Source organism: Leuresthes tenuis, unplaced genomic scaffold, assembly GCF_036924035.1.
Source record: "Leuresthes tenuis unplaced genomic scaffold, fLeuTen1.0.hap1 SCAF_12, whole genome shotgun sequence".
NCBI lineage: Eukaryota > Metazoa > Chordata > Actinopteri > Atheriniformes > Atherinopsidae > Leuresthes > Leuresthes tenuis.
This window is the reverse complement of record NW_027325366.1, coordinates 20975422-21036579: the sequence shown is the minus strand read 5'-3', so window position 1 is coordinate 21036579 and position 61158 is coordinate 20975422. Positions and strand designations below refer to the sequence as shown.

The 61158-nt window shown below is 39.8% G+C and overlaps 2 protein-coding genes across 5 annotated transcripts; both read right to left on the bottom strand.

Moving 5' to 3' along the window:
* Positions 1-12555: 12555 nt before the first annotated feature.
* Positions 12556-29322, bottom strand: atf2 (activating transcription factor 2). Of its 3 annotated transcripts, none has more exons than XM_072397025.1 (12): positions 28768-29322; positions 28507-28579; positions 27448-27544; positions 27245-27363; positions 27021-27146; positions 26604-26782; positions 24607-24721; positions 23326-23418; positions 20438-20686; positions 19807-20013; positions 17063-17168; positions 12556-14351 (listed from the first exon to the last, which is right to left on the bottom strand). In XM_072397025.1, the coding sequence occupies exons 2-12, from the start codon at positions 28552-28554 to the stop codon at positions 14131-14133; spliced, it is 1560 nt and encodes a 519-aa protein (XP_072253126.1). In that variant the 5' UTR covers positions 28555-28579; positions 28768-29322; the 3' UTR covers positions 12556-14130. The 3 variants fall into 3 exon arrangements, with proteins under 3 accessions (XP_072253126.1, XP_072253127.1, XP_072253128.1); XM_072397026.1 differs by having other exon boundaries at positions 28993-29322; XM_072397027.1 differs by having other exon boundaries at positions 29223-29322.
* A 645-nt stretch (positions 29323-29967) lies between these two features.
* atp5mc3a (ATP synthase membrane subunit c locus 3a) lies at positions 29968-32227 on the bottom strand. Of its 2 annotated transcripts, none has more exons than XM_072397028.1 (5): positions 32158-32227; positions 31862-31957; positions 31041-31115; positions 30616-30806; positions 29968-30523 (listed from the first exon to the last, which is right to left on the bottom strand). In XM_072397028.1, exons 2-5 carry the CDS (start codon positions 31898-31900, stop codon positions 30409-30411), a joined length of 420 nt encoding a protein of 139 aa, XP_072253129.1. In that variant the 5' UTR covers positions 31901-31957; positions 32158-32227; the 3' UTR covers positions 29968-30408. The 2 variants fall into 2 exon arrangements, with proteins under 2 accessions (XP_072253129.1, XP_072253130.1); XM_072397029.1 differs by lacking the exon at positions 32158-32227 and adding an exon at positions 32070-32149.
* Positions 32228-61158: the final 28931 nt, after the last annotated feature.

Below are 61158 nucleotides of genomic sequence, written 5' to 3'. Positions count from 1 at the left end.
AAAGAAACTGTACTGAAAAAATTTAGTTTGTGAACATGGAGACAAGTATTAACTGTATAGGAATCGATGAGGTGTTATAATGCTGATCAAATGTTACCCAATTTAAGATTAATGGACTGTTTGCTGAGAAAAGGGAGTATGCAGTATGTTAGGACCACTCAGTTCAAAAGCCAGCAGCACTGACGATATGGGAGTGCATTAAAGCGCACGGCTTGAGTAACTTGAAAATCTGTGAGCACCTGCTAAATGATATCTACAGGTTTTGGAACATCACATGGTGCCATTACTGCAAGTTCTTTTTCAGAGAAGGTCTTGCTTATTTCAGCAAGACAATGCCAAACTGGAAGAGCATGTATTATAACGGTATAGCCCAGCAGTTAAAGAGTCCAAACTAGTGTGTATGCAGTCCACCAGCAGAAAAAGTCCAGCACCTTTTGATAGATTTCTGCTGAAACCCTGAATTAGGCAGAGATGGAAGATAAAATCTACATCTTTTTATGTACTGTCAGTCTCCTTTTAGAAAATGTATATGATAAACTTTTTCATTTTTCAAATCTTAGCTTTTAGCTGTTTTCGACCAAAAAGGGAATTCTTTTTGATTTGCAAATCATGAAGTAATGCTTACATTTTACACAGCACAGACTTTTTATGGAAACATGCATGATTGAAAAAGATTGGGGTGTTGGGTGTAAAGTTGAAGTATTTTAATCCTGTATTTGAATGAGAAAAGTACTCATCCGACACATCCAAGGCTGATGCTGAGAGAATGTACTATATTTTGAAACCAATCCAAATATAAAAGCCTTACATTTTTAGTTCAGTGCATCAAATGAAGTGACATGCAAATAATTGCCCTCGGTGTTTGCAAAGGAACTTGGAGGAGGTGACGTGGAAAAGCATTTTTCATTGTGATTATTAGATGCTTCTCTTTCTGCTCGGTCTGGCTTCTCGTGTCAGGCACGGAAAAAAAAACTGACACTGACCCCGATCGTGTTATTTTCCAACCCAACTGTTTATTGAACTGCTTATAACTGGATCAAATGAAAAACGAAAGAGACTAAAATTTAACACAGTTGTTTTATAGAAAGAAAAAGAAAACTGCTGTAGTAAGAACTCCACCATGTGACTGCACAGTCAGCTGAACCACACACTGCTGGCACTTGGACGGCCTGGCTTATGAGGTGGATAAAATGATTGTAGTCTAAATCACCATAATTCCCCTTTATTACTTCTCTGACAAGGGGATTGTGGTGAAGTGCAATTTCAGATTTGACCCACTATGGGAAGGCATTGAGGTTGTTTGCAGCGAGGCTTAAATGTAATAAAAGTGTGGAAAAAAAAAAGATCAGCTCATGTCTGGACTGATCAATATCTGTCAAGCTTACACCGACCTGCCGTACATGTTTACACAGAGACTGTGTCAAGATAACAGGGACAGCTGTTGACAGGAGCCTGGAATACTATTAAAGATCACGTGTTCATGTTAAACAAATCATAGCACTATCAGAATGATTTGACTATAAGAGCAATAATCTGATTCTTGAATAATGGCACAAAACATTTAATTGGTTAATGATTTATTTAAAGGCTGATTTGACTCCCAAATAGGGAGGGCTGTAGCTCAGGAGGTTTAGATTTTTCAGTGAAAAACTGGTTGGTGTGATCTTCAAGTTTCCCCAGTTCACATGTCAAACTTTCTTTGAGCAACTTCTAGGTGTGAAGCACAATGGGGGCAGCAACCCAGCATTGCCCCCATTGTGCTTCACACCTAGAAGTTGCTTCAGATAGAAGCCATTGCAGTCTTACAGAGCGTTTGATCGCTACGGCAGTTAATAACATTGCAGCTTCATAGCAAAGGCTCAGATATGGTGAAATTACTGCACTTTCTGAGGTCAACAGTCTGCCTTGTAACATTGTAACATGCCTGCGTTTTGCATGACAAGAAACTGTCACAAATGTGATACTGCAAAACAAATAGACATTGAAAATTGCTTACAGGGAGGAGGGTGACGTTACGCCACTGACCATCACGCAAGAGAATCAAGTTCAAAGTTCTGAGCAAATATTGTCAAAATGTTTAATTTCACGATCAGTTGTGGTCGATCGAGTTTAAGCATAAAAAATATACAGTTAGAGTCAAAATATGAAACAAAACATATAGTTAGGCTGATATTTTAATGGATACATCATCACAGGTTCACATCATGTTACCCGAATGCTTCCCTATAAACAAAAAGCAATGTACACCGTTGCTATCTCACAATTTCCGCTCCTTCATTATGACACTGCTACATTTTGAAAATGTGACCAAAGTAATGGAAAAAAATATATGCTTTTCTTGACCCTTTTATATTCTATATTGTATTTTTGCTAATCACAGGTGTGCAAAATGAAACTCGAATTAACACGAAAGTAACGCATCTTTCACGGTCATTTATAAGTTCACAGAGAATCAGCAGAATTCACTGTGAACAGCATGCACAGCGATTATTTTTTCACAAAGCACATAATACGGGACCACTTTGCCACTGAGGAAACAGTCTTGGGGATTATGCAGAACAAGTGGGTTATTGTGTCTGTACAGAGATAGACTGCATATTTTATTTCTAAATATAATTTTGAGTCCCAGTGTTACACCCAAAATGCAGTTCTCTACCACTGTGCTAGCGGCAGAAATGTCAGACAAAGATGCTAGACATGGGCATTTTTAGAGCCGAGCTATTTACAAGTTTCCGGCCTGATATCAAGCTAGGCAACACATTTTTTCATTTTAATTTTGGTGAGCTATTTGTCTGATATGACAAAGGCCAATATCAGTGCAGCCATGATTTTCAGTTCAAAGATTAAATAAAATCTGTGAATTTTTATATTTTCACGAGAATAGAAATTATATGTTAACACCAGTATCAGGTCACAATAGTAGATCTTCCAGAAATTAAAGAGGAATTCTGACTTCAAAGCTCTTTTTAAATCCCCAAAAGCCTGCTTGAAAGCACAAATATCAATTAGCCATTCTTTCATTTAATGGAAAACGTTAAAACAGTGATTAGCTTGTCTTTGTCGTCTTGATTAATTCAGTCGCTGGCGTGAAAGCAAACAGCTGCAAGTCTGCTATAATCAGGAGCAGCAATCAGCAAAACACTGCAACCGTCAAGACCGTCTGCAGTGGAGGAAAGATATGATGGAGCACAAACTGATCGATCATTATTTAAGGACACGGATACGTATAAAACCATTAGAGTTCTGTGAATTTTTCGGTCCTTAAAAAACACTTCAAATTCATAATTCCATATGTCATTATCATCACTTTCCTGCTTTCAGTTCATAATTGTGAGCCTTGTGCCAAGAATTTGATTCTGATTCTTATAAATTTCATGTTCTACATAGATGGATTATAAGAGTCCAACATTTAAAAATCATGCCAATGTGATTCTAAACTGCACATGAATGAAAAGAATAAAAATGAAAGATGTGACAGGAGGAAAAAAATGGACAAAAAAGGCCCATGCCACATTTTATGAAGTTTGCAAGTCAAATCTCTGAATATATAAACACCATTAAGACAAGTTCATATTTCATATCATTTACGACAAAGGATCTGCTCCTATAGCAAGTTGGAAAACAGACAGAGGTTTTATTAACTACTGGGATACTTCTCCTGCAGCTTTGAAAGCAGGTAAAAATACCCCAAATAAAATGTGTCTACTTGTGGGCTTATTAGCATATAAACCAAAGTAAGTGGTGCATGATAATCAGTGTTTTTGGGTTGTTCCCGCCCCCCCCTTTTGGATACAAGGTCCTTTTTCTGTTTATACTTGCTGATTTACTTAACTAAACTCAGACAACAAACATGTTTGTTCTGGTCAGCATGGCGATATTAAAGCAGCACATCGATAAAGACAATTTCCATATCCCTCATGTCCAAATTTAAAATTCATAAAGATTCAACATACACATTTCCAATTCAGCATAATCATTATTTTACTGAAATGTATGCACTAACATTACTCTCTGTTATTCTACGTTCGAAGTCAGTGTTACAGTAGATCTTAAAAATCACGTTTACACAGCAGCTCTTTTTCTGCTTTTCATCCCAGAGAGCAGACCACCATTTTAAATTACCACTCTATGTGATAATGGGGATTATCATTAATCCAGCAACCCGCATCTTCCCATTGGATTTTAAAAATGATCATTAGAGCGGTATTTTAAAATGCATATATAATGCACACATGGCTGCTCGTGGCACAGCCAGTTGTTGGGATTCACAGCTTTGTCGACAGCTGTCATAATAGAGGCAAATGGCTGTTGTTGTCACACAGACACAATACCAGTTTAACCCCAATAGTTCTGTTTATGAGCATGAGAAGGACTGCGCGTTTCTTAATATCGTCATAAACACTGTGATCTCACATTCCCTGGGGGTTCATCTGATAAACAAAAGTAATCACACTCCCCTTCACGTGTAATGAGAAGGGCTCTCATTAGCTCAGCGCTGCTCTTGAGCATTTGATAGTCAAGTCCTGGGTTAGTTGCCTCTTCTGTAATCCCATTAACTTCATCAAGCTCAGTCTGGACAAAAAAGAAAATGGGGTTGAGACGGTGAGGGAGCTCGCTGATAGTGAGCTAATACTGTCAAATTGTGTGTATCTGGAACATATTTTCAAAGTCCACTTAAGGATTTCTGAAATTTGTGTCAGGGCAAAGCTGTTTCTAAACCCATTTGGAAGATTTACGGAAATCCCATTAAAGGGTGACTGACTTGAGTTGGTACTTGAAGTTGAAAGATTCATCTGCTGTGATGAACATAAACCTGTCCAAATTTTTTAACAGATTCTGATGGCTATGAATATGCAGGAACACCGTCACACACAGCAAAGGGGACAATGTACAGATCGACGCCTGCTTATCTGAATCATTACAGTCAGCGATGGGAAGAAAACGATTTATTAACTTCATAAAATACATTTTATGAAGTGTAAAATAAAACAAGAGTGGGTCTCGATGAAAATAAACACAGAGAAACTGCAGAAACTGGGTGCTTTGTCTGCATTGAAAAAAAACTGCCAAATTCACAACAGCTAGATCCTACAAGGTCATTTTCAGTAGAGCTGCACTATTCATGCATGACAGAGTCAAACCTACACACCTGCTTTATAGATTTATAGAAAATCCATTATAAGGCCATCACACAGATGTGATTCTTAATGTTTGTTTTGGATATCTGCTGTAAATCTATGTGTTTATTGAAACATGCAAAGCAAAGATGACAGCTTTTTGTCGGTTTTGCACGAATGGGACACTTTGCACCGAGGTTTATTTGGTCAGGCTTATTTGGTAATAAATGGAAAGCAGCAACCGCAGGAGGCACAGGCTTATTTACAGATGCTTATAGATATCTTACTGTGTTAATCACATGCATTCAGAAGCAGAGAACTTCCTCCACTCCACATGAAGCCCAAATATTTAATTAAATCAATACTTAGTGGGATTTGTTGGCTACTCCCTGATGTGGTGAGATGGGGTTGTGCATTTCATCATTTGAGCTGTCACAAAGAACACAGCTTTCATTGAAATATTTTGAATTTAAGTCAAGATGAAAAGCGAGGGTGTCCTTCAGGTGATGCTCACACCAGCATGGCATTATCATTTTTTCACTTTACATTTGATCCTCTCACAAGCTGAGCTATTCACATCACCACTAATTTCATTCTATTTGCTTGTGGGGAAGACAATGACATTTTGAAAAGAGAACAATGTGCAGAAAGCTATGTGGTCAAAAATGATTTATCCCCCGTGAAAATATATACGGTCAAATGCATCCTCCAAAGTTTTATAGATAAATGTATTAGACGCTTGTTGTTAAAATAAAAAAAAAATCTGGCTTTTATCCACATGAACTTACACTCATATCCCAGGTAGTGCAAGGGGGTCTTGCCTAAGGACACCTACTGGAGGTAGTACCTTTCATGCTGGTCACCCACATGAAGACTCTACACTATCCAGTCACTAGAAGAAACAGTGGAGATGCCAGGGATTGAACCAGGGAGCTCATACATGAAAATCATGCACTCTACATCCCCTCACTATGATCGTTGTGACTGACGAAAAATCAGAGGATCACCATCATCTGGGGTCAAAAGTCAAACATTCCAGAGCAAAGGATAAAAAATACTCGACTAGTTAATTAAGTGTGACTGAAACAGAGGGATGTTTGTTACTCCTCATGTGGAACTACGCTGCTGGCATTTTTTAATAGGAGTATATTTATGTAAGGTTGGTATACCTGTGTTAACAAAATACTTCTTACATAATCAGCAGCTAACATATTCACACATAAATCGTAACACTTACTCCAGCTGTAACAATAGGTTGTATTAGGTTAGAGTCAAATAAAATGAAAGATTATCTACAGGTGCAGACAATCTGTGGACTTCTCAGCAAGAATGCTGGAGCAACAAACAGATCAACTTCTTAGTTACCAACAGATAATCGTCATGAGTAATGATATAAATATGTTTTAATGAATGAAATTCAATGATGATCAGTTTATACTATTTCTGGCCCAGAATATTCTTATCTTTTCTTTAAAAAACTTGATTTGACCAAGATAAAGAGACTTTGGAGATTAAGAATCTTCTTTTCAAGAGTGTTTCGACATAAAAACATAAAGCAGCCAGATCCAGCAACAGTTACAACAGGATGGACACACATGAGGAAAACACAATGAGGAAAATCAAAGTGTGCGTCACCATACAGATTTTTACGAGCTGAATAATGTGATCAACTTACCGTCTGGATCTGCTTTTGATCTGATTTGATTCAAAATTGCTTCTGGTGCTTGAGCTGTTTTTGCCCACTTTTAGTAAAAGAAAGATTTTTTTTTAAAAGTTAATAGAAGTGAAATGTAATAACGGAAAAACAAAATAATCTATCACAAAAACATTGGAGAGAAAGCTGAATAAAACTACAATATGGCCTGCCATGACATGATCGACGGGGTAATGAAGGAGCTAATGAGGGGGATCAAGATCGCTGCAGGGCCAATAAATCAACACAACTGTGCCTACAATGATACAGGAGCAATCAGTAATGCTGGTCAGTGCACATGAAGCAGAGGGAGGAGGGTGTGCTGGGACAAACGAGGGGGTTGACTCCGAAGTGAAAGTCAACGTCAAGAACTCACTGGTCATGCGTTTTGGTTTTTAAAAAAGAACAGAGTGTGGTGAAATGAGTTTTTTTTTCTGTCAAATGAAAATTTAGATAGTTAAAAGAAACCTTAAGTGTTCCAGTTGATGGAAACTGCTGTTGACACCACCCTGCAGGTTTAATCAATCCTCAAATCCAGTCTGACAATCGATGAAGCTTTTCACAGATCAGCACCTTGTGAGGAGGATTTTCCCACGTAAGCATGTTGGAGTTAAAGGTCAATCTGCTCTCCAGTTCAAACTCACCGTCTGGGTAACGGCCCGTTTTAAGATCATTTAAAGATAATCAGTCCTCAACAGAAAATAGTTCCACCCCTGCTGTATTTAGTGCAGCTTCTTGATTAATTAACAGGGAAAAAATAAGAGTGACCGTTGCAAGAAATAGACAGGAAATGTAGGGGCCTTTATCCGACAGTGGTGTCTTAGCAAAAGACCAGGAGCGCAAGTAAACAGTTCATTTTGGTTTGGTAGTTTTCTACAACCATAGTATCTGTCTCTCATCAAAATGCAACTATAATGACTGCTTAACTGTAACTGGAATGTACCGCCCTGCTCTGTCTTTTGCAAAAATTTGCAAGTAAATTTGGCTCAGCTGTGGAGTGTCCCAGCCTTAAGACAAGACCTGTGTGAAACTGGTAAAAGGTCCAAACTTATAGTATATGGTGCCTTTTAACCATGGAAATGTTCTGCAAGGTCTTTTAAAATATGTTTCTCGTTACCCCAGTCAAACATGCTTTAAAGCAGAGTGTGTTATACGTAAATTCTCATACAAACCGATGAGCGTATCTGGGGCAATGTGAGGTTCTGTCCCTACGCCAATACTAGACGGAGGGGCAGGGGAGTTGGCACTGATTGGTTTGTGAACATATCTACCATCTGAGCCTCAGCAGCTGGATCACATGATAAATCAGAGTGATTAAAAGAACATTCCAGAGAGTGGAAGCACCAGAAAACAAAAATGATGTGACAAAGGGTTCAATTACTTTTCACAATCTTATTTTTATTAATCTATTTATTAAAGGGAAACACTGTTTATATCTAATTCTTTAGGCACCTAAATTCATTTACTGAAACTACTTAAACTCTACACATACCTCTCAGACAATGATGACTTGCCTTAAAAGAGCAATTTTTCTCTTTATGTGCGACCAGATGATAACAATGAACAATATCAGACCTCTCATCCCAGTTTTACTGGTAAAATACAATGAAAATTTCCAACAAATCTTGGTTAAGAGGAATGTCAGGATGGCCACAGACATAGATCAGATATACAGCACATAAAGAAGCTAACATCTCTCATATATCAGCAGGGGTCAGATGTAATTCCCGGGAGGTTATCCATCATTTTTAAACTGAATTACCCAGAGGCCACTGTTTGGATGGTAGGAAGGGGACTTCTATTTCTACTACAAATGCGTGTAACCACCATTAAAAACATTTTTTTGAGTTGTAGTTTGCTGAAAAGTCTGATTGTCAATGCAGATCTTGTCTGTGTGATTGCATGAAAACACACTGTAACGCTAACTCTACACAGCACGCAGGTCAGGAAAATTCAAGTCTAGAAGTTCAAGCTAAACACAGCGGCAACAGTTTGATTTAGAGGCTGAAAACTAATGAGAAAAATCATAGTTTTGCTTAAGTCAGAGAAGAAAAATACTATTTGAGCATTGTTTAGTTTTGGCAACTTTTTAAGTTTCAGAGGACCTCTTCAGAGGACCTTCTGATGTTGAGTGATGCTCCATAGATAATGGAATTGCAGTTTTCTAAATAATGCTGCTTCGTACTTAATCTGAGCTGCAACCATTGCACTTTTTGCTCCATGACTACACAGTGATGTGAGTTACATAATAAACGTGTTCTTAAATAACAGGTTTGAATACAGACCTGCAGTAGTGTTTCTGTTTTACAGTGCTGATATTTTTTTACTTTGGCAAATGCTTTCAAGCATTCTTCCTACCAACACCGAATGCTGACTTAACAAGTACTGGCTCTTAGTTCCACCCGCACAGTCTTTTATCATCAGCATTGAGAGCACACTGGACCAACATTAAATATTGATAACAAAATAAGCTAATTCACATGGGAAGCAGGGCTGAGTGGGAGAGTCAGACCTGTACTTTAATAGCCCTACTCCTGTGGAGAGACCCTCAGTGCATAATAATGTCAGCAGAGACTGATGGGGGAGACATCCTGGTGCCTGCAGACACGCCACAGAGAGCTGGTGCCCGGGGAAAGGATTGGCAGAGTCGGAATCACTCAGTGCACGTGCACATGCCCGCTGTGGATTTGCCTCTGTTCGTGCATTTAGCGATAGCAGAGCTGATACACCCCTATAATGCTATTAAATAGATGCACATCCCCCGTGGTAGAACCAGATGCCCCGTTGTCCTCCATTCAAGAGCAGGAGCAAGCAGACTCTGATAGCATGATAGTATGTGCAGAAGATAAATGAGAAGTTATCAGCATTTGGAAAAATAACATATTTTATCTCATCAAGAGTTCAATTAAATATCCACACCATGACTGAGAGAAATATTTGATGCTCCTCATTTAAATGACAACAGAGGTCTTTCAAATGGATTCTGCAGACAGCGTGCATTGTGCCCTGTGTTTGGTTTGGGACATGACCAGTATATTTACATAATCTGAATTAAATGTAAATCAAGCTTTTTCATCTCCGTCTCCCTGGATTTGAGGGGTTAAAGCGTTTGCTGAAAAGTAGCACCCCTCAGCAGGGGGAGAGGCTCCTCATTGTTGAGAAATCTGGTGATAGAAGCCTGGAGCAGCTTCTTTTTAGCAACCTCTGCGTTTTTCCAAATTTACCCCAGATGCCCCCCTGAAGGAGAAAGGGCAGCCAGTTTGTATTTATGATACAATTCACGTAAATGAGGCTGTTTGGCCTTAATCCTTGCCTAATTAAGTGCCAGTCTGCAGAGGCAGAATGCATAGGGCTAAAGTGTAATACCTGTCAATGGGAACAGCTGGAGCAGTCTGCCTGCTGGCAGATCAGCCCCACATTATTATCCTGCTCATTTATACCCTAAATGGTAGGCTAAAACAATGACACTTCCAACTGCAGTCAAATGTCAGCCATCTTTATTTCCATTGCTATTCTTTTCAAATCAGGCTTTGTCTGCTCTGTGTATTGCTTCACGCGTGGGGCTCAGAATATTGTCAAACATGAAGAAAACAAATGTTTTTTAAAAAAAAATCTTTTTATTTTAAGTTTAAATCTAATGAACAGACTGTTTATTCAACACATAGGATGCTAGAGTCTGTCAGAAAGATTCGCAGCCTGCTGCAGCAGCCACCACCAAATGGTATGAATTAGTCGAAGAAAAATCTAATGAAATTTACATTAAAACCATCATGGCATGAATAATGAATAAAGCAGAGCTGTTTGCCAGGGAGAAATTAATTAATCAAACAATCGGAATTAATGTGTCTGCATGTGGGGAAATAGTTTGGAAAAACATCACTATGATGATCAGCCTTTTCACCGATGCTTTGATTTAACATCAAAGATGCAGACTGTACTGTGCCGGAGCATCACTCGTTTTCCTGCTTTGTAAATACGAAACATCAAGCCAAAAGTGTTGTTATTGGCCAACGCTGTGACCTACATAGTACCGCTTACAGTTCTCTGCTCTGTGATCAGCAGCTAATCATGGTTGCCCTAGTTAGGCAATGTTACTGAGGGCCAGAGTGCCACCAAATGGAGAGTTGGAGGCAAAATTCAAACAGTATTATACAAGAAAAACACATAAGGTATGCTTCTCCCCAACAGTCATTTACTATATGATGATATATACAGATGATGGCATGTACTTAAAAGTTCACTGAAATAACATTAGCTGGTTTGATCGTAATGAGTTCACTCTAAATCATCAATGCAATGGGAAAAACATGCTGAATTCCCATGATTCCACAAACATACATTAGTCACTTCTATTCGGTTTGGCTGTACCGCCACCTGCTGGACACGCCGTGCAAGCTCCACTACGTTAATTAGAGAAAGTTTCAGCTGTGAGTCATGAATCTCTTTTGCCAATCAAATCTCACAGAAATAAATAGACTATGTAACTTAAAGGCAGGAAAACTGTCGAAATGGCAGACTGATGGCGGATCTTCAAACAACAAAGATTTCAGCTGATCTCACTCTTTTAAGGTTTACTTACTGGGATAACTCCTTCTCTGACTTATGATATAATATGAAATGAAGCTGCTGGGCTGCAAAAATACCCAGAAACCTAATAAGAAAAAAAAAACAAAAAAATATTGACTTCTAAGACCATGACACAATAGTAAGTAGCATGACTTTCTATAAAAAGAACTTCCAGAAGTGAAGCCACTCTGTGAAAGAGTTTGAAGGCAATTTACAAGTTCAACAACATGAGAATATTGTTGAAAAGAACTGTGGATTTTATCATCTATTTAATCATCTATCATGACATCATTAAAGGTTCAGTAAGTCTGGGGAAATTAGCAAACTAATTGCAAACCAACACAGAATGGCCACAGCATTAAAAACCAACACCATTCTAGTGGAAATTGTCGCATGGGCTCGGACAGATTTTCAAAAATTGCTGTCAGTGAACATAGTTTATGTTTAAGATAAAACTCTACATTGCAAAGAAAAAATATGTAGAGACAAGAGCTACAAAGACTGTTATCAGATGGTATGGGGCCTGTCTGCAGTTCCCACTGAAAACATCTGGTGCACATGGGAGAAAAAATAAGCACGGAGGAGACCCCGAACTGTTGAGCAGCTGAAATCACATATTAAACAAGTGTCTCAACCTTTCTGGAAACAAGACCGTTCATGGAGGACTGATGAGAGGTAGTGGTTAAATATCTGTAGAAGTATTGTAATCAGAAAAGTGTGAAATATAAAATCCGTAGTTGCCCAAGATTAGATGCTTGGAAGAAATACAGACGTCTTCTGATCGTCCACAAGGTGGCAGACTATACCACCAAATTCCCCCATCTCAGCGTCCTACAAAAGATTCCTATTAGTCGTTTCCTGTAGGAACTGTCTGGGTCACTGTCTGGGTTTTTCACCTTTGAGGTGAAATTTCATAATATGAATTATATAAAGAAGTTCAATGTAACTTTTTTTTTTTAATGCTCAACATTCGTATTTTGGTGGTTTCATTCTATCAAGCGACGGAAGTCAGAGTGCAGGATTTTTTTTTCAAAGAGTTATTAAAAGGTTTATTACAACAACTTTTCAATTCAAGTTTTATACAGGACTTTCACGTTACAGGTACACTTTCAACACAGTATCACACCCCGTTTTTAGCGGTTAAGCCCGGGTAAAACAAATCACCAAAGCTCTCACAACTCAAGTTGCAATCACTTGTTTAATATCGTTTTCTTCGTTGAGACATTATTAAATAAACAGTTAAATTCTCGCAGAGAATTGTTATCTCATGCAGATAGCACATAACAGTAAACTTTTAAAAATCACATTTTAAGAAAACCATGTGTCAGCTGTTTGTAAAACTACACAGTAGTAAGCCAGTACAGACTAAGAGAAAAGGCAAACTGACTTCAAGGTGTGACTTATTTCTTACGATTACTTCAATGATGAAATGCTAACAGTTCTTAAAGAGCTGCAGCAGTAGTGTAACTCTAATGCACACGATGTGATTCCAGTTCACATCCCAATGCTTTCATTTTACATGACAATCTATTGAGTCACGAAGAGGTGCGTCCTAAAGAGAGATAAAGGTCAGTTTTCAACTGCTAACAGAGTTAATGTGATCCAAAAGGGCTCAGCTACTGAATCCAAACAATTCCAGAAAAACAAAGTACAGAATATCAGGAAGAATCACGTACAATGTATCAGTAATGATATTTACAGTGTTTTCGAAAAAATTCCGTTTAGAATTGCAACGAATGAAAATGTCCACGGGTGTTCTGCATTAGACGCTAAAGCCATAAAGAGTCACTTATAAAGCAAAGAGCATAGAAAGCAAGAAATATCCCTAACAGAGCGAGAATGTTCGCGGGACCCTTCAAATCTGAGATAACAGCGATCAACTCAGGCTAATCTGTTTTAAAAATGTACAGAAGTCATTTATACAAAAACATTAATGGCACTGAATGGAGTCAACATCACCATGACTGAGTAATGGAAAAGATACTGCAATCCTACAATCACTGCTTCAGAAACAATCAGACTACAGATGGAATGTCAATTAAATAACACGCATATCTAAACAGCTCACCTCCATGAGACTATTTTACATGCAGAGGTGAGCTTAAACATTCAGACTACAGCTGATCTCACTCACAAAGTCAAATACAAAAAAAGGATTCAGCCATGTCAGCCCGTGTCACGTGACTGTATTCAAACCTACTTCGAATAAAGCTGCCGGTGCTTTTGACGACCTCCTAAAAACTAAACCCATTATCTCTCAAACGTGTGCAAAATGGAAAAAGCAAATTACGGAAAAAGACAGAAATTAAAGTGTCCGTTCCTTAGGTCGTCATAGAGATAGTGCTTATAAAAGTCATGAAAACTGATGAGCAAATGACCGCAAATGAGCCACAACAGACTTTGGTAAAGTCGCAAACAAATCCCCGATCAACCGCCTCTGCTGATTGTTTCAAATAAAAAAAAATATACAAGATTAATAAATAAGTCGCACAAATACAAAAACAGTTAAGAACCACAAGTTTTACACCTAAAGTGCCTGTTCTTTTGTCTTCATCAACTTCAGAGAAAACATTGCATCTTTAAAAGCGTCGCCTATGAAGTACAAAAATGGATCAAACAACAGAAACAATCAATAAATTAAAGACTGTGCGGTCCGAACTGAGGCTGAGCGAGAGGAACCCCTTTCCTCTGTTTGCGGGAGATCGCAAAGACAGCAGCGCTCCAGCGTGGGCGCTCGGGCACAGTTTGGGACGATCAGCTCCCGGAGGGCTGAGAATGGGTGGCGCCCCTCTGCGGCTGACTCTCCTCTGTGCTGTGGTTGGATGGCGCCGCGGCGCTGGACGGGGCGGAGACAGCCGGGGTCGTGGAGGACGAGCTGACCCCGTTGGAGGTGCTGACGGAGCTGTGCTGGATGGCCTCGTTCTGGGGGCTGCTGGGGATGGACATCTCCTCGCAGCTCTCGTCTTTGTCGGAGACTGTAATGACATCAGAGAACATTCAGCCAATGATGCCCGGATTTCCTCACACCGTCTTTCCTTGACATTTCATTTAAGCAGATACAATCCAGAAGGCTGGGGTAAGCTGTGTCACACAGGCCTAATCAGATGTAAAACAGCTATCTGCATGTAGCGTAGGCAAACCATTTCATTAATCCCCATAATGCTACTTCTGCACCTCATCCTTTAATTAACGCTCCAATGTCAATTTAAACCCACATCATAAGGGTGCATTACATTCTGGGGCATGTGGCTGTGTTTCTCTTCCCTAACTGCATTCTCATTTGTTTTTTGTTACCTTGCCAACTACTGCAGCGACAGATGATTACAGCACCTGATTTTAATGATGCTCACACTGGAGAGTAGGGAAGACTTGGAGTCGAAATGCCACCAGCTGTTAGGCAGTTGCATTGAATTAATTGGATCCTGATGGAAAAAAAGACTCCACTCTCACGCTCTGTTTCATACAGGAATAAGGAGCACAATGATAATTAATATTGCTAATTATATGAAGTCACTTGTTATGGCACTCTGTAATTAATGACTGGATCTCTAAGAATGTAAAATGCAGATTCCACAGCAAGAGGGTGTGATGTATGAAAAGCAACAGAGATGTCTTCACAATAAGAAGCTTCACCTGCCTTCTTGACTGGACTTCAGTTCGAGAGAAAGCGCTATTTTTTTTTCTTCCTTTCTTTTATTATGCAGCTGCTCAACCTTGGAATGAATCCATTTGGTGGTTTTGTTTCGTGTTCAAGTGAGCATCATCGCTCCTAACAGCGCTAAGTGGTGGCTAGCTGATTTATCATAATGCTATGAAATTCTGGTTCCCTGAACAGGCAGAGCCTCTTTCCGCTCTCTTGGTTTCTGAAGCGAGGTTCGCTGTAAACAGATGGACAGCTCGCCGTGCCAAGTGAAACCATGTCCTGGCTTGTTTGTGGGGCAGTCTGGGTAATTTCCTTCCACCTGCCACGGCTACGCCTGGGCAGGACGATGAAGGGTATTACAGGGTCTGGAGGCCAGAGCAGCCTTGTGGGAAATGTAAGTCCAAGAAAACAGAGCACGGTGAGGTCTTTATGTAAGTGGAATGGTCAGAGTTAAATAAAGTGCTTTACTAATTAGCAAAATAGATTATGTCAGCGACTCTCAACCAGGGGTACTGGTGCCCTGGGGTGTAGTTCTGTAGTTGTTGAGGGAGTAAAATGAGAAATTGCAGAGTGCTTAAAATAAATAGAAATGGGGAAAAAAAAGATTACGGTACATCTGCATTAAGCGTTAAATGTGTGAAAACTAGTAAGCAACCAAAGGTAAAAGTTAGATGCTATTAGTTATAAATAAATGGCACTCAATACAACACTTTATAAAATGTTTGGACAGGAAAAATATGTAAATGCCTGGAGAAACCAGAGAAATGGTGAAAGAGCTAGGATTTAAGAGTTGTGGATTAATGACTGACAAGTCCGACTTTTACCTGTGATAAAAGTGCAAATACCAACTTGACTAAACCTGACTTACACGGTAAATTTCAATTTCAGGAAACAGATAAGCTTTTATACGATAAACAGTGTTTAAACATCCAGTTTAAAATTGGTTCCTCTGAGATTCCGCATGGGTCGGATATCAAGGATGTAGTGTTTCCTCCTGCCATTCAAAGGCTTTACTTAACTCCTACCATCAGCTAAATCTGTATCCAAGCTTGATGTAAATCTCACAAAGGCATGCGGATGTTGTACTTTCCCAAACAGGGTAAAAAGTGCTCTAAATGTCATCCTTCACAAAGATTCAGAAAACAACAGACGACACAGATTCGGAGCAAACAGATGAGGGACGGTGACCAAATTCATCTGTGGATCCTGTGAAAAACCATCTGCAACAAACCAAACGACAGCACACTCTCGCCTGGCAACCATCAGTCCCATAATGCACAGGAAGTGTGTCTGTGGGATGGTAGGCAATAAGATATGCATAACGAATGGCGTAGCTTGGTGGATACCCTGCAATGAGAATGTTCTGCTGTCTTGTCAAGCTTGCTGCTTTAATGGACTCATTTCAGTAGCAATCATTGTCAATACAAGTCAGCCAAGGTGTTTACAGTACAGTGCACGAGCGGTATGGTGCATTCTGGCTGCAGAGCAGCTCATCTGTGAGTTATGACCACAAAATCAGAATGACAGAGCCCCAGTCTGAGGAAAACGAAGAAAAATTGGCGTTATGTATCTAAATGAGAACATGTGATGAGTCTGTGCAGAGCATGCTGACAACACAAAATTTAAATAAAGAGGCTACAAATGGCAGAAAGTGTTAAAAAAAAAAAAAAATCATCACCTCATGCTGAACACACTGAAAAACAAATTCTTTTTTAATCACCATATGTAGGCGTAGCAAAAAGAGAGCAACACAAATATTTGGAGTACAACAACCATTTAGCTCTATCTAACAAATGGTGCTTTAGGTGTCTGATGTGGAGAAACAATGTGAATACCACATGTAGCCTCTGACAAAGATTTGTCTCAACTACCAACACCCATCAAAATCTGAAGTTCGGTAAAGTTTGTCAACAGGGAAAAAAGTGCCGAGCATGTCAATGGCTCTGCCTGCTTGGCCATAAGTAAGATGTGCTCTTAGCTGGAGCTCATTTTAGACACGTTTCACTAGCAGCCTCGGGCTGGGAATAATGGAGCATTACTCACTGTGATAGCCAGATTTCTTCTGCATGGCGGTTACAGGGCAATCTTTATGAGCCAGAAGAAGCTGCTTCAGCTGAGCCACTTCGTTTCTCAGCAGGGTGACTTCATTCTTGAGGAGAGAGGAAACACACAACAGCGCCCGATGAAACGGTCACTCTGGAGCGGCGTGTGCGTCACACCAAAGCACGACGACAGACGGGCGACAGGTGCGCACGACTAAAATCTCCAAAAAATGCCTTTCACAGACTATATCGAGGGTGAGATTTAAGCTGCTGTTTATTCAGTGACGCGGCTTTACAACATACAGTGCATCAACATTGGAGGGTTTTACATGATTTCAGAGCGCTCCGTTTGACAAAACGTGTTTGCGTTTCTTAGCTGTCATAAGCTGACATCTAAGCCCAAGCTAATATGTCAACAGCGAACTAATAAGGGTGAGTGTCCATAATTAGTTTCTCAGTCTAGCTCTGCTTTGAACTCAAAAGAGGGGGGTTCAAACAGCACACGAGCGTGATTGGGATCCATAAAGCTCCAATGTGGAACATTTAGGGTGATATATCGGCAGCGGTGCAATATTCATAACTGGGTTCTTGTTAGTATGTCACAGAAACAATATATGACCGTGGATGGAGTACTTTCCCTCCTTACTACCCAGCTACAGAAGAAACAAACTGAACACTGGCTTTAAAGGAAGGCCTTTCCCATTTTTCATTTTTTTCTTTTTCTACAGCCTTGAAAAGTGGTCGTGGTGGGAAAGGGGGGGTGGGGGTGGGGGTGGGGGGTGGTAGAGAGGTATTCAGCTGGCTGCATTCTACTAATTTACGGCCCTCTGCCACTAAATACCACACTTTACATCTTTGGGCTCGTGTGAACGCAAGTGAAATATAAATCCTTCATTCATACAGTAATTGCACATAACATTAGGTACATACGGCCAGCTTGGGTTTGACTTTACAGCCTCTCTAGTCGAACCGCTGCACCTTTTCTCTGATGGGATCAGTGTTGAATTTTAAAAAATCTCTTTGCACATTGTAAACGGCATATTATCGAAAATAAACTAACAATTCTGCCCATTCGAAACAGCAAGAGGAAAGGAAAACAATAGAAATTCATTTGGGGTTCAAATTTAAAGCGCTCCTTCATTTATGTTTTCCCTGCACAATAATTATGGGCCTTCGCTGGCTACCGACCAGCACATTCGTCAGAGGTGAGCTGCTCAGTTTGTCAGTACAACTTCGTAGATGCTGTTGAGATTTACACTCCTGTGTCGTTACGGCTCCCAAGAGAGCTGAGGATTTCTGCATGTCGTAAAAGAGAGCCATATTACGCTGAAGGTGACTTTAACTGGATTTAGAGTGGCCAGGGGCCCGCGAACACCCAATGACAGATTTAAGCTCCTTCTCTTCTCCTTTAAAGGACTACGGGCGGCTTAATCTATTAGTCTAAAAGCAGCCAATTTATTTGATTCCATCTGTTTGGTTTTGCTGGTGTTGGCAGTGCTGAGCTATTGTAAGACAGATTTAAACACAGCTGGAAGAAGCATATGTATCGCACGCAGCCAACACAGTGCTTCCATCACGCCTGCTTGCCATTGACGACATGAACACGTGCATTCTTTTAAAACGCTCCATGCAATTGACCATAGAGATGAACATTTGCCCAAAAGGTGGCACAAGAGGCATGACAAGCGTTCTGCCGGATACAGTTGTCCCAGCTACAGTTGTCCCGGCTACAATTACATCAAACTCATCATACGTGGGATTTTAAACCAGACCAAGTTGGACGATCGAGCGTTAAAAGTTGTTTCGAACTTAATCGAAATCGAGCAAATGGGCTTTGGGTGATGCTGGAAGCCCAGTGAGCTGCCTGGTCTGACACCTCATTAAAAAGCCAGTTAAGGATGATGTTAAAATAATTGTGCATCATTAGAGGCAGTTTCGCTGATCAGCTGGGCTATGTCAGCATGGGGGGTTTTTCACAAAAACTGCACTGCTGATTAATGCCCTCATATAAAGAGCTCTTTTATTCTCTACCACATGTTGTGCCCTTCTTTGTAGTTAACAGTGATTCTCTTTCTGTTTATAGCCCCGATCCTCTTCATCTAGCTTTATTTAAATAATTTCTTAGGCAGCGCCCACATGACAACTGGTGATAACTTGATTTTGAAGCAGATATTAACATGAATTTATTTCCACGCGGTTGTGTATTTCCTCCTCCACCCTCCGCACCTTACGCTGCTTTCATAGAGAAATAAGACGGTGAGCGAGTAAACACCACATCTCATTTAATTGTCTGGAACACCGATGTGCCGCACCCCCGGCTCACACTTATCAACAGAGACAGCAGATACATGAACTGTTTCGAACTTGTCAGCATCAGATCCTAATTGCTTCCTGCGAAATGAAGGTTCAAAAAGACACCTTTCCCTGGGAGATTTTTGAGGCCATTCAGTAAACTGCTGAGACAGAAGCGACGACACGCTTGTGTGCGGCTGACATCTGGAGGATACATCTTTATTGACAGGGACATATCGATGTACAGGGCTCACACACTGCTGCTGTCACGCCGCAGCTCTTCTTAATCGGCTTTAATGACTTCATCACCATAGAAAGGAAAAGTCTGTGTGCGCTCGCTTACACTAACATTGCTTAATGATAAACAGGCCCACAAACCGACACCCTAATGCATCTGAGGAGAAAGAAGCAAGCTGTTACATGCAGACGCTGAGAGAAAGACGGTGGGATCACCTGCAGTTGTCCGTTCATGGAGTTGAGGTCCTCCGCCTTTTTCTCCAGAGACTGCACCCACACTTTTCTCTTCTGCCTACAGCGAGAAGCAGCAGCCCTGTTACGCTCCAGGAACTTGCGCCGCTTCTCGTCGGGGTCTTCACTTGTGGTTCTGCGGCGCCGGCCCCCGGTGCTGGGAGGGTTTTGCGCAGGTTGCAACGGAGAAGCCTGTAGAACGACAAAGAGAAATAACACAGGGCAATAATAAGCAGAGCACCAGCAGTTGTGCACTGCTATTATCAATGTGAAATCATTGTCACTAATTACAACAAGCACACAGCGCGGTTCACCTTGGGACTGTGACTCAACATAACACCCATGATATTATCTTGTGGTTGGAGAAGGTTTTCATACAGGTGAAACATGTTCTGAAAGATGTTACTGAGGAAACTACAGCACTGCAGTACATTAGGTCAGGGGTAGAACACTTGCACTGTACTCTATACACACACATATGTATCTAAATACATGGTAAGGAAACTAAAGCAAAAAATTGGAAACTCTCTGATGGGAATTAACAATCCAGACTGCAAATGTTCTGCTGATAAGGTGTTGTTACCTTGATAAGACTTGACTGTGGGCATGAACTTACAGGTGTCTCTGTGGTGGAGGTGGCCGGCTGCTGCAGGGAATGTGTGGAGGGTTCCTCAGCTGCGGGCAGATGAGGAGCCGGACTTAGGATCGCAGCTGGGGCTGGAGATGGGATTGGGATTGGGATTGGGATTGGGATCGGGGCGGGAGAAGGGGGAGCAGCAGTGTGGGTAACGGCGCTGCTTTGGATTTCACCACCGTCTCCATTGGTTACCTGAGGAAGCTGCTGGCTTAATGTGGCTTTCAGTTTCTGGCAAAAGAATTTGGAACAAAAACAAAAAGTGGATAATGCAAGAAAAAAAAAAAAAAACTATGAGTCAATTTGATACTTTTTCCCATTTGCAACAGACAATAAAGGTTATCAATATGGCAGCAAATGAAAAATGATAAGTCTTAAACATTTTAATCAAAATCCATCTCAAATAATCCTATGTTAAAGGCTCTTTATGAGCAGTTGTTTTGGACAGACTAATACCATAAGGACTTATTCGTGCCAATACATTTCTCAACTTCTAACAGGGTGGAGCTTTGAAATGCAACATGCTGCCTCTAACAGGTGAATCATGAAAGCTTTCTAAATCCACTTTCACTGTATTGAAGCAAACTTAGCAGCATTTAGGCTGGATTTCTGAAAACTGAAAACATTATACCGTACAGACCTATTCAACCAGCTCACAGCACATCCAACAACGCAAAACCGGATCCTCTAACATCCATGTTACTCTGTCAGTTTTTTTTTTAACCCTAAAATGTGTTTTTGTCTGTAGACAGCTATGTTTGAGAAACTGAATTGAAATGAAAACCTCTGAAATGTCAAAAGTCCAGGAAAGCCATGTTTAAAGGCTGCTAACAACATCACACCACAGAAATTGATCATTTAGCACACAGATTAGCACCTTGCTACAATGTGGTTTAGTAAGCAAAGAAGAAGAGCCAAAGACATTTACTGCATATTGTGAAATATTCTTCTCCGATTAATTTTTCAACCAAAATGAAGCCGATAAAATGTAACACTAAAATGAATGAAGGCGAGTAAAAATTGGCACTAAAAAGAAACACTCAAAGAGAGCAGAGAAAGTTTCAGGCTATCCGTTCATGAATGTGACAGACACCTCGCATAAAGTTTGATCTGAACACCAAAGGTACAGCCGCAGCACTGAGGTGGCTCAAACCATTAAAAAAAAAAAAAGGCTTTTGCGAACACGCTTCTACTGATTATGTAACCCAAGAACACGGCCCATTCACAGGAACTATTCCTCCGGCATCAAACACTGAGAAAACAAGGTGAAAGTGAATGAGCCTTCCCGGGCAATAACAAAGCGAGAGGGAATACATTTACATGAAAAAACAGAGGATCACATTATTCTAACAGCTACCTTTGCCAGACCAATCTATCTACCAAATTAGTTTACTGTGTAATACCCTTCCAGAAGCTCTTCTGGCAGAAACAAGATATTATTCTCTTGGAATGGCCCATAGAAAGAGGGAAAAGCCAGTCAGATTCATATTTCATCTCTGCCATGGAAACCTCATCAGTGTAATAACCCTTCATCTCATGGGTGTTATTCAACCATCTGCTACTATATTACTTATCTTTATTTTGCAACTAATTAACAGCATAATCTTCTAAATTCAGCAAGTTAATTATCATTATTGTGGTGTTTGCAGCATCATCAGTCCTTGTAAAAGTGCCGTCTAGCCCCCCCCCCCCAACCCCACGAGAGCTGGGTGGGGAGCGGGCAGGTTGAGGTGGGGGTCTGTTTTCTTGATGCAGGCTCATTAGGTGTTTGCTGATGAGCTGAGTGCGGTGGGAGGCGCCTCGAGTATGAGGGGGGGGGCGCAGGTCATGCAGGATTCTGCTGAACAAAAGGTTCCATGCAGGGTGAGGCTGACTTAATGTGCCTCGCTGAGCCGGTGCCAGGATGCCCCCAGCTGGCTTTAGCTGGTTCCCCCCCCCCCTCCCTCCTCTCAGGTTGGCCCTGGTGACGGCGTGCTGAGCACAACGCTGTCTCTGCGTTTGTCATCTCTGCACCCCATGATCTTCAACAACTCCCTGTCCATCCCTTCTTTCCTCCTCCTCACCAGTCCAGATCAATCCCTCCCTCACAACACATGCACCCCCCTCTCTGGAGTTTAGCTGTTAATTTCCACAGGCGGAGCATGCTGGGAAACACTTACGGGTTCTGTGATCCACGCTTCATCATGTTGCCACTGATTTCCTTCACAACGTTTCATATCTTTGTCCTTAAACTATCGTAAAGGAGGTCAACCAGCAACCAGACTGTTTTTTTTTTTACATTTAAGGACGCACTGATGGAAAATTTCTTGATCAATACTGTTTCCAATTTCTCCCAATGGTCTGACCAACCGATTCTGATCCAATAATACTGTGAATACAGTCATTTTCACATTTCAGAAAGCTGCACCAGGTTACAGGGCCTAAAAATAAAGTGCGACACATAACTGGAAAGAGACATTTGTACAAATAAAACCCAGCAGCAAAGGAACAGCAGTGTATCTCCCAAATGTCTGTTGTAAAACTGGTTTTACTGTTAATCACTTCGGTCGCTACATTTTATTATCATTTTCATTTTTGCCTTTTATTTTCTCTACGAGTTAACAGCACTCGTTTTGCTTAACAAATGAATAAAACGATTATACGCTTATCAGAATAAATCAACTCCAGATCCAGACGGAAAGTTAATTAATGAAAGGGCTAATTAAAATCTTACCGCGGGAAAGAAATGAAATAAAATCAAACGCTTTTATCATTCCCTCATCCTCAAGCCCTCTCATTACCTCAGTTGTTATCGTCTCTCTCAGATGGGAAATAATGGACACAACAGGGAAATGATACTTGAGATAAATGAGAGAATAGATAATAAATACCAGCTTTGCTTCTGATTGGGCGGGCTGAGTCTGTGGAGAGGGCGGTCCAGGGATTCCAGGGACGGCAGGCACTACGGTGACAGGTCTGACAAGCTGACAGCAGAGACACAGACACAGATCAGCACAGAGAAAATTAGTCTTCGGCTGTAAAAAGGCAGACATTGCCCCCCCCCACCCCACCCCACAACACAAACACACACAGCCATGCCAGGCTCTCAGTTTCCCCATATCTCAGCCTCATTAGGCTGGACGGCCTGTTATTTTGTGGAGGCAGCGCCACATGGAGATGCAGTGTGCACGCTAATGAACCTCTGCCTGCCTGAGTGAGAGCATATGGACAAGGAAGCAGAGGAGACAAACATGAGTCAGAAGACCAAACTCAGGCCTTCTCTCACAAACCGTTGACAATAAGATGGAGAAGGAGGTGGGGGAAGCTAGAGAGGGGGCGGAAGGAGGGGGTGATCAAGTGAAAGGAAGGCCCAGTGGTGGCTCGTGTTCTCCACTTCTTCTACCCTCCTTTACTTGTCAAAGGCTTTCCCTATCCCTGCAGACTGGGAAGACGGAGGGTTTTCCCCGCTGTGCTGCTATCAGGAGATAATCATCTGCTGCTCATCGTTCCACACAGACAATCGGAATCACTGTGAACAATAAGACAAGCTTCCGCTTGTGGGAGTTCACAAAGTACTAGGCCACACCTTCATTTACACGATCTAATTCACGGAACTCTCTGTCATGGGTCGCAGTTTGCAAAAGACACGAGAAACCTCATCCATCAACTCTGCCAGAGATAAAGAGCATCAATTTTTAATTGAACAAGGACAAATAGCTATAAAGTATCCTGGCCTGAAGCCCGCAGCTCCTCTGCCAAATCCTGTCTTTGAAGTAGTGACACAGAGTAGTACTAGGAGTGAAAGATGCTCTCTGTCTAACTAAAGCAAAGGAAATGTACACTGCTAATGCTTCCTAATGCTTCAACTGTAATAAGACAGATTTTCAACTTAATTATGCACACAACAGTGACTCCAGTTCAGCTCTTTAAAAAAAAAAAAAAAGACAGTAAACTATATATTCTATACATGCTAAAAATCTCCAGATTAGCTATTAAACACACTTGTAATGCGGCAGAACTCAATTTCACCTTTATTTGTTTTCATCGCGTAAATGTCACTTCATCCAAAACTTAAACAGCACAAAAGCTCAATTCCAATTTCACTAAACATATTCAAATTCTACTGGAGTCTAACACAGTGCTGGCGGAGCATTTTTGGGTAGAGCACTCACAGGGATTGTAGTTGGAATATGTACACTCGAACTCGTAATAGACGCAGGTATAGCGACTGGCATGGTCTGGCCATTAGGCAACTGTAAGAGCACGGGGAAGGTGCCAGACACCGGGCTGAAAGAGCAAAGAAAAGACATCACAATGATTAAAACATACATTAAAACTAAGGGTGGATACCAATATAATAACATGTTCAGACAACAACTGATGGAGATAAACAAATCAAATAAGGACAGAAGCAAACTAAAGCAAACTAAAAAATAAACTCATTACATAACAGAGTAGAAGCACATCATCAAAAGGACACAGTTTACTGTCAAATGAGATCTAATAAGTGACATCAGTATTGCCCATGAACAGTCTTGCATTTTGGTTCAAAAGTGATTTCAATAGAAGGAAAACAGCAGGTTTTCACATAATCATTTTGCGTCAGGCTCTCCAAATATTCGTTCAAATATGGTTCCTATTACTCATAGCCAAAAACTAAATGTATCGATTTGAACAAATTCCTCTCATAGTAAATAATTTCTGTGGGTTTTGATACAAAAATACACTCGACCAGCTCAAATGTGAGCTTGAGTTTCACTGGTTATGCGGTTAGGTGATAAAAGTAACGCACCGATTTGACTGTGCTGTTGTGTTTTCACGGTTAGTTAAACCTGCAGTAAAAGCAATTGACTTTTCAGGCCATAGTCAAAGTTAAACTGGTGCCTACCACTCTGTATAAAAGTGACATTTCTCAAAGGTCACTTTCATGCTCTGCATGTAGCGGCTGTTTAACCACTACAGCTGAGCTCTCTGCCTTGTTTTCTACACAACTGTGCTTCATACACAAGTTCTGTGCAGAAGCAGATGAGACATACTTATGGAAAGGGGAGATTCTTGTGATTCAACTGATGCAGAGCTTATAATAATATAATATAGTTACCACAGAGGGTATGATCAGCACAAGGAACAATCAAAAGTACCTTCCGGTGATCGACCGAACAGCAGTTTCTTTGACAAGGGTCGAGACATTCGACATTTCAGCAAAATTTCTAGCTCAAAAAAAATCTATTTCTTTCAAATATTCCCACAGACCGCTGTCTGTCATCATGTAGCGAGCAGCTGTGTCTCATCTTTCATGTGTTACATCCATCACGAGTCCAGTTTACATGCAAATATTGTTGATACAGACTACAAAATTTTAGAATATAATCCATGGCTCGCCCATAGAAGCTCTTAAGTCTTGTTCACAGGCTTTAAAAGCCAAGAAGAATTTTTGGAGAGCGCCTGGACACACCTTTAGAAAAACCTGTAGAACAGTCTTTGTCTGTGCTATGGTTGCCAAATTTGAACTTAAACCAGGTGAGACATCTGGCTGTGGTCTGACTAGAAATAGGTCAAAACCACTGTCATGCATCTCCTTACAAAATAACTATTAAATATATATCTTTCAATGACTATCTGTTGTCTGAATGTCTGTATCTCAATGCCAAGTAACACTGGATGATTCTGATAGTTTAGGGAAATCTACACTTCATCTCTGGTTCGAGAACAGCTCTCCATTTACTGTGGATATACCACAAATAAGCATTTTAAGCAAGTTTTCCCAGAGCGGTGCTTCCATCCAATGATAAGTGAAAATCAAACACTTTTCAAGGGGTTTCGAGGGCAAAATAAAGCCCTTGAGTCGGAGCGTCGACAGGGCAGATTACGTGAAAACCCGATTCACCTTTTCAAAACTCACAATTTAAGTGAATTCTGTACATCTTATTTGAGCAACACTGACTTTTTTTCTTTAAAGAAGAAGCATACGCGGTGCAGGGCCAAAAAAAATTCTAAAAAAAACCAAAAACTGCCCCAGAGCGCAAATGAATAAAATAAAAACAAGCACATGCTTCATAAAATATGAGCTCACCATGACAAAACTGCACAAAAATGATTTGGAAAAATTAAACCATGATTGAATAAAACTGAGATTTTCTTATAAAAATGGACGCATTCAATTACTTACACTATAGGCCTATTAGTAGATGGGACTTGGGTAATAACAGAGCTAGATGTTGGCGATGGGAGAGCTTGCTGTATAACAACATTAGCCTCTGTGGTTGCTAGGAGTACATTGGGAACTTGGAGGGATGCAGGATGGACTATAGTGGATGTTGGCAGTGAGGCTGGCTGCAAAGATAAATCCTGAAAACATCATACAAGACCTTAGCTTCAGGAGTGTTTAAGCAAAACGAGATCACTTATTTACTACAATGTGATGCTGCAACTTTACTCGACATTAATAGTTAGAGTAACTCTTCAAGCAAGAATACTCATACCAGTTGATCTGCAAATTCTAGTGTCATTTAATGAGAACAACCCTCATCACAACTTTGTTATCGCTATGCAAAAACACGAGGGGTAACGAGTGGAAAACATTTACCTTGTCGTCATTCGTTGTGGACTCGGGGTGAGGCAGGGGACTATCCCGATGTACGTCTATAGCTGTGGGTTCCTCGATTTTGTTACGTACGATAGGTGTAGCAAGAGGCGACAAATCCAGGGGTAACTACAGAGCAGTAAAAAACACAGAGGGGCATATCGGCAAAGGTCCAAGCAAAGACACCGGTCAGATGATCCTCAAACGTGTTCAAGAATGATGGCAACCTTTTTAATGTCATCCTCAGCCGCCTTTTTGAAGTCATGGTCAAAAGGACTCGCGAGCTCATTGAAGAGTCCCACTTCCTCGCAGTTCTTCAAAAAGCGGGTAGGCGTAGGGGTTTGGTCTGCCACGAGAGAAAACCACTAAAGTGAGTTAAAGTGTGAGGCCTCGGTCACATTAAAACGATCTCAAGTTGAAGAGCACTCACCAGCAATGACAACATTATCATTCCTTGCTGGGCCAAACTTCAGTGTCATCTCATGCTTGTGTCTGTGGACGGCCAAGTGGTCTTCATTTGTGAATCTCTATGTAAAATCAAAAAAAATAATACAGAAAGGATGATACGACATGATCAAGAAGTATAAGCTCAGCAGCAGACAGTTTACATTTACACCTTTTCCCGGCTTTATATATTTCCCGGCTGTATTTCAATTAAACGCCTTGATTGACTTTGACTAACTTAACTCTGCTTAAGACATGTTGTCTCTCGAAATGTCAGCTGTAGTTGATGAAAGAGGGTTAACGACACCACTTGACACCGCTGTGTCCAACAGATTTAAATCCACGTGTTAGCTAACATAACAAACTCCTATCAGAGGTGGCAGTACTTAAAAAAAAAGAGAAAGAAAAAGCTTTGAATTTTCTGCACAAGTTGTCTGAGAGGAAACTTGACTTCAGTGCCTCCTCTTGCTCTGTCTGTCCTCATTTCAGGCTTGTCAAACTCTAGCTCCAGATGCAACACTTATGCTAACCAAAAGAAAACAAAAAAGAAAAACTGCTTCAGATGATGTTGCATGTCTTTTTAGACAAATGGAATATCTTCTGAGACAACCTGAATAAATACAGGCACGTCCTGCTGGAAATGTTGCTTTTTTTTTTAATTGGTAATTCTAAAGAACTAAACTGAACTAAAACTATGATGATTCAGCAGAAGCCCAGTTAGCATCCTCCAGAAAACCTATACAGGTAAAATAACACTTTTAAAAAAGTTCCTTTTAGGAATATGAATACATTTATATATATATATATATTAAAGACTGATACTGATGAAACAAAGGTAATCTCCTTGGCATTTTATGAAGGTTGAACAGTGAGCTTTTAGGCTAATATCATCACTTTTATGACATCCAAACTGAATGTATTATTGCCGATAAATTAAATATCATTCAAATTCTCCAGCAGATATGTACCTTACCTTATGACCATAACATAGGGGAAAACCGGATAACCTTTTTTAAAGAAAGGTTTTTAAACTATGGTGTCTTACCTGTCCACAGCCAGGAGCAGTGCATTGAAAGGGTTTGTCATCACTCATATTAAGCAATTCCTGTTACTTCAGCCTGCGAGACAACAAAATTAAACAAAACAAAACAAACCAAAAAGATTAATATCCGACATACAGATGTGAATTCATTTGAATGGTAGGGTCAATCAATTTGACTGGCGGTCCTTCAAGCTACCCTTATAAATATAACAAAGATTAATATCAGCAAACGTTCAGAGCTTCTAATAATGTGCAAGTACTAACACTGTAGAGGTGAAAGCTCTGAGAGGGGGCAATCTGGACAAAGCCTATCGATGAGGGGCGTTTGCTGTGGTTGTTTACATCTCAGTGTCATCAGAAAAGGTAAAGATATTGGGATCCAAATACGCGACTGAAGCAGATGTCAAGAGCTATCGTCCGCTATCGTTTTTCTTGGAGTTTATCTCTAGCCTTTAAGTCATCGCACAACAACAGCTCCTGCGTTATTACATAGGCAGCGATCATCTGTTCCAGTCGCTTCCATGGACTAGCCTGAGTCCTATGTTAACACACAACCGTCGCCATATTAGGACCGAAATATCACTGTAAACTGAGAAACAGCCAACGTTTACTTTGAGGTCGTTTTATTGCACTGGAAAAAGAGTACCCCACAGTTCGTAAAATTATTTATTTTACCACAGCCTAACGCACATTCGCTATCAGTTTACGTGGTCACTTACCCCTCAGCCACAACCCTCGATTTCCAAAGTCCCACGATTATGCTAAAGTATCGCGAGAGCAGCCCACCCTCTTCCGTAAACGTCACAGCCATTAAAAAGTCATGTTATCAACGATCTTAAAAATTGTTTTAAAGCAGGAGCAATATGAGAAATGACCACACATGTGATAATGCGTTTTAAAATACTTGTAAAATATTTTTTGGCAGGAAATAGAAGACCACATGATCCCATTAACTGACAAGTTACATTCTTTGCAGATGTCCTGGAAAGTCACTGTTTGGTCACAGTTCACCTTCAAGCTTCAGTGTCTGGAAAAAAAAAAGTACATATTCCACACCCCTTTGTATTAGGAAATACATTCTCTATATTAACTTCTCATATTAAGCTCTGAGGTCAGGGTTGTTTTTTGGTGACCATTTGAAAACCTTTATTATGATGTACTGTTACTAAGCACATGTACAAGTTTAACCATCTTAAAAAATCTCTACAAGTTTGTTTCCTTTTCCTTAAGTCTGCAAGAGGTAAAATGCCCATTAGCAGTTCCTTTAGCACAGGGTGACAAGCTCTTACAAATGTTGAGCATTACTGCTTACGAAGTCTTACAATTATGTTTTAATGCTTCAGTTTTTGAAGTTCAGCCAATCAGAGCAGCTGGCATTGGTATAACAGTTCAACTTCCATAACTGTCAGCTTTTGTAACTTGAAGGGGTGGGAAAAAAATAAAAAATAAAATAAAACATTTAACTCAATTAAATCAACTAGATTTATTCAGTGTCATTTACAAAAACTAAGCTTTCACTTGTTGCCCGATTACAGTACTATAACTGAAGCTGAACAAAGAAATAATTAAGGTGGACCCCAAAAGAGCTCTGAGAAAACAAGGCTGAATCATGGCAAGTCTAAGCAGCTGCTTCCCTGAAAAGATGACATCCATGAAAGCCAACCACTTTCCGTTGCGTCCGCATGATGTTCCAGACAGAAAAGTTACTGCCATTGTTAAATAGTCAAATACATGTATTTTAATCACGTAAGTTCTTACATTTGTACAATACATGTTTTGCTTTTTTTTGACAGCGTCTGTGAGACTTGAAAAATGTACATTTCCATGACCAACACTGAACAATTTCGGCAGCCACAATAAAATATGTAGTCACATCTGTAAGGAAAGTGTTGTGAGCGCAGAATTTTACATAGCAAACAGGATAAGGAAAGCGACCATCAAACAGAACAGTCCCATAGCTTCAGACAGGGCAAATCCCAGGATGGCATATGAGAACAGCTGCTGCTTCAGAGACGGGTTCCTGCAAATGAAAAGCCATCAGTAAATCTAGAGAAGGCACCACAAAGGTTTCAAATGTTGCATTATTGATAAAGTGGCTTGATTAAAACAAACCTGGCATAGCCAATGATGAGACTACCGAACACCGTCCCAATTCCAGCACCGGATCCTGCAACTCCGACTGTGGCGGCTCCAGCGCCAATGAACTTGGCGGCAGTGTCGATATCCCTGCTAATTGCGCTGGTCTGGAAACCTCTCAGTGTGACCTGGGTGAGGGGGCTCTGTGGCATCACAGCAACAGTGCTCTGAAGGAAGAAAAGACAGCCTGTGAACGTTTACCCCGTTAAATCAAACTAAAAACATCATCATCATCATCATAAAGCGACAAAACAAACAGCCATTATAGATCCAGACAGGACTAAACCATTATATGAATCTATAGTTGTTAATGACACTTTTCCGTATTGTGCAGAATAATGACCAGTGATAAAAGTATACATACATATTAAGTGTTCTTGTTTACAGCCTATACTTCTTACCTCTGTTTTGCCCTCAGGCCTGGACAGCACAGAGGCTGACAGGGGTCTGTAAAGAGCCCGGGAACCAGCACGGACCTGCAAAAGGAAGACAGGTTTAATAAGATAGAAATATTCAACTATTGTTTGAAGGTATTCTCAGTGTCAGGGCACAAATGTCGTTGAAAAGGCACCTTGAATGTCAATTGCATTGCAATTCACTACAGCACAAGACTGTGACCTGTAGTACTTAATGATGGCTGCCAGGACTGCCAGCTGCACATATTAGTTAGGTTAACCTTTGTTGCTGGCATTATAAAATGGGCATTGATGGGGGGGTAACCAAATATAAGATTCCCATTATATTCCACAGTGCTTCATCTGTTGGAATATCTACAATGTAACATGACCTTGGAACAACAAATACTGGGCTTCATAAATTTGTCGGGTAACAATGTCAAAATGGACAAAATGAACAGTGCATCACAAAGGGCCTGTGGTTGAATTTCTTTTCCTGGATTGTTAGCTAAACCCGGCTAACAGTGTTAAAATGACCTTAACTTAAGGCCATCAATGAAGGTAACTGCAAACCGCTAACGCAAAGGCGCTGCACCATTGCGATCCATAACTTAAATGCATGTATTTAAAAGACAATAAAACAGTCACCATATAGCATATCTGTCATAATATAATGTAGCATTAGCTGCTGGCTAACCAGTTGGCCTAGTCCGCGGATACCCTTGCCAATAAGCTACAGTCAAGTTCAACCGGAGGCCCACTGGACATAGAATTGACTTTAACAAAATATTCACATCTCGGAGACCAGCAAAAGAGGGCAAACTTACCAGTGCCGGCGTGGAAACGAACTTTGCACAAGCGTACATTTTCTATTATAGGTAGTTTTAACCGGTTTGGTCAAATCTGCTGAAGCCCGGGTCTCTCTGCGGAAGAAAGATCGGAGAGAAGTAAGGTCAAAGGGGTGTAAAAATGCACAACAGATAAAATAAAGGCAATCCTATATACATCCATATCTACTCTGCATGCTATTCTCACTTGTGCAGTGCTATGTGAAGCTACGAGACAGGATGAAAAAGGATTTATCAAGATACGCTTCGCATTCAAACTGCCATTACACACTTACCGACTGCAGAGGTCGAACCACAGTGGAAGAGTGCGCCTGCGCGTCGTGATGTATGTAGATCCCCGGATGATGACTATGGAAGGTCATTTCACTACAACTTTATTTAACAGGAATACGGGAGCAAAGTCAACGGTTCATTCACAAAACCAACTAACTATTTATTTGTTACCGGTTACACTTTTTATTGTATGAACACAGTGAAGATTATCAATTGAGTTTTTTAAGAAAATAAAATTTAAGCTTTTTTAATATGGATATTTCCTGTTGTTATGGCACTGGTACAGTGTTGACCTTACAACATTTTTAAGGAAAGGGAATTTGAATAAAATTATGTCTTGTGATAGTTCTTTTTGTTATTGACTTTACTTTTTTATATGATTTTCTGACATTAGTTCTAAATGTAAGAAATTGGGTTTTTATTCTTTATGGTCAGCTAACAAGACAACAGGACTAGAAATAGTTGCTGGGACTTGTCCATGAGTCTTGCTTACTTTTCTTACCTTGGTCGTTTTAGTTTAATATAAATTAAAACAGCTCTATAAGAGTTTAAAATTCGACCATTGCGAACTCATTTGGAGTCCCAAATAGCTATGAAGATCATTTGCTCAATGATTCTGGGTCCCAGGAGGAGCAAGAAGCTCGTTTTGGATCATATATTTTCCACCAAACAACATAAATTCATTTCAAATTGAAGTGAACATTACAGTATCCAAGAATTCCAAATATGTCAGGCAAAATTTTGGGTGAAATGGAAAAGCTGGGTTATGAGTTTAAATCAAAAGGTTAACATGCTTAATTCCCTTAAAAGTACAAACACCAATGAAAAAACCTGGGTAACCACAGTGTTTTAAGTATCATAGGTCATAAGTAATATTTTAAACCTTTGGAATGTATGAATGATTTTAGCCAAGTAGTGAACTTGAACAAAACAACATGACAAATCCAACACATTTCTGACAGATCTAATGACAGTTGATCTACAATTGTTTTTATAAGAGGAGAAGAATGTTGACAAAGGTATGTGACCTCTTTAGAAAATTCATATTTCAAATGAAAATAATTTATGCAGGCAAAAATGAATAAAACGCCTTCAATGAGTAATACAACTTCTTTAATGTTCCAGAAATTTAACAGTCAAAAAGTGTGATCTGACCACAGCTTCTTTTTTTTTCATCAAAAGGACATTTTGCAGGGAGATGTAGAACTCAACCTGCATTTCAGCCTCAATTTTTTCCTCATAACAAAATCTGCCTGCCGCTGTCCACTACTATCACCTGTTGTGGTGTGAATTTAACACCGTGCCCAGGGGGACTGATGGCTCAGAGTCTTATCTTTGCGTCTCGCAGGCTGATGGTGGAGCTGTAGGCTAGCGACACTAGGCGGGTTTGTAATCGTGATGAATGACTCCACAGCAGCTGGTCTGTGATGGAAAGGTAATGAGCAAAGGGAGCCTGCCTTTGCTGCACGCTGGCTTAAAGGGAGAGAAGTCCCAGTGGCTCTTCAGTTATGATCTTTTCAGTTTCACAACGAACATGAAGCCACAGATTCCTGACCTTGTAAGCAGTGAGCAGAATCAGCTGGTACATCATATGTGTGCAAAATAATACTGAAGAAGACAGTGACAGATCCTATGCATTAGGAAAGTGCACAACAGCTGGGTACAATTCTGTTTTATTCTACAGTTCTATTCACTGCTATCCATTCAAATCTTACTGTTTTATTCTGTTTCATCAGTTTAATTCTTGATTCTTCACTGTTCCACGCTTCTTTGCTCTGTCAGAGACATATTGCTTAGACAATCCCAAGTTAACATATTTCTGAGTGAATGAGCAATTATTCACGTTTTGGTTGCACTGAGGAAGTGTGTATTATCATATCACTTCATAAGAGCCATGCAACCAGCTTTAAGGTCGTTATCATGGTAACCCTTTATCAATGAGTCTTTATACACTGATGTGATAAAAAACAAAAAACAAACATTCAATTCATTTAAATATATGTTATGCTTCGCAACATGAAACATTATACTTAACCTTAAATTGAGTTATTGAAATTACAACTTTTTACATTACATTTTTATGTATATCACTTGCACTGGGGAGAATACATGCTTGCATATTGAAATGAGCCCCTCATGTTACAGAATAACTACAAATCTGCAAACAGCATGTTCGTAGGGCAATTTCGTACACAGCCTTCATAAGCCTTGAAGCACTCTGGTTCTATTCTCTATTCTGATGATTCTAATCTATAACTATGTTAAATTCATTTAGCACTTTAATGTCTTATTCTGCTCTCTTTAACTCTGTTTAATTTCTTGCATGTCAACCAGAATCTGTTGAAAGTGATTAATTGGAGAACTTGATTACATTGCTGGATTGCAAGTAATTGTGTGTTGAAGGCTTTCAAATGAATGTATAATGCTTTAGACGTGATTGTTGTTGGAATGAAGGTTATTCTCTCAAAGATCCAGCAGAGGGTGCAGTAGCGTCTGATGTGATCATGCTTTTGTTGCTGGGATCATGGTAACTGCACAAAAGAGAGGAGAAACACGTTTTTCACAAAACACTGTTTATGGTTTCAAAGTGAACTGATCGGAGCAGAGCATTTTTGTTCTGATATAAATATCCAACAGGTAAGATTAAGTTAATCATTTTTCGTGAAACTGTACCTGGTCTGCTGGTCTAAGCCTATCCATTGCTTATGTTTGTGCAGTAGCTTTAAAAACCAAATTACCATACAGCATATTTAATTTACCAGTGGTTACACTGAATTTCTGTTAATGCAGGATGTAAAACGAAAGCGCGAACACAGTAGGCCTGAGTGTAATGCAGCAACTTATAGGTCAGAGCAAACCGAATGACAAAACATGAACATTTACAATACATTAATTGCAAGACAGCACATATCAAAGTGGCCATTAACTACTGAGGTCGATGTCATACTGTCTAATTAACCGGGCGGTGGCTGTGGGGTCCTACATGGCTCTGGAAGGTGGAAAGAGCAGCCTATCCCGCACACCCCACCACCCTTCAACCACCTTAAACTCCCTCCCGTTTAGAGGCACGCACACAATCGCTGTCTGAGTTCCTGCATAGAACACTGTGAGACATTCCATTTGCATGCCCGCCCCATCAAGCTGGATGCACTCAGACTGGTAATAAAAGGCATTGACCCCCTTAACCTTTATGAATTACAATTTGTGCCTGCAGCACGTCCTGTCAGAGGCCTCAGAAAAGCAGGCACCTCAGCCGAGGTGTGTGCGTGTTGTTTTGCAGTTGTTAAGGAGAGGGGAAAAGGTTTTTACAGCTCCTCGTCGGCGCTTCTGACAAGCAGGGAGGAGGCAGTCTGACAGCAGAAGCAGGGTTGGGAGGGACTGCAACGCCGCTGATGGCTCCATGCTAATCTCCATACCTGGATGCTGCACAAAACTACGGAGGTTCCTCTCTTTGTCAAGACCAGAGATAAACAGTCAATAGGGGTTCAGATCAATTGAATTTATCTGTTGATAATTGAATTATTAACATTACTATTTCTGACATCACTATTTCAAAATATTTCTGACTATTTCTATTTGCAGTGATGTAAATCTTTCTTAGTGTGTTTATGCACACAAAGAGAAACAAGAAAATTAGTACAAAATGGGAATACTTGTTGATTGGTTTTGGACAGTTTGGTAGGCATCAGTTCATCACCTTGCTTGACCGAGAATAATTTATTTTCTGCTCAAAATGTCACTGAAAAAAGATTTGTTGTGTGCTGTTTAAACAATGAATAGATTAACTGGCAACTCAGGTGGAGATTTGTTTTTATCTATACATTTCTTTTTTTAAACTTTTGTAGTGAAGCTTAAAAATTCAAATTTAAATAAAATCTACAGAACTTACAGAATGTAAAGAGAAACATTTTCTACAGAAAAATAGAGAGGAGTCTTTGTCAGCATATGATTGGAAATATAACCATCCCATCCATCCATCCATTTTCGATACCCGCTTAATCTGTCGGTCGGGTTGCGGGTATAACTAACCCATTTAGTCTAATTGAATATGCATTGATTGCATTTGTTCAAACAGAGGACGCAAAAAAAAAGTTTTTTAAAGTCTTGAAAATTAATAATCCCCTCTCTGTAGTTCGATGATGTTCAGTTGGCTGTCTGCAATCTCCAATAGCTCACATATGAGTAATTCTTTTTATACGTTGATCAAATGCTGTTTAGCTGACAGTTAGTTCCGGCTGGCAAAAGCCAAGGGGAGCCAACAACAACCAATTTCACAACAAAGACAACGAAGCGCCAAACCATAAATATCAAAAAGGCACAAGTGAAAAGCACAGACAAGTGAACAGCTACACTGACCAGTCTTCATTATCTTAACACTTAGTTTCAGCTCATCAAAAGTGGTTTGTCGTCCACTTTGATTTCTGTCTTTTCCACAGCAAAGCAAAGCTAAAGGACCAACAAAAATGCCAGCACACACAAAAGAGAGATGACTGCCCCCAAATGGCAGCAAAATGCTATAACATGTAGATTATGCATCTGAGAGGCATCAACGGAGAAAAAGATCTATGTTCAACCCCTAAACACTTCTTATACTGGAAAGGAAACCCATTAACACCCACTAACTTATGGATCAGCAGTACTGTAGTTGTGTTTAATCGTTACTCAATACCACATCTAATATGGGCCAACAACAACTAATTTCACAATGAAAAGAACGAGTATTCTCGGTCCCACTGTATTGGGTTGACTTCTGCAGTCTAGTTGAAAGCAGTAAACTAGCCTCAGAGTAGCGATTGTCAGAAACACAGTCTGTAGGTCACAATATAATGCTCTCCCTTCATGTTGTCATAATAAGACGTCTGTCCTCTGGAAAATAAAGGTGTACTGGACTGGTAAGCTCTAGCCCTCAGAGCGCTGGTGATAAACCTGCTACTACATGCAATGAAACAGGCTTCAATCAGCTTTGTGTAGCAGGTGTTTAAGAAAAACATTGAAACACACTATCGTAGGTGTAAAAATGATAATAATAAGTTAGTTGGTTAGATTGAAAGAAATGGTTTACACACTAAAAATATGTATGTTTTGATTAATTTAAACACATTTTTCGCAACCTCCATTTCCTCTCTGTTTCTGACTGGATTTTCCATCCATAATTAGGATCCTTTTAAAGATAATCTTTGTCCAAACTAATGTGTCTTGACTACACAAATCACACAATCGTTCACCTACACTGGAAATGTGCACTCTGGTGTGAACCTGAAGCACAGTATCATGTGATAAGGGTGATAATAAAGATAGAACTTATTATGAACAACACTGTCTGTGATTCTAGCTTGCTTTTAAAAAAAAAAACAAAAAAAACAAATACTAGGTAAAGCATAACCTTTGCTCGTTGAAAAACTCTATATCTGTTAAAGTAGGTAGTTAAGATACTCTGAGTTCTTCTTGAACTTACATGAATACCAAAGGTGATAACAGGGTTTGATGCTTAGAAGTACAAATAGCGGATCTCTTGTGTCATTACTTTGGTTTATTTGCCAAAGCTGCACTTTGTCTTAAGGTATTTGGCTCTGATATAAGACGATAGATGATACATCACACAAAGAATGAAACGTTAGTTCTGTAAACACTGGATTAGGAAAGAAACTTGTATTATTCTACTTTGAATGTGGCTGTGCCATCGCTCCCGGGTGGCACATTTGATAATTACAGGTGTAATGATCATACACCATGATAACACTTGCAGTTTCAGTCCCTGAGCAAACTGGAGAACAGGTGTATAATCAGGTGGAGACTGAAGTGAATCCAGGTCACAGCTCTGAAAAGTCCCTGTTTGAGAAATTTTTAAGAAATCTTTTTTAAACCTTTGTGGGTCATCATCCCATCCTTTTCCCTAAGAGTGTAGACGGCCCTCATGCAGCTGGTACAATAATACACAACAGGACCAGGAGTTTCCTCATACTGGTGCTAAGCATCCCACAAAAAAAATAAACCAAGTATTTTCAATCTCTGAAAGATTTAAAGGACATTAGCATTCATGAAATTGATTTTTCAGCAAATCCATAATAACACTGATGTTTGTGCTACTGCTGAGCAGAGCAGCTGGAAGTAGTCTAAGAAATGCAGAAGCCTGCAGTATCATCAGTCTTTATCTTGACTTTTTAGCTAAGTGTGTAATACCTCAATATTTACACTGGATGTCCTTAATCAGTTCCGCAGAGGTGTGACAAAACCAAAACTGGAATTTAAATAAACTTTAAAACTGACACAATGTTCTCAGAAATACCAGCATGAACTGAGCTTTAATCCTCTTTCTTTTCCCTGTAGAACATCAGGAAATTCAGTCAGTGGTTGTGTGAACAGGAGCGTGGCTGACAGGGGCAGCCGTGCGATGATTGGTTTACGGATCTCTGCTTTCTCTTGTGCCTTCGAGGTCACAAAGATTTACAATCAAATGGCTTATGACACTTTAGTGAAAGCCACCGAAAACTGATGACAGGAAAAGAAAAGCAGCCGGCCACTAAAGAGAAATCTGCTTGACCTCACGCTGTGGTGCATGACTATGATGTGCTGTTGTCTTTTTTTCTTATTACAACACCCAACATACACACGGTATGCCTGTTAGTTTTGGCAGACAGAAGGTTGTTAAGGACTGCATATGGAGAACAGATTTGATAGACAGACACTGTATGGTGCACACAGTGTAGTAGATAAAAAGTACGGTGCATCTCAAGCTCCAGTCAAACTGCAGTTTCAGTCTACTACACAAAAGAGCAATTAAATATGATTTAAAGGCCAATCAGAAATGGCAGTGTGCCGCCCCCTATTGAAATATTATTGCCCCACTACTTACTGTTTTAGGTGGTGATTTAGTGTGGCGGTCTAGTTTAGTTTATTTCAGTTGTCAGTCTGAAATTTAACAGCTGCATTTTGATTTAAAGAGCATTTAATGGCTAAAGACGTGTTTACCTGAATAAGAAGATGCTCTGACAGAGCTTTTGTCAAGCAAACCAAATCTGTATTTCAAAAATAATGATGGACTCATAATACACAGCTACAAAGCTTATTTATTGTTAACAAGCCACTTTAACTGTTTGCGAATACCCCAGAAAATCACTATACAAGCAGAACTTAATGCAGATTTTGTTTCAATCATCAACAAAATCACCCAAACAACAGTGGATATGAGCCTTGTTACTCATAAGCTGATTTTCTCAGCGTGTTTACTTAGCACTCATATGGAACGCTGTTGATTTTTATGGGACGCATATGGCTGCCTTTTATTGTGCTCAATTAAATCGCTTTAAACTAGGATTAACTTTTCAAAGCAGCAATTCATTATACAAAGTCTCCGTGCTTATAGGAATCCACCATGTGGCTGCTGCAAATGTCGCCTATAAGCACCGCTCACAGACCAGGGTGTCAGAATCATGGCTGTCACAACAGTATTTAGTGAAAGAGCCCTTCCTGCTTTTAATGGCCTGACCTACATCCCAGTTCAGAGAGCTAATAAACGCAGTCTGGTGTAGGTCCTGGAGCTGCACAATGTCAATCACAGATGCCCAACTCAGCAAGATCCGGAATGCTCAATTAGTTGTTTTTATAGGCCCCATTAATATGCATTAACTCTCTTTCCAGTGTATTGGCACAGACAAACAGTTACTGGTGGCAACATGTCAGCCAGGTAACAAATATTTTTTCAAACCCTTTACAATTTTTATTTTATTTTGGCAGTATGAAAACCCATTGCAGAAATAAACAAAAAGTTGAACCGAAGCAAGAGTGAAGGAGATGTAGAAATTACAGTGGTGGAATTTGGTTTCATTGAATGTTCTATTTTCATTCCCATATATCTAAAGGATGACATTGCAGAACTGAGATAGTTCATGTATTTTTCAATGAACAAGAAAAGTGTTAATTGATTTTTCCAGCAAGCTTTTCAGGTGTGACCACAATGTTAACTGCTTATACGTGCCATGCAAATATGTTATGGATCTTATGAAAGAACCACGGAAATTTCACAAAATAGCACATGACGCTAACAGGGAACTGGATCTTTACATTTCCAAGGTATTACTGACCCAGCTTTAGCTCTACTCCACCAAAACAATAATAGGTCATCACAGAAACCTACACAATCTGGTACCACTCCTCCCACACAATAAACCGATCTGGCACACAGCAAGCTGAATCAATCATGGCACTTTATTATCCTGTCACTAGTCTGCTTCCTGCAAGTGTGTTTACCCTGTCCATGGCCCTGCAATCGTGGCTGTTCAGTGTACATTAAGACAGACATAATTGAGATTGTGGGCGGCCAAAAGTACAGGGCTTAACCTGTTGTCGTTAATCTGTCATATTGTTGAGAGTGACGGCAGTGGTGACCTAAAGGAGGCTCTACCTTGGAGGTACTGCTGATGGTGCTTTGTTGTTCATGGCAGAGGGCCTCACCTATTTTAAGTTTATTGGTTTGCCACCAACAGAGAGCCCAAAGAAAGCATGATCTATTGCTCAACCTTTGGCTTCAATTTGCTGCTCTAGTCTCAATCCATGTTTGGTGCTTTATGTTCAGCTGTGACGCCGTTAAAACTCATCACTCCTACATTTCATAAAGGTATTCATGATTTGGTTTATCAAGGGTCAGACTAATTTTGAGGCGTTATGATGAAATATAAGTCGGAAAAGTCCAAGGAGGAACAGTCATGCTCCATATATTGAAAGCTTAATATTGCTCTTTGTAATATGCTGAATTATACAGGCAATCAATTTGAATTAATTGGAAACTCTTCAGATAGCAGCAGTCTCCCTTTAAATTAGATTACTGATAGCTGTGCTGAAAATTTGCGTTCACTTTGTCCAAATTAAAGCTCTGGAAAAGCATTTACAAAATAACAAGATATAAATGAATGCAATCGTACCGTTGGAAAAGGTACTTTTCACAATCACACCCCATATTAGAAATAATAGCAAAATCTTGCCTCAGCGGCCTGTTATTAATTACCTGGCAAATGGAACCTGTCTGTTTTCAAACTGAGTTATAGCGGTAGCGAGAGATCACCAAAGAAAATTAAACAGCAATCAAAGTACATTTCTATCATCATAATTCTGATTGTCAGCATCAACTTTCCCGAGATGGCTCACAGCGGCATAACAAAACCCAAGTTTTTATTAAGTGGTTCAATTTTCTGCTGTTCATATTTCATATTTATGTTGTATTACAACCTTGTCATACATGTATCCTGCATTCTTTTTGCTTGTGTGTAACATGATTTATTACAATTGCAGCAGGGAGAATGCTGCCGTGAAACTGGATCTAATTGATAGTTAGAGATGACGGAGCTTCTCAACAGTAATTTGTTGGCATTTTCTGATATATTTACACCACAAACAGCAGCTATAACGTGGGGCCACAGGAAGGTTTTTATCGCATCATACATTCCTTTAACCAGCCTTGATTTTACGCTGTAAAAATTCACAAAGCCATTGGTTAAAACGTTAAAGAGGATGTAAGTTTCTAGCTATGGCTCCTCAGATTGTGGCATCTTTTATAGTGTGGGGTTATATCAGCCTGGAGACTCATAAGTTATGAAATGTCAGGATCCTATGCATTCTAATTGAGTGTGGAACAGTTAATGGCTGTGGAAATTCAGCCGCTTGACGTCTTATTCCCCTGTGTGCCGTTTCACAGCCGAGCCCATGAGCCTCAATTAAATGACAAAATGGGCCCATTCTTGAAGATAACAACAATAAAAACACAAGCCTATGAGGCAATAATATCAGGTCTCACCTTGAATCAACAATGGCCACAGCTTGCAAATGGCTAAGACTGTGATAAGAGACGAGACGAGACAAGGGGTTTATATGAGTTCTCTCTTGTACCAGGGGGTCTTTAGTTATCACTTAAGATACTGATGATATTTTTGATTGTTTAATTAGATGTTTGATCGATGAAACACCATAAAATTGTACAAAAAAGCCCCTTCAAAATTGGTAAAAAATGTTTCTGTTTTGCCACACCAACAACAAATCTCACCAAAAACTATTGATTATATAAGACAAGAGTGTTATAGTTATAGTTATAACTGACTTTTGTCATTTTAAAGCTAAAATACTGTTTACTGATAAATCTTGTAATGCCACTTATTTCAGCTCTGTCCTGTGTAGATTGTAGGTTAAGATAGTGCAGGAGAAAATTATTACATTTCTTCAAGCTGAGATAGAGCAGGTAAAACTCAGCCTGTCAACTGCACCCACAGGGAATTTTTTTTTTTTTAGTTTTTCTCAGCTTAGGCCTACTTTTTTCACTAAAGTAGATCATGTCCCCAAATACACCCTTCCAAAACTTAGTTACCTATGTGTTAGTCAGTAAAACTTTTAAAATCCAAAATCGATACCGCTTGAACCTTTTTCCATTTTCAGCTGAAGTCTGCAATCTATAAATACACATGGTGCATGTCCTATTAAACCATGTGATGTGGTGAGAGGTTAAATATTGACCCAGTCCTGATTGGAGGGAATATTTTTCATACCCTTGCTTATTGTTTTTATAACTCTTTGACTTTAACCCCTTTACTGCTTCGCTGATTTCATGCAACAAACAGTAGTTTTTCAATAATTCAATTTATAGCTCTGCATAAATGGAATTCAAAGGACAATGCTGTTGCAAATGAACACAGACGATGCTTTTGGCTCCAGCAGCAACCCTGTTTGCCGGTAGAAAAGAGAGAATATTTATTTCACGGTTGCCTCGTATTGCCATTAAAACGAGGAAGCTTCATTTCCAAGCATGTGGTGTAAATGTAATATAAAGAGTTGAAAGAGACAGATGGTGGAGTGAAAATCTCATGTGGCAACAGTGTGTAATGGTACCACAGCAGCCAGTGCCAATGAAGAAATCCTCCCCAAACCATCTAAAGCCAGATTATACCTATTAATACATGTTCATGTGTATCTATCATGTTTCTGTTCACATACACATCCATGTGGACAACCTGATTCTGGATACTCAAGTGGCAGAATCTTGTTCATCATTCATTGTTGATGCCAAAACCCTGAGAGTTGATATGTGGGAATGGATCTAAAACACAAGTATAGTAATGAATTACCATCCTATTTATTCATCCAGGCCTTTCTGTCAATCACGGCAATAATCAGACCTAACTCATTCAGATTTTGAGAAAATGAAGGATGCAATCTTTTCAATTTTCAATTTGGAAGTGGCCACTATGGCCATGATGAATGTCTGAATAGTCCATCTTCTTCCTCTCATTTCTCCTAACCTTTCCTGACAGCTTAGATATTGCCTACCTGGTAATTTGCTCTACAATAATTGTTACTGTGAGATTTCCCCCAGCTTTTAACAAGGATTCTTAACACCCTCTGTAGGTGACAAAATGCAATTACAAACAGAAGTGTCCCCATCGTGACTGGTCATCAGCAGCTGCCACCTCCATTCCCCCAGCCACAAACAGTTGCATTAACGAAGAGAAAACAAAAGACACGCAGACAGAGCCGGCAAACATTTGCTGTGACCAAAACTTTAATTAAAAGATATGAGGCAGCTTTATTGATTAACAACATCCGTGATTAAAGTGTACGTCTGACATGTTTTTTCTGGTCTTGCTATTTTGTGCCCGTTCATTGTCATGCAGGCTCAGTTTATTGATAAGTGTGTTTGATGAATGCAGATGCGGCTGCTAGGAGGGCAGGCTTGCTGATGGAGCGATCATATTGTGCGAAACACCAGGCTCAGGCAAGAACAGCTGTTGTGGATCCATCCATTGGGACGCCATGTTTCACCACCACCCCGAGTGCACATGCAGACGTGCTGCTGTAAAACTGCAGCCGACGTATCTGCGGTGCACTAACAACTCTATGAATTTTATGACACATCACCAGAGCTCTCTCATCTCTGTCCAGCACTAAAGCCTTAATTATTGGACTAATTGCTATGGCTTTATACACCTCTCTGTGATCCTTTGGTGATTACTTTTCGTGTTCAATGCTGTGCTTATCCTTTAATTAAAAGGATTATTAACCTTTAAAATTGAGCCATGCAGGATTAAACCCTCAAATGCTAGTGTCAAAATTATTTTTCTTTACTAAAGACGATGAGAAATACATGCACTATTTCAATCATAAAAAGAACAATGAGAGGCAGCACTGATAGTTCATGGCTGCACTCGATGTTAGTCTTTTCAAGAAGCAGACTGACATCAGCGATAAGCTACATCCCCTTCTAATTAAAGTCTACAAAGTGCTGACACATTAGGCCTGGTGGGCTAACAATCGGTGCAAATAGATGGATAATGATACAGTTCTGACCAGAGAGATTTTAAATGTGGTGAGAGCAAGGTGAAAGGGTGAATGAGCCAATGATAAAAAAAAAGAAACTCATTATAAAACAGACAGTGAGATCTTCACGCCCTTTCACCTCTACAGCGAGTGAGTTCAAAGTTCAAAGTCAGCCTAACTGGAGCGTGATTGAAAATCATTGGAAATCTTGGACTAATAAGAAAGAGTTTCGGACAGTGAAGGTGGTGGATCGGTTCAAGATTTGATGGCACCCTCATTGATCGCCAACCTCTCCATGTATACCTCTGTGAGAAACTGTGAGGAGATACACAGGCTCTGATTAGTATATGAATACATGAATAAAAAAGATGCTCTGTTGATAGCATCTGTGTCAGGCTGCCGCGTTGGTCACCCAACGTAGCATCATTTTGTCTGATCAATACCTGGTCTCATTAGTATTGCAGCAGAGCTATTTGGCACCAATGAGGCGAACATAGGCAGAGAGCATGGTGCTGAACTCTTCTCAGCTATGTCAAGCAGTTAAAATCAAGAGCTGTTTGCCCATGCCAAAGCCACGCTGCATTATCCCGAGCAAGTCTTCATTTGAATGTCCTAATTAGTTAATTAGTTGGTGGTTAAGGATGATATGAGCATCTCATCAATCTCACTATCTCTAAAAATAAACACCCTGGGACGGCGGTGGTGAGTCATTAGAATACTGATGACTGTGGGAAGTATGTGTGAGGAGGAGAGTTCTGTTCATGACACACTATATTTCCACAAACCACTCGGTGGCATGAAGAAGACTGAAGAGCAATTTCTAAGAGCATTGTATGGATGACAGGCCAAGCATGACATAATGAGTTTATGGAAACTCTGAGGAGCTCAATTAATGTTTTTTCAAGCGTAACTTTTGGCTATCCATTCACTTGTTTATCATTGATGGAGGGAAATGAGAATTAGACACGAGAATGAAAGCTGCTTTTATTGTCACACACGATGAAAAGAAGTTTACTTTAAGAAAGAATTGGTCATGCTTTAAATGTCAGAGTGGAGTTTGGTGAAGGGGCATTTTTCACCCCGGTAGACTCCTTACTTTTCATGTAGATTTTTAACAATTACTCAGAATAAAGTAATAGCATTGTGTACAGACTTAGTTTAGTCTTTATTTCTGCAGTACAGTATATGAAAGAAAGAGGGTAGAAGAGGAGAACAGAACAGGTTAAAAATAGTTAGCACATGCCAGCATATGATTGAGCTTCCAGGGCTCTGAAAATTCACTCTAATTATTCAACAGTATCCCTCTGTCATCCTTCCCTATACGCATTCCTTTGCTTGGAAGTACAAGTGACTCCGACTAATATACATAATTCTGCTACTTAATTGGCACAGATCGGGTGAAAGTGGGCTAGGAAAAATCCTTGGAGACTAATAGGGGCACATATCATTGGCTCCATCAGAACAGCAGTCCCATTGGTGATAGAAGTCAGCAAATATTTCATGAGCCGTGCTATCAAAGTACCTCACCTCTGGAGTTTTGTGCACTATCCTGCGAAGAACACTTTCTGAAACAGTCGTGCTGTCAGGTGTATTTATAGCGGGCAGGCCCATGACTGATGCTAATGCCACAGAAATTATGCAGTGCAGTATTGCTGTCATAATAATATGTTATACTTAAACAGAAAGGTTAACTAAACTATTCATTTAAGTTATAAGTGGGCCGCTGACGTATGTTTATTTACACAGATATGAATTAAACCGAGTGCTGTGTTAACGCCACTTGGTTTTCCCACGTATCATGGTCCTAGATTTATTCTTGTTTTGATTTGAATGAGTTAGTGTCAGATGTGCTCCAAGGCTAAATAGGGGATTAAATGAAGTTACAACTAAAAAAGAGGCAAAGGTTGACCCTGTGCAGAAGATGGAATTATGAATATGAAATTAATAAACATGAGGGCAACTGCCGCAAAAAATCAGTGAGTGACTCAGAAAAAGAGAAAACAAAGCACAAACATACAACTACGGTACCTTAAGAAGTACTTAACAATAGGACATCGGAATCTATGACAGAGAAACTGAATCTGTATGCTGTGATCATCATAAAAGCTGGTACAGTATGTCTGCTTCTGTACAACGAAACTACATGAGTTAAAAAATAAATGATTTATCATGAAAATCGTGAGTAACAAAATATTATTTCATAACTCTTTTTACTAGCTCTAGCAGATTAACATAGAACACTAAGAGATGGAAACAGTTACCCGGCATGTTGGATGTAGACAGAGCAGCCGTTCGCAGGAGTCGTTAGCACTGATAATTAGCTCTGTAAGATCTCATAATAGCTGGAAAATATGAGGATATTTTGCAGGTCTCGGTACACCCCAGGGTGTCACTGCTGTTCAGTCAAGATGCTTCTGCATGTAATTACAAAAGGAAGATGCCACAACTACATAAATTCAGGAATGGTTTCAAAACAGCCTGGATGAGTAGCCCAACAGTTCACCGCACAGTTCAGGTCATACATGACAACATACAAGGACAAGTGTTGGTTGTAAGCTTGATATTCAAATACTGTAACAGAGTAGGTGGTTCAGCATTCATTTGTCTTATGGTTAAGCAGTATTCAAGACTGTGGCTGTGAAGATAGTATGACTGATACTAAATAAATGTATATAATAGTAAGTTCTCCATAACCAGTATAGAAGTTTGGAAATAAACTTTTTCAAATTAGGCTAATTTCAGCCTCTTTATCTTTGAGCTTGAATAGGTTGAGAGCCAGGCTACAATGCAGCCTGACATTGGCAGACAAATGTGCAAATGTAAATTAGTCTGGAATGTGTTCATTTCTGATATCCAAAGGGGTGTTGTTAAATGTAGACCATAAATGCTTCTGGAGACAACTGGCTAGAACTTCAATCAGTCAAAAGGACGTGACTGTCGTGCTGAGCAAGTGAAAATATTAACAGATGTCAGCGAGACATGGATCTATATACAATCCCGTTCTTTACTGAGACAATGGTAGATACATAAGACCATTCTGCATCATTTATCATGGTTGTTTCCAAAAGTTCCTCCTTGGTGCTCATCTGTTCATGTCTCAAACCCAATCCCAGTGGTTGTGATGGACCCAGGTAAGATAGCATGGAAACCTTTTAAAAAAAGAGGACTAGCATATTTTGAAAGAGCAAATTAAACAAGAGCTCTCAGATTTGTCCACTTTACAGACGGAATGAAATCTTATCATCATTTAAATGCCTGTAATTAATTTATAACACTACAGCAACCTCTTTATTCCGCAGTTTTGTTCTATACAGAAAGGCACTGAAATTTAACATTGCAGAGTTAAACACAAAGTTAGCCTGGAAATATACCGTGACTTCTTAAGATTGATAAGAGCACAACATTGACACCAGAATATTTTTTGCTCCACAGTTGTAGGTTAACATGGCTGACTCTCCAGTACTTTCATGTACTATGTAGTGTCAAGTACAAACCACGATCCACCATGTAGTGAGCTTTTGGTGTTGGTCGGCACCGAGTACTGATCTAAAACCAGAGTTATAAAATAAGGAGCTGTAATGCTGTGAAGAAAAGGGAAACAATTTTTATACGTGTCAGCCTTGACTTAAACATTGTTTTCCACTCTCTCTAAAACAAAATAAACAGAAAAAAAACAGATAAATTCATTGAAGATAATGTACACAATGTTACTGAACTACTCATTATTAACTAAATGAGTGAAAACCTTTTTTAAAAAAAACTGGTCATGAATTTGAATCAAATCAAAACAGGATGCAAAATCAAAAAACGAAAGAAAATAAATATTTAACTGAATTGAACAGATTAGCCTTATTGATACAGTTGTCTTCTTTTTTTTTGACCTGAAAGAAAATTGTTGGAACGCTGTCATTTAAAAGCTTCTTATTGACATGGAAACCTTTCCTGGTGACTTGCCATACAGAATAATCTTGAAGCAGGCTCAGTTTTTAACCACAAGCGTCTCATATTTCTTTCAGAGCACATTTGGAGTAATTCCAGACAAACAGGCGCTTTGATGGAACTAATTGATGCGCAGCTGATATCATCAACGCAAAAACACCCAAGGTCCTTTAACCTTTCTTATCTAGACTGCCACAAAATCAAAGTGATTGGTCAGCCATTTCTAAGGCTGTACATGATTCTCTGTGGGATGAGCTGCAATTTGTTTAATGTTAAAACTACGACAAAAGACTATTCTAAACAATCAAGTAACCCCCGAATAAGAGATTTACACTATATCAGAAGAAATCGTGACCACTAAAGGAATCAATTTTTGACATTTCACCCCGATCTATGAAGAGTTCACTGACCCTGACTCTTAGATTTACAGCTCTCAACAGCCTCTATCAAAGTGTTGTCAGCAACACATTTTGTTGAAAGTTTTAGTGTAACACATTGCTGATCATGACATGTATGGATTTAATGGGCCCTTGAGCCACCTTTATATATCTCATATCGTTCGAACAGGATAAATATCTGAGCTCTGGGTGTAATAACACAGGAGGAGATTTGTGGATGAGACCACCATTTCTAATCTTAGATCTATTAAATTGCTTCTGAATGAATCATCAAAGCTGTTGATGTCACCGAGGGCTTGTTAGCTGGATCCTGGAGTCAATAACAATTTCTGTTGGGGTATGTAGGAATGGCCTCAAACGAAATCTTTTTATGGACAATTATAATGTCCTTGAATGAAAAACAATATACTAAGTTATCATGAGTAATATGTATTTACATTTTCATCTCCAAAAAAGCTTTAACCGTTTAAGGTTTGGTACCTCAGCTCAAGATTCCTCTGGAACAGTAGCACAGAAATATGATCCAAGCAAAGACAAAAACAGCAATTGTATACTTTTTTTTTTCAAGAACAAACACAACTGGGTTTCTTTTGGGGAAAGAAAACTATTTGAGCTGTGGATTCCTTCTAAAACAGCAGACATGACTTCTTCCACTGAGGTGAGAGGCTGTTCAGTTAGCCCAGGGAGAGGGATCATGAGTACAATATTGACTTTAAATTACAGCAATAGCTGCTGCTCATGCTGTCTCAGGACTGCATTGTGGATCAAACGCAAAGATCAGGCCAGGATTAGGGGAAAGCCACTTACAAGCACAAAGCCGCGTTTGCTGCGGCAGCACACACTCTCGCACAGCACCGCCCAAATCTCCCACTAAGCTCTCCCCCGCCTCGCAACTTGTAACACACAGACCTTATACTCCTCTAATTTGGATTTCAAAGCTACAACTGATTACAAAACAAAATTATCTCAACTCAAGGCGTAGGGTTGGCTGGCTGTGTGTGGACTTTGCATGGATCTGTTCAGCGGACTAGAGGTTGGCAGCATTTCCTTCGTGATTCCCAAGTTTGCTTACAGGATACAGCCATATTCTTGCGACACCCTCCAAGTGGGCTTTTATTTTCCTTTTCTTGGCAGTTAAACACAAATAACAGTAAGGATGATGTGCTGGGAATCGCTGTGCCCAGGGAGGAGTGCAGGACATGACTGCTGTGATAAATCATCATACCTTGTGCCTTGTGTGACAAAGAAACTGCAGCACAATCTGCATGTGCTCCATCCTCTCGCCATCATTAGGTGTAATTGGGACTCACGATGAGGCATGTTCTTTTTCCACGGTGGAAGTATCTGGAATGAAGCTTCTGTACCCTAACAGCACAAGCTACAGAGAGGAGACAGGTCCAGGCCACTGCTACAGCAATGATATCATGTAATAATGTCACACTCCTGGCCTAAATGGAGGCTCAACATATATGTGCATGGATCAAATTCCCTAAAGCCCAATGTCAAACCAGGTCTGTTGTCATGTCAGACTACTCTTTTTGATGTCAACACAGGGGTCGTTATTGGCATCTGTCTGAGAAAACCAGAGCACGTTCCTCCTCTATAAACACAATACTGATTACAGTGCTGCTCATTAGCTATAATGGGGATGCATGTGGAATTTACAGCATTTTGTAACAAGGTTAAAACAGACTCATGAATCGTAGTATTTATACAGCAGATCCTGCAGCGCTATTATTCATCATTAGGGATATCCAAACAGCACAGTATATACATTAAGTCTTGACTAAACTGGAATAGCAATATTTAATGTGGAGTGGTAAATGTGTGTCCTTGTTGCCCCTGTTTCTCAGTGAAATATTCCAAATCCCCATATGCACTCTTATAACGTGGCGGAGTAAGTTCTGGCAGCAGCAAAAACACAAAGTCTTTGTTTCATGACCTCAGTCTGTATATACTCTCCCCTCCTTTGAATCAAAGACCCCCACACCATCTTTAGCATTTAGAATTAATTGCACAGTTATCCTCAAATTAATTCCTAACTGTTTTACAACACACAGAGAGAAAAGGGCAAACCAATTATTATTCTGTTTTCACCTTACAGAGGGGGATATTATGCAAATGATCCTCTCTACATGAGAAGGAAAAGGGGCTTTATTTTCCTCAGCAGATGCTGCCTAGACAGTCTAGCGTTCTATGGGGGACAGGAAGTGGGGATGCTGTGAAGATCTGATCGCTCCACCTGGCTTCCTACTGACTCCATATCTGAGCAATAATAGAAAACACTCTGATTAATTATTTATTTCAAATAATTGTTTTTTCTACATCTCACACTGGACAACTAAGGTTAAAAGGAATGTTCTAAGCGATGTCTGGAAGTATTTTACAACTTCTTTGCTTACAAGGTGTTTCTTGATGGAAGACAAAGTCCCTCGGCTAGGCAGCCCGGCAAGATATTTTATTTGCTTCTTTCCCAGGAAATGAATACATACTAAGATTGAGCAGCAAGCCTGAGAACCAGACATCCTGATGTGGCTGACAGGACAGCAATGAGCAATAGTGGGTTTGAAAGAGGACAGGGGGTATCTCACCTCCCTGGGATGCTCTGCACTTTTGACCACAGCGAGTGTTTATTAATCTGAGACCTTGAGACCTCAGAGAAGTTGCTGAATGAAAACTTTCACAGAGACATGCAACATTTCCGACTTCTTAACAGTCAAGAGCCATAATGCTTTGTGAGCTGATTTAAAACCAGCTTCTTTTTCCAAGGTGGAACAAACAAAGGCTTTAATGAGCTGTAATGATGAGTTGAGGTCAAAGCGCTTATCATCTTTACAAATCAGGAGAAGATGTGCTCATGGAAATAAGCTCCCATGAGTATCCATCATCACCTCAAAAAACTGCATGCAGTGGCACAGCTCCAGGTGCTCGAGCAAATTGGGCTTTTTCGACGTGGAATGGATCAAATGTCGGCTCAATATCCATTATTCTCTCTAACCGTGATCTGCTGCAGCTCTGTGAGTGGGTGAGGGTAATTGTGTACCTCATTGTGCATGTGTTTGGACCAAACTTAATCATGATGTCAGACTGTTAATAAAAGGTTATTAAAGGAACAAAGATCCAGGTTTTACATATGTTTGGCAGGGGTGGTCTTATGAACCCCTGTCTCTGAGGTAAACATGGGCCTTCATGACAAATGATGCTCATGCTGAGATCAGATAGTTAACAAGAGCTCCCCTTATTAACCAGGTCTGCATAGATAATTGGCACTTGAGCCTCACATTTTGAATCTGGCCTGAGCAGTGTCATTTATCAAGAACCCGAGCACGCTGTCACGGCTCCATAATAAGCTGTGGTAACTGATGAATCAAGATTAAGCGGCTAGATTGAGAATGAAAGAAGAGAAAACGGGCCACAGCCATGTTGCAAGGACATAGCTTGATATTCATAAAAGGTAAATGGTGTTATTCTTGACAGAGTGGGTCAAAGAATTCATGCAGATTCGGAAAGTTAAACATAATTTTTTTGTGACGTGTACACATATTTGATTAATCTTTGGTAATCAGTAAAAATGAAAAAAAATTCAAGCTTTTTAGGATTTTTGAAGATTAGCTGATTTTCTTGTGAAAATAAGGCAATTCACTTCTTTTTTTGTAAGTATAAGAAACTCGCAGATTAAGTGAGAATTAGAATCATTGCAGTGTACAGAAAACATAGCTCTTATTTGCCATGCCATCATAAGTATGACTTATGAGACTGAAATATATCTCACTGTTGCCTTCGGTTCAGTATTAGGTATTGTTCTCAGTAAGACCAATCTGCTGTCGTTATACAGTTTAATTGGCATTAGCTAAACAATACAGATGCTCATTATGGCAATTACAGCTGCACAAATATATCAAGCAAAGGAAAGAAAGTACATAACAATAGCTCATTAGAGTAACAAAATTTGCTGCAATTATTTCAGACTCACTGGTCTCCACGTTTGTTGCTGGTAATGTAGTATGGAATGTGTGTTGGGTGTGTGTTCGCCGACCCTTCGTTTATCTATATAAGTGCAGTTAATTACAGATGATGAGCTGGTGATCAGCTGCAGGTATGGGAGCCACCTCAGGCCTCGCCCAGCCGTGTACCTCCAGTACTCCCCTGCTCTGTCAGGCATGTTTGGCAGCGTCTCCCTTCCCTAAGTCTCCAGCTGTCCAGTGGGGTGCGCCAAGTCACAGCAGGAGTGCCTGCCTCTCCATCTATGGCCCATCTCTTTCTAGGAGTGTGAGGTGTGAGATGTGTGTGTTTAAGGGGAGTGAAGGGGGATGAAAGGAGAGGTGGGGGTGGGGGGTGGGGGGTGGGGGGTGTCCTCTCTGTACTCGCATTACTCACTAGCAGACGGTGCATGCTGCCAGCACCCAGCATGTCCGCCCACACGCCCCTGCCCTGTCGGTTAGACCTCACGGTTGGAGGAGATGATGGAGAGAATCTGGGATCTAGGAGGGGGGTGGATCCTGAGGAATCTGAGAGGCAAAGAAAGACAGAAGCCCAGAAGCTCCATCTCACAAACCGAGCCTCGGACAGCCCGACCTGATATGGTAGTCTGACTCTCCTTGTTGGGTTTCTATCTGGGGGGGTGGAGGGGTGCAGTCAGGGTGTTACTGTGAAATAACAGCTGAGTGATTTGCTTGGTTTCGTGTTATCGATCCACCTTAAAACCGCACTACGCTTTCAACAGGCATCTTTTTTAGCACAGGGGCTTAAAGTTAATTTTGATGTAGACCTTTAAGTTTAAAATGATCAATTTTCATTAAGAATCCCACTGAAAACTTAACATTTAGCAGCCTGACTAACTTTACAAGAGTGATATATATAAAGGACATTTGGATCTGAAGAAAGAAATACCTGTGGACTGTGACTGGAGTGCAAACACAACTTTACACTATATATCTGTTCAGAGTATTAAAATATTGTCAGATCTAGTGAAATGGGCAACTCCTTCCATACAAAGAAAACATGACTAGATTTATATCCATCTTTATGATGTGAAAAGAAAGCTGAGTGAAGCTGAACTGCATCAGAGTCTTCGTATTAAATGCTTGGAAGAAACAACCCCTCCAAAAAAAAAAAAAACAAGAACTGTATCCGATAATGGTAACCGTCAGCAGTGGAACAAATTCTCAACAATATATCCTCATCCAAATATAAATAACTAGGAGTCATCACCATCAGTTGGAATTTCTTTCATATGCCCACAGGGGGCTCTAGTGTACCACAGATTTTACTGCCTAGAGTCTGTTAACTGCAGCTCAGAGACCACAGCTACTGATTGTGTCAATGGTAGACCTTTTGAACTGCTGTGTTATACGATTGATACAAACATTAACCAAGCTTATGCACGAATCACAATATAAGCAGGCCTTAATGTGCAAATTAAATGCAAAACAGGGTAAAAGTAGTAAAAAACAAATAGAAATGTCCTCATAATGTGATGCTACATTGCAAAGAAGAGGTCCAAAAAACAGAGAATACACATATATATATATATATGTATGTGTGTGTGTGTGTGTGTGTGTGTGTGTGCACGTTTGAGCGAGAGTGTGTGTGTGCGCATGTCTGTATGAAATTCCAAGGTGGTGAACAGTACTTGATGAGCTAGCTCTGGAGACCTCTGAATTTTAATGATGTTGGAGATGATATTGTGTGTCCTTCAGCTTGTTATACTGACACAAGCACTCCATAAATCATCATACCTAGCTATCGTAAAATCAATACCAAACTGCTACCTCAGCGCTAACCCGTAATAAGTTTTTCAGCCATCTAACAGCTTAAACTTTGCTGTAATGCCGTTCGACCTATAGGTTAAGATCAGAGCATGCTTAATTTGTTTTGTAATAGAGACTTTCTAATCCTTAATGAAGCGCCTATTAGGAAGGCTTTTGTTGGCACATTGGTGATCAGTTGGTGGAACAGCCACTGCAATTAAGTTTGAATCTTTGTCCTGAAGCAAAAAAAGGAAAAAAAAAAAAAGAAAATAAAAAAAGGAAGGTGGAAAAAAAAGGAAGCTTGAGTGGTCAATAAATGTTAATCCAGTCAGAACTCGTCTGCCTTTGAACAGGACTCATGCTGGGTTTTTTTCACATGCACTTGTTATATCCTTCCCCTAAGAGAAGCCATCCCTTAAGGATACTACCACTGATCCTGAGACCAGACTACCACTCACTAATAGGAGCCCATGTGTATGCAATATTGTCCACATTAAATACATTATTAGTGGGCTTTGTGTAAAACATAAGCCATAAATACATCCAGAGAAATAAACGGAAGACGTTTGTCCACAGGAGAGCTGAAATAATGGGACTGCCTTTAGGTTAATAGTAATAAAGTTAAATTAGTACTTTATGGCTGAGCTGAGCAATTTATCGCAACTATCATTTTTGTCTACTTTCTGCACCAAAATCATGCTTGGACGCTTTGTCAAAACAACAACCGAGATGCAAATAACAAAAAAAGCCCAAAACTAAAACAAAATGACAAGCCTCATGTAACCTTGTAGGGTTGAGTTTTTTTCAGAATGATAGCTATAACTGGGGCAGCATTTCTGAGACTCACAACATATGTAAAAGCCTTTGCACAAGAGAGAAGCCATTGCCACAATTTCTGAAGCGTAAACAGCTTATGAAAGTCAAATGGATATGTGGCATAATCTGACACGGCGAGTCGCTGCTTCAAAAACAGCCCTAACAAACCACGAATCCAGACAACAACGACAATGGTAGCATGTTTTTAAACGCTCCACAGGTGATGGAGTTGTAATATCGCCAGTTTATAAGACAACAGATGAAATAAGTCTGGTATTGTATCACCATGACAACATATCCTTGTGTTTCGCTTTTCCACAAAAACTGCTAATGAACAAGAATACGACAAAGAGCAATCAAATTCTACACTGCCAGCTTTCCATTAACACACCAGTGGGTGTCGCATTAAAAGGCTATCGCAAGTCACCACTCAGAAATTTCAAGTGTGAAAGATTAATTGTAAAAGTGACTTGGCACAACCAGCAGCTTGATACTCATGGGTTTAGCTTTAGATAGTTTTTGGTGATACTGACTCTGGCTGTGATTTACACAAAGCACGAGGTGGTAACCAGTTGTCAGAGGTCTTGCTGGCTGACACTGAAACATCTGTGTTTTAGGATCTGTTGCTGATTACGCAGCAGACAAGGCAGAAAAAGTACGATAGCGCCTCGACAAAAGAGAAATGTTTGACTTTCACAACAGCAATGTGATTTTTCACAAAAAGCCAAGTAAAAGTGCGAACTGGTGGGTTTGGTAACACAGAAAAATATCTTAGTCTTAGTTTATCTTTGAAAAAATATTCTTTTTTAAAAGATAAACAATAAACAGATAAATCTCTATGCCTGATAGTGAACTTCCCTGTCTTCCCTGCCTGTTTCTTATGCAAACATGTCACTCAGCTAGCACAGTCAGTTAGTATTCTTTACTCAAAATGTGTAACAGAAGTCATTTCAAACATTTTAGCATATATATATATATATAATGTTGGCTTGCAGATATTTAGCTCTCGATTAACCCAATTTTTCTACAGTTTTATTTGAACAGGATTACCGTCCTCTGATTAATTTCTTCCACTCTGAAATGATAAATTCCCATTACAGGCCCATTTATTTCTGTCTCTAAAAAAATACTGAATTCTATTTCTCTTGAATATTTTCTGTTTGGAGCCTGACAAACACAAAACTGCTTCTGAATCCTCTGGAGAGTTAATGTGACTAAGCGTGACATTTAATTTAGTTTATTTTCAAGGACAAACCCCCCCCCAAAAAAATCCAAATTGCCAAGTTGTGCATTCGTCTATGAAAGAAATAACTGGGAACCACTTTTTTTCTTTCCAAATTTACTGTCTGGGTTTTATTTTAACCAGATAGTTTGTATTATTGTACATTATTTTTGTATACTGTGTAATTGTATTTCGACTAAGTTTTTCATTTGTTTTTCATTGATATGCATCAATCAGGCAATATAGCACCATAGATATATCAACCTGCAAATTAGTTTTTTCCAGTCTCAAATCTCAGTCTTTGATCTGCTTGTGGGTCAAAAGACATGACTGAATAAAAAAATGTAAATATTTTTTCTTTGCAGATCAGTTTTATTTTAATTTTGGGTTAAATTGAAGCACCTTGGTGTCTTATACGTCCGTCTGAGGCCTCCTGTGTGTCTCTGCAAGGGTAGTTAGGAAGTAGCGAGGCCAGAGTGGTGCAGGGAGTGAGGGGAGGAGAGGATTTACACTTAGGGCCAGAGTTTGGATTTGTCAGTGTGGGTGGGTCGGGTCATCTTCAGTGTGACCTGCCACCACTGACGTTGCTCTAAAAAGTGTATTCTGACCCCTGTGCTGAGCTGTCGTCTCGCACTGTCACAAGTTTGACTTCTCTAAATGGAGACCTCTTACTATTGTGTCATGAATCTATTTCTGCTGTCTACGTGCACAAATTGCAGTCTATTATCCTGATGAATATAATGACTTTACACGAAGCTAAAGTTAAAAAAACAACTAAATGTACAACTAGGAAATTTTCAGAGGACAATTCTAGTTGTAAGAATACTCCAAATAAAACAACTGAGCTTGAAAAACATAGCAATGCTTTTTAATTTAACCCACAGAGCAGCATCGAAAATACACATGTAGTTTTTCACAATTGTATGATCTGCCAAAAAGTCCAGTCTCGCCCTTTGTTGAGCATCTACGGTGAAAAAGGCTTAGATAATAAAGGTCTCTTCATGATGAGGCTCCTGCACACAAAGCAACAAGAAAAAAAAAACAAACATAAGAAAAGATATCTTTCAGAAGGTGGGAATTACATTGCCCTGTGCTGGTGTGGGAAAAATGAAGCAGGCATTTCTGAGCTTGCCGGCAACATAACCTTCAGAAACATCCTATTTTTCATTAGAGTTGTGTCAGCCAGCTACGCCTTTAATAACATTCATCCCCGTACCAAGGAGAGGATAACTCAAGCTTTAGGCACATAATGAATGGGAGAACAGGCCCTGGTGCTGTTTTGAGCAGGAGGGCTTGCCAAACAGGCAGAGCTGCACTGCTGCACTCGTGGCAAGCCTTTCACAGCACGGCATCCTTCTGTACTAACGCAATGCAAATGAACAGTCAGAGGCTTCCTGAGGTGGTTCACTAATGTGGCTCTGTTAATTACTGTCATTAAAGGAAGGGCTAGGAGAAAGTACTAACAAGGCGCCATCCTCATGATCTCTGCATTTGAAAGTCATCTTAGGCGATAAAAACATGTCACAACACTGATAAGAAAATTGTAAATTGTTAAATTTGCTGACAGAGTGGAAAATTTTCTGCTGACTCTGAACAGCCTGCCAGTGATGGATGCATTCTTGACACAGTCTTGGTGTTTAGACTCAAGAAATAATGAGTATCAATGTCCCGGCCGTGGAATATGCAAAGACGAAAGATCGCTGTGTGGGTTTAATTAAGGGAAGCAGAGGCGGGAGCGGCTTTCAAACAGAGTGACCCAACATGATTGGGTTCTTATAGCTAGTAAGGTACAACTCAAATAAAATGTCTTGGCAAATACAACCCAGAGATATATTTGTACAGCATGTTCTGGTTTATGTGGACAACATAATGTTTGAATAAAGGACGTGGGAGGCTCTTTGAATAAGGGCAGTTTTGTTTAAAGAACAGTTGAATTGGTTTTCACTGCATCATTACAACCGGGGGGTGTGGGCACTCATTGTTTCCACAGTCAAGTAAAGTATTTTGTTTTACAAATGCCCTCCAGCAATTCACACTTCCTACATCAGAGGGGGGGGAGTAAAAAAAATGTTTCTCATACTTCAGAGAGCAAACCAAAATATACCCTATTATGTCTGTGATGCATCAAATCCCTGGTGTGGCCATGAATTTAGTTTCTCCTGTAAAACTGGAGGGTGACACGGTCAATATATTCAACACACAAGGCCACTTCCAGGCTAATATAGAGGACTTTTCTCTCTTTTTTGCCTCTCTGTCTCAGCTTCACTTTCTCACTCTCATTCCCTTCTCTGTTTTTCAAACGTCTGTGCTGTTGAGGACAAATCAAAAGCTCTATTTTACTAATGTAACACTGAGCAGACTGTGAGGTGGCTGTGGGGATAATGAGGGACTGCAGGGATGTGAAAGAGACAGGCTGAAATGGATAATTAGGACAGAAAGTTTCCGCGATGCCAATGACACTCTACAGGAAATAGGATCATTAAGTTCTATATGAAATCGCTCTACAGTGTATCTATATAAAGTTGCTCGTCCTATTCATTCTTTTCATTACAACTTTTCATGTCATTATGACCAAGTTCTGTTTAACTTAAGGTGCAGCCCTTACCTCTGTTTAAGAGAAATGTCAAAATGTAGATACTTTAACTAGCTTTATAACTACCTGTGAATATATTTTGCTTAATTACGGCTTTGACCTGCCAAAGAAATACACGACTGCGTCTCATACTTTTGCTCGGCTGCCCATTATTACTTATTCTGCAAACCGAGCGGCCTCGTTGTGAAATGTCGGTATCAGGGCTGAAAGCTGTGGTGACATGTGTATGAAAAGGATAGGAGTATTTCATACTGCACCAGAGAGTCTGATGCAGGCAAACCGGATAATAAGCTGCAATAGCTGTTAAAAGGTGTTTGAGGGAGATATCATGCGATGTTGCTCTATTATGATTAGATTTCTCCTTGACAATATGAAAAGATCAAATCAATATCTACTGAGATTTTTATGATCCACAAGCCGCCCCCATCCTGTTCCTCCATCTCTAGGCTCTGTTGAGAGGACATGATCTGACATTACCACAGCAACATCACTGCATTTCTCTGCTTCTGTGTAAATATGTGTAACTTCAGTTAGGGAAATGCTTAACAAAATTACCTGCATTTTGGATTTGCCTCCAAATGTTTCTGTTTGGATATTGATGACAGGACCCATTGTGTTCACTTTAAAGCAATTCAATTAAGAGTCATTAGTCCTCTGAGTGATTACCAGTGGCCTATCAATAGAGAGAAAGGACACACTAATTAAAGGGCATTTAAATGTTTGTCGGAGCAGACTAATGGGGAGAAACACAGCATTTAAAACACAGTTTGGGGGGAAATATCCTTGCACAGCAAATGACTGACATCACATGTTCACTTTGCTCTCTGCAAATTCCCTTTATAGACACATGTACGATAATGGATCCCGCAGGAATACTAAAATGTGGTCATACAACAGTCACTAAGAAGCCAACAGCACTGCTAAAAAGCAGATAAACAATGTGATGCTTATGCTAGGTAAAATGGAAACGACAGACACATGAGAGAACTGATGTAAAATCATGGTAGGTATTTATAGTAAATATGTGAAATTGAATATTCCACGGAAAAGGAGGATGTGGATTATATTTCATTTTTAATTGACTGTCAGCATTGTGCATCTTTGACTTCACTGAATCAACGATGGATAGGCACTTTCACTGCCTATGATGAAGTTAATACCATTCTTAGATGAATTATAGTTGTTATACCAAGGAAAGGTGTTTTCCTTTTCTATAATGTGTTGCTGCTTTTCTTATCCACACACAGTTTTATCCAATGGAAATCACCAGAGTAGAAATTAGAGATACTCTGTGTAGCAGCTAAACATTTTTTGTTAGATATACATTCAAAAAGCAGTACATCTTATGTTATTATAAACCAAGTAAAATAGCATTTGTACAGTTCACAGGATCGTTTCATTTACATTATTTTCCAAAGACTTATTAGCTATATTAGGACAATCTACCTCAACAGAGTTAAAGCTGCTTTGTGTTAACATAGTGAGAGAGGTATTGATTAAAGGATGATAAGAAAAAATTCCACTCCCAAGGCAGAGTCTTCACAACTATGAGGAAATATGCTGCTAGTTAGGACTTACATCTCGGGCAGAAGCCAACTGTGTTCAAAATTGCTCTCCCGCTATTGTATTATGAGAGAGTACAACATTTCTCAAATCCAAGTAATGATATTTTTCATATTGATGAATGTATATAGTCCACGACAAGCCCTTATTTTGGAGATAACTTTGGATTTTCTCAAATGTTCCAAACATGATCAGAAGTATTGGATAACACCGTCACACAGGTCATGACATGCGGTGGCTGTCCGTTGTTTGGCAAACACTGGCGTGGGGTAGAAGATTATGCTGAGATGACAAAAAAGAAAAAGAAAAAAAAACCTTCAGTGGGGAAACTTTGAAGAAGCCTTCAGGGGACCAATAACAGCAGAAGTGCAAACAAGCACAGTTAGATAATTTAGGATCAGTTGAATACATTTCAAAATTCAGTCCAC

What these genes read in the sequence shown, in the direction of transcription:
- atf2 (XM_072397025.1), bottom strand. Translation starts at nt 28,554, where the DNA reads ATGAGTGATGACAAACCCTTTCAATGCACTGCTCCTGGCTGTGGACAG. An exon ending in ATATTCCAACTACAATCCCT is followed by an intron (nt 23,419 to 24,606) that starts GTGAGTGCTCTA and finishes CTCTGCTGTCAG; the next exon opens with CTTGTCAGACCTGTCACCGT. An exon ending in CCCAATCAGAAGCAAAGCTG is followed by an intron (nt 20,687 to 23,325) that starts GTATTTATTATC and finishes TTCTTTTGCCAG; the next exon opens with AAACTGAAAGCCACATTAAG.
- atp5mc3a (XM_072397028.1), bottom strand. Translation starts at nt 31,900, where the DNA reads ATGTACGCTTGTGCAAAGTTCGTTTCCACGCCGGCACTG. An exon ending in TCGTTTCCACGCCGGCACTG is followed by an intron (nt 31,116 to 31,861) that starts GTAAGTTTGCCC and finishes TTCCTTTTGCAG; the next exon opens with GTCCGTGCTGGTTCCCGGGC. An exon ending in CTCATCATTGGCTATGCCAG is followed by an intron (nt 30,524 to 30,615) that starts GTTTGTTTTAAT and finishes TTTCATTTGCAG; the next exon opens with GAACCCGTCTCTGAAGCAGC.